The sequence below is a fragment of the Anomaloglossus baeobatrachus genome, chromosome 1, assembly GCF_048569485.1.
Source record: "Anomaloglossus baeobatrachus isolate aAnoBae1 chromosome 1, aAnoBae1.hap1, whole genome shotgun sequence".
Lineage (NCBI taxonomy): Eukaryota > Metazoa > Chordata > Amphibia > Anura > Aromobatidae > Anomaloglossus > Anomaloglossus baeobatrachus.
Window position 1 is genome coordinate 82154460 of NC_134353.1, and position 60948 is coordinate 82215407.

Sequence of the window (60948 nt, forward strand, 5' to 3'; positions counted from 1 at the left end):
TACGGAAGATTTTCTGTCAAAATTCTCGACTCTCCCATTGACTTCCATTATACTCGCTACTTTAGTTGAGCCCCTCCGAGCATGGTAGTGCTTGCTCATCACTATTAATAACTTAGAGATGGGTTAGGGCAACGATAAGCATGATAGTAAGTTTGGGGAGGAGGTAGGAACAATAGGGTCTAGGGTACATGTTGTTTGGTGTGACTGATAGAAAATGAGCAATCTTTTCTTAGGCGGGCTTTGCACGCTGCGACATCAGTAACAATGTGTTACCGATGCTGCAGCGATAGTCCCGCCCCCGTCGCACGTGCAATATCTAGTGAAAGCTGCCGTAGCGATTATTATCGCTACGGCAGCTTTACACGCACATACCTGCCGTGCGACGTCCCTCTGGCCGGCGACCTGCCTCCTTCCTAAGGGGGCGGGTCGTGCGGCGTCACAGCGACATCACACAGCAGGCGGCCAATAGAAGCGGAGGGGCGGAGATGAGCAGGATGTAAACATCCCGCCCACCTCCTTCCTTCTCACTGCAGCTGGCGGCAGGTAAGGTGAAGTTCCTCGCTCCTGCGGCTTCATACACAGCGATGTGTGCTGCCGCAGGAGCGAGGAACAACATCGCACCTGTCGCTGCACCGGCATTATGGAAATGTCGGAGGCTGCAGCGATGATACGATAACGACGCTTTTGCGCTCGTTCATCGTATCATAAAGGATTTGCACGTTGCGATATCGACTGCGACGCCGGATGTGCGTCACTTTCGATTTGACCCCACCGACATCGCACGTGCAATGTCGCAACGTGCAAAGCCGCCCTTAGTGATGGTGGAAAGGAGGTTATGAGGGAAGGGCATTGGTCTGTTATGCAGGGAAGTTGTGGTGGTATATTTAAAGTTTTCTCTGATATCATTGATCTTGTCTTTGAAATGTGAGACAAAATATTCAGTTGAACTTAGGGAGATTGAAGGGGGAAACGGTGGCTGGAGGAAGGAATTAAGTGTTGAATAACCTTGGAGTTGTGGTATACAGAAGTCATGAGAGTTTTGAAGTTGTCCTGTTCAGAACGTAAGGCTCACTTGAATTTAAAAATTGCTTGATTTGAGTGTTGTCAAGTAAAATGGTATACAGCTTTCCTCATTGCAGTGTATTGAACATAACATAGGGCGTTCTGGGTGCGCTCACATTCCTCTCCGGTCTGCAGTGGTTGCTCACTACGCTTTCTCTAGCACAATATTGTCTCTTTTTTCCAGCTAAACAAATAATTATCTCATGTCTATAAGATTTCATATACAGTCGAACCTTGGTTTAAGAGTAACTTGGTTTGAGAGCGTTTTGCAAGACAAGCAAAGCTTTAAAAAAATATGTAACTTAAGGGCAATGCTTTGCAAGAAGAGTAAAAGCTCACCGTGCACACTTCCGGTTCTGTCCTTTCACCACGTTCTGACCCGCTCTGGAGGTAACTTTCTGTACATATGTAATGTATACTGTATACAGTATTCCATTTTACAGTACAGTATATACTATATAGTATGTCTATGAATTTGCCTTTGTGGATATAGTATTGTGCTTTCTTTCTGCTAACCAGTACAGCACATTGCTTATACTATATCTCTCGCACACCAACAATTGTATTGTAAGCTAATGTGCAGTTTAATTTGCTTTATATGTTCTTTACTGTACTGTACAGTATTTTGAATTAGTATAATAAGTTTGTATAAATATACTAATTGTCTCTCCAGTAAAGGAGACAAACTCTAGCACAGCGCCACCTATTGGAAGTAGCGATCCTATAAGTCACAAGTGGATTTTTGACAATCCTTTGCAATATGACTCAGGATATATAAGCCAGATCAGAATCCCAATTTGCAGACACGGTGTTTCAGGGTGCTTGCCCCTCATCAGTGCAAAGTATGGGGGTGTCTGATCTGGCTCATGAGAAAGCTATGTGGGGACCACGGGGGAACACTATTCTCCTTAAGGAGACTTTGCAAGCCAGTCTGGCTGCCAGGTAAGGGGACTTATAGCTGCAATGCCCCTAAAATTCCACGGGGGAACACTATTCTCCTTAAGGAGACTTTGCAAGCCAGTCTGGCTGCCAGGTAAGGGGACTTATAGCTGCAATGCCCCTCTGGGAAATATTCAAATTGTCTCTCCAGTAAAGGAGACAAACTCTAGCACAGCGCCACCTATTGGAAGTAGCGATCCTATAAGTCACAAGTGGATTTTTGACAATCCTTTGCAATATGACTCAGGATATATAAGCCAGATCAGAATCCCAATTTGCAGACACGGTGTTTCAGGGTGCTTGCCCCTCATCAGTGCAAAGTATGGGGGTGTCTGATCTGGCTCATGAGAAAGCTATGTGGGGACCACGGGGGAACACTATTCTCCTTAAGGAGACTTTGCAAGCCAGTCTGGCTGCCAGGTAAGGGGACTTATAGCTGCAATGCCCCTAAAATTCCACGGGGGAACACTATTCTCCTTAAGGAGACTTTGCAAGCCAGTCTGGCTGCCAGGTAAGGGGACTTATAGCTGCAATGCCCCTCTGGGAAATATTCAAATTGTCTCTCCAGTAAAGGAGACAAACTCTAGCACAGCGCCACCTATTGGAAGTAGCGATCCTATAAGTCACAAGTGGATTTTTGACAATCCTTTGCAATATGACTCAGGATATATAAGCCAGATCAGAATCCCAATTTGCAGACACGGTGTTTCAGGGTGCTTGCCCCTCATCAGTGCAAAGTATGGGGGTGTCTGATCTGGCTCATGAGAAAGCTATGTGGGGACCACGGGGGAACACTATTCTCCTTAAGGAGACTTTGCAAGCCAGTCTGGCTGCCAGGTAAGGGGACTTATAGCTGCAATGCCCCTAAAATTCCACGGGGGAACACTATTCTCCTTAAGGAGACTTTGCAAGCCAGTCTGGCTGCCAGGTAAGGGGACTTATAGCTGCAATGCCCCTCTGGGAAATATTCAAATTGTCTCTCCAGTAAAGGAGACAAACTCTAGCACAGCGCCACCTATTGGAAGTAGCGATCCTATAAGTCACAAGTGGATTTTTGACAATCCTTTGCAATATGACTCAGGATATATAAGCCAGATCAGAATCCCAATTTGCAGACACGGTGTTTCAGGGTGCTTGCCCCTCATCAGTGCAAAGTATGGGGGTGTCTGATCTGGCTCATGAGAAAGCTATGTGGGGACCACGGGGGAACACTATTCTCCTTAAGGAGACTTTGCAAGCCAGTCTGGCTGCCAGGTAAGGGGACTTATAGCTGCAATGCCCCTAAAATTCCACGGGGGAACACTATTCTCCTTAAGGAGACTTTGCAAGCCAGTCTGGCTGCCAGGTAAGGGGACTTATAGCTGCAATGCCCCTCTGGGAAATATACTAATTGTCTCTCCAGTAAAGGAGACAAACTCTAGCACAGCGCCACCTATTGGAAGTAGCGATCCTATAAGTCACAAGTGGATTTTTGACAATCCTTTGCAATATGACTCAGGATATATAAGCCAGATCAGAATCCCAATTTGCAGACACGGTGTTTCAGGGTGCTTGCCCCTCATCAGTGCAAAGTATGGGGGTGTCTGATCTGGCTCATGAGAAAGCTATGTGGGGACCACGGGGGAACACTATTCTCCTTAAGGAGACTTTGCAAGCCAGTCTGGCTGCCAGGTAAGGGGACTTATAGCTGCAATGCCCCTAAAATTCCACGGGGGAACACTATTCTCCTTAAGGAGACTTTGCAAGCCAGTCTGGCTGCCAGGTAAGGGGACTTATAGCTGCAATGCCCCTCTGGGAAATATTCAAATTGTCTCTCCAGTAAAGGAGACAAACTCTAGCACAGCGCCACCTATTGGAAGTAGCGATCCTATAAGTCACAAGTGGATTTTTGACAATCCTTTGCAATATGACTCAGGATATATAAGCCAGATCAGAATCCCAATTTGCAGACACGGTGTTTCAGGGTGCTTGCCCCTCATCAGTGCAAAGTATGGGGGTGTCTGATCTGGCTCATGAGAAAGCTATGTGGGGACCACGGGGGAACACTATTCTCCTTAAGGAGACTTTGCAAGCCAGTCTGGCTGCCAGGTAAGGGGACTTATAGCTGCAATGCCCCTAAAATTCCACGGGGGAACACTATTCTCCTTAAGGAGACTTTGCAAGCCAGTCTGGCTGCCAGGTAAGGGGACTTATAGCTGCAATGCCCCTCTGGGAAATATTCAAATTGTCTCTCCAGTAAAGGAGACAAACTCTAGCACAGCGCCACCTATTGGAAGTAGCGATCCTATAAGTCACAAGTGGATTTTTGACAATCCTTTGCAATATGACTCAGGATATATAAGCCAGATCAGAATCCCAATTTGCAGACACGGTGTTTCAGGGTGCTTGCCCCTCATCAGTGCAAAGTATGGGGGTGTCTGATCTGGCTCATGAGAAAGCTATGTGGGGACCACGGGGGAACACTATTCTCCTTAAGGAGACTTTGCAAGCCAGTCTGGCTGCCAGGTAAGGGGACTTATAGCTGCAATGCCCCTAAAATTCCACGGGGGAACACTATTCTCCTTAAGGAGACTTTGCAAGCCAGTCTGGCTGCCAGGTAAGGGGACTTATAGCTGCAATGCCCCTCTGGGAAATATTCAAATTGTCTCTCCAGTAAAGGAGACAAACTCTAGCACAGCGCCACCTATTGGAAGTAGCGATCCTATAAGTCACAAGTGGATTTTTGACAATCCTTTGCAATATGACTCAGGATATATAAGCCAGATCAGAATCCCAATTTGCAGACACGGTGTTTCAGGGTGCTTGCCCCTCATCAGTGCAAAGTATGGGGGTGTCTGATCTGGCTCATGAGAAAGCTATGTGGGGACCACGGGGGAACACTATTCTCCTTAAGGAGACTTTGCAAGCCAGTCTGGCTGCCAGGTAAGGGGACTTATAGCTGCAATGCCCCTAAAATTCCACGGGGGAACACTATTCTCCTTAAGGAGACTTTGCAAGCCAGTCTGGCTGCCAGGTAAGGGGACTTATAGCTGCAATGCCCCTCTGGGAAATATTCAAATTGTCTCTCCAGTAAAGGAGACAAACTCTAGCACAGCGCCACCTATTGGAAGTAGCGATCCTATAAGTCACAAGTGGATTTTTGACAATCCTTTGCAATATGACTCAGGATATATAAGCCAGATCAGAATCCCAATTTGCAGACACGGTGTTTCAGGGTGCTTGCCCCTCATCAGTGCAAAGTATGGGGGTGTCTGATCTGGCTCATGAGAAAGCTATGTGGGGACCACGGGGGAACACTATTCTCCTTAAGGAGACTTTGCAAGCCAGTCTGGCTGCCAGGTAAGGGGACTTATAGCTGCAATGCCCCTAAAATTCCACGGGGGAACACTATTCTCCTTAAGGAGACTTTGCAAGCCAGTCTGGCTGCCAGGTAAGGGGACTTATAGCTGCAATGCCCCTCTGGGAAATATTCAAATTGTCTCTCCAGTAAAGGAGACAAACTCTAGCACAGCGCCACCTGAGTCATATTGCAAAGGATTGTCAAAAATCCACTTGTGACTTATAGGATCGCTACTTCCAATAGGTGGCGCTGTGCTAGAGTTTGTCTCCTTTACTGGAGAGACAATTTGAATATTTCCCAGAGGGGCATTGCAGCTATAAGTCCCCTTACCTGGCAGCCAGACTGGCTTGCAAAGTCTCCTTAAGGAGAATAGTGTTCCCCCGTGGAATTTTAGGGGCATTGCAGCTATAAGTCCCCTTACCTGGCAGCCAGACTGGCTTGCAAAGTCTCCTTAAGGAGAATAGTGTTCCCCCGTGGTCCCCACATAGCTTTCTCATGAGCCAGATCAGACACCCCCATACTTTGCACTGATGAGGGGCAAGCACCCTGAAACACCGTGTCTGCAAATTGGGATTCTGATCTGGCTTATATATCCTGAGTCATATTGCAAAGGATTGTCAAAAATCCACTTGTGACTTATAGGATCGCTACTTCCAATAGGTGGCGCTGTGCTAGAGTTTGTCTCCTTTACTGGAGAGACAATTTGAATATTTCCCAGAGGGGCATTGCAGCTATAAGTCCCCTTACCTGGCAGCCAGACTGGCTTGCAAAGTCTCCTTAAGGAGAATAGTGTTCCCCCGTGGAATTTTAGGGGCATTGCAGCTATAAGTCCCCTTACCTGGCAGCCAGACTGGCTTGCAAAGTCTCCTTAAGGAGAATAGTGTTCCCCCGTGGTCCCCACATAGCTTTCTCATGAGCCAGATCAGACACCCCCATACTTTGCACTGATGAGGGGCAAGCACCCTGAAACACCGTGTCTGCAAATTGGGATTCTGATCTGGCTTATATATCCTGAGTCATATTGCAAAGGATTGTCAAAAATCCACTTGTGACTTATAGGATCGCTACTTCCAATAGGTGGCGCTGTGCTAGAGTTTGTCTCCTTTACTGGAGAGACAATTTGAATATTTCCCAGAGGGGCATTGCAGCTATAAGTCCCCTTACCTGGCAGCCAGACTGGCTTGCAAAGTCTCCTTAAGGAGAATAGTGTTCCCCCGTGGAATTTTAGGGGCATTGCAGCTATAAGTCCCCTTACCTGGCAGCCAGACTGGCTTGCAAAGTCTCCTTAAGGAGAATAGTGTTCCCCCGTGGTCCCCACATAGCTTTCTCATGAGCCAGATCAGACACCCCCATACTTTGCACTGATGAGGGGCAAGCACCCTGAAACACCGTGTCTGCAAATTGGGATTCTGATCTGGCTTATATATCCTGAGTCATATTGCAAAGGATTGTCAAAAATCCACTTGTGACTTATAGGATCGCTACTTCCAATAGGTGGCGCTGTGCTAGAGTTTGTCTCCTTTACTGGAGAGACAATTTGAATATTTCCCAGAGGGGCATTGCAGTTATAAGTCCCCTTACCTGGCAGCCAGACTGGCTTGCAAAGTCTCCTTAAGGAGAATAGTGTTCCCCCGTGGAATTTTAGGGGCATTGCAGCTATAAGTCCCCTTACCTGGCAGCCAGACTGGCTTGCAAAGTCTCCTTAAGGAGAATAGTGTTCCCCCGTGGTCCCCACATAGCTTTCTCATGAGCCAGATCAGACACCCCCATACTTTGCACTGATGAGGGGCAAGCACCCTGAAACACCGTGTCTGCAAATTGGGATTCTGATCTGGCTTATATATCCTGAGTCATATTGCAAAGGATTGTCAAAAATCCACTTGTGACTTATAGGATCGCTACTTCCAATAGGTGGCGCTGTGCTAGAGTTTGTCTCCTTTACTGGAGAGACAATTTGAATATTTCCCAGAGGGGCATTGCAGCTATAAGTCCCCTTACCTGGCAGCCAGACTGGCTTGCAAAGTCTCCTTAAGGAGAATAGTGTTCCCCCGTGGAATTTTAGGGGCATTGCAGCTATAAGTCCCCTTACCTGGCAGCCAGACTGGCTTGCAAAGTCTCCTTAAGGAGAATAGTGTTCCCCCGTGGTCCCCACATAGCTTTCTCATGAGCCAGATCAGACACCCCCATACTTTGCACTGATGAGGGGCAAGCACCCTGAAACACCGTGTCTGCAAATTGGGATTCTGATCTGGCTTATATATCCTGAGTCATATTGCAAAGGATTGTCAAAAATCCACTTGTGACTTATAGGATCGCTACTTCCAATAGGTGGCGCTGTGCTAGAGTTTGTCTCCTTTACTGGAGAGACAATTTGAATATTTCCCAGAGGGGCATTGCAGCTATAAGTCCCCTTACCTGGCAGCCAGACTGGCTTGCAAAGTCTCCTTAAGGAGAATAGTGTTCCCCCGTGGAATTTTAGGGGCATTGCAGCTATAAGTCCCCTTACCTGGCAGCCAGACTGGCTTGCAAAGTCTCCTTAAGGAGAATAGTGTTCCCCCGTGGTCCCCACATAGCTTTCTCATGAGCCAGATCAGACACCCCCATACTTTGCACTGATGAGGGGCAAGCACCCTGAAACACCGTGTCTGCAAATTGGGATTCTGATCTGGCTTATATATCCTGAGTCATATTGCAAAGGATTGTCAAAAATCCACTTGTGACTTATAGGATCGCTACTTCCAATAGGTGGCGCTGTGCTAGAGTTTGTCTCCTTTACTGGAGAGACAATTTGAATATTTCCCAGAGGGGCATTGCAGCTATAAGTCCCCTTACCTGGCAGCCAGACTGGCTTGCAAAGTCTCCTTAAGGAGAATAGTGTTCCCCCGTGGAATTTTAGGGGCATTGCAGCTATAAGTCCCCTTACCTGGCAGCCAGACTGGCTTGCAAAGTCTCCTTAAGGAGAATAGTGTTCCCCCGTGGTCCCTATAAATATACTAATTATTTTTGGGTTGTGGAACGAATTGTCTGCGTTTCAATTATTTACTATGGGAAAATTTGCTTTGATATAAGAGTAACTTGGTTTAAGAGCACACTCCCGAAACCAATTATGCTCGTAATCCAAGGGTCCACTGTATTTATTATTCATTCATGCATTCTTCATTCAATATGTATTCAGAGTTTCAACATTTTCTGAATAACATGTCATAGATAAACTAGGCACCTGGATATTACTTCAGTGCAAGTTTTTGAATAAGTTTTTAAATAATAAAACTATTTTTAAAGAGAAGTGAAAACATTATCATGTGAAATGTAATTGTTAGAAATTTGTGACAAGGTTTCTTATGTTTTGTATTTTTCTCTAGACTCCTGGATATTTTTTTCAAATATTGCTATTAAATATATTCTTATTTTAATTTAAATATGTGCCAACATACCAAGACATGTTCAAAATGAAAATTTTAGGAAACGTTGAGTCAATTTTATATATTTTAGTTATATAATTTGTTTAAAAAAACATGGAGAATAACCCTGTAAAAAACAAAATTATCATTTTATTTTCTTAATATTCACAAATTCCACAAACATAAGGGTTATCCTGACCCACAGTACTAATAGTTTGTGATAAAATGGGTTCTAAAAAAAATCCGCATTTCTTCAGAAAGCAGTCCGTCCTAGTCACACGTCAGGATGGGTTACAGTCTTGAAAAAAACGAGCTTTGTATCTCAACTAAAGGCCCCGTCACACTAAGCAACATCGCTAGCAACATCGCTGCTAACGAACAACTTTTGTGATGAAACAGCGATGTTGCTAGTGATGTTGCTGTGTGTGACATCCAGCAACAACCTGGCCCCTGCTGTGAGGTCGTTGGTTGTTGCTGAATGTCCTGGGCCATTTTTTAGTTGTTGCTGTCCCGCTGTGAAGCACAGATCGCTGTGTGACAGCGAGACAGCAACAACTAAATGTGCAGGCAGCAGGAGCCGGCTTCTGCGGAGGCTGGTAACCACAGTAAACATCGGGTAACCAAGAAGCCCTGTCCTTGGTTACCCGATATTTACCTTTGTTACCAGCCTCCGCCTCTCTCACTGTCAGTGCCGGCTCCTGCTCTGTGCACATGTAGCTGCAGGACACATCGGGTTAATTAACCCGATGTGTGCTGTAGCTAGGAGAGCAGGGAGCCAGCGCTAAGCATTGTGCGCTGCTCCCTGCTCTGTGCACATTTAGCTGCAGTACACATCGGGTAATTAACCCGCTGTGTGATGTAACTAGGAGAGCAGGGAGCCAGCGCTAAGCAGTGTGCGCTGCTCCCTGCTCTGTGCAGCTGCACCCTGTACTCTATACCCTATATATGTACCCTGTGCAGCTGCACCCGGTGTGCGCTGCTCCCTGCTCTGTGCACATGTAGCTGCAGCACACATCGGGTAATTAACCCGATGTGTGCTGTAACTAGGAGAGCAGAGAGCCAGCGCTCAGTGTGTGCTGCTCCCTGCTCTCTGCACGTGTAGCTGCGTGCGCTGGTAACCAAGGTAAATATCGGGTTGGTTACCAAGCGCAGCATCTTCCACGCGGCGCTGCTGGCTGGGGGCTGGTCACTGGTTGCTGGTGAGCTCACCAGCAACTCGTGTAGCGACGCTCCAGCGATCCCTGCCAGGTCAGGTTGCTGGTGGGATCGCTGGAGCGTCGCAGTGTGACATCTCACCAACCTCCTAGCAACTTACCAGCGATCCCTATCGTTGTTGGGATCGCTGGTAAGTTGTTTAGTGTGACTGGACCTTAAGAGAAGAAAAAGCAAACCTACAGATAAGGATGTGACTGGAGAATAAAAAAAATATTCTTCTTGGCTGAGTAAAAACAGAGGATTGAAGCTAGAGAAAAAAATAAGGAAAAGATTTCTTTCTTCTCCTGTCACACGCAGCTTCAGTATGTGTGCTTGTGACACAATTCTTAAGACAGTTGAGACACTTGTCTCAGGAGCTGTGTTTCTTCAAAATGCCGCCCGCCCTGACATGTGACTAGGTTGGACTGCCGTTTCAGTTATGTGACGAAGGAAATTTTATTACATTCTTCTTGTCGAATCCCTTGCCCTTGAAGAAGGTTCAGTAAAATTTGTTTCCTGATCCATAAAATAGGGTATATCATTGGTGACGGTTGCCTCACCATGAAGTGTACTTTCATCATGATTATATAACAGCCACTTCATGAGGTCTTTGCAAGCAGAAAGACTATATAATTCCATTAGTATTCCAATAGTGATTGTTGGTCCCAGCAACATGAATATGAGGACTGGCATCACCATAGAGGTAACCAGGATCTGAAGGAAGGCATACTTGTAGTAAAACTGTGCAGCTTATTTAAAATGGATTTAAATTACAGAACCACCTGAGATTGTGAAGGTAGGCCTGGGCTATAGGTCATTTGTCCAAATGTAATAAGATCATCTGTGTGTGTAAATAATCAAAGTATAGATGTCGTTGCATAATTATCTGTGTGTCTATATGACAATTGCATAGAAGCTTTACAATATGATTCTAAAGGTGCTGTCACACACAGCGACGGCGACAACGACGTCGCTGCTAAGTCACCATTTTCTGTGACGTAGCAGCGACGTCCCGTCGCTGTCACTGTGTGTGACATCGAGCAACAAGCTGGCCCCTGCTGCGAAGTCGCCGCTCGTTGCTGAATGTCCTGCTTCATTTTTTGCTCATTGCTCTCCCGCTGTGAAGCACACATCTCTCTGTGTGACAGCGAGAGAGCGACGAACTGAAACGAGCAGGGAGCCGGCGTCTGGCAGCCTGTGGTAAGCTGTAACCAAGATAAACATCGGGTAACCAAGAAGCCCTTTCCTTGGTTACCCGATATTTACCTTAGTTACTAACGTCCGCCGCACTCATGCTGCCAGTGCCGGCTCCCTGCTCCCTGCATACGTAGCTGGAGTACACATCGGGTAATTAACCCGATGTGTACTCTGGCTAGGAGTGCAGGGAACCAGCGCTAAGTGGTGTGCTCTCACGCTGCCAGTGCCGGCTCCCTGCACACGTAGCTGGAGTACACATCGGGTAATTAACCCGATGTGTACTCTGGCTAGGAGAGCAGGGAGCCAACACTGGCAGCGTGAGAGCAGCGGACGCTAGTAACTAAGGTAAATATTGGGTAACCAAGAGAAGTGCTTTCCTTGGTTACCCGATATTTACCTTAGTTAAAAAGCGCAGCATCGCTTCCACGCATCGCTGCTGGCTGGAGGCTGGTCACTGGTCGCTGGTGAGATCTGCTTGTTTGACAGCTCACCAGCGACCATGTAACGACCCAGCAGCGATCCTGATAAGGTCAAGTCGCCCGTCGTTATCGCTGCTGCATTGCTATGTGTGACCCCAGCTTTAGATGTGCGTACAGGAATGTGTTAACTAGATAATCAATCCAGAATGAACAATAAACAAAGAGGTATTTAGAAGAGAATCTGTAATCAGTTAGTTCTCACCATGTGAGATGTGGGAGGTTGACTCCTCGTTCTTGCTCAGCAACATGTTAACAAAGAAGTATTCAGTAGCTGGTTTAAGCTAGTATTAGGAAGCAAGAAACAGGCTGATGACGTACTATATGAACATAGCTGGTTATCTCTGACCAATCAGGAACAATGTTGAACTGAATAATTGTGTGTATTTTGCAATATATGGATCAGAAGATCATTGAGCTTCTCCCAAATAGAGACACATCGCTGTGTGGTTATTGCTCCAGTCCTCATACATACATCAGCGCAGATCGATTTGAACTCCGTCTCTGTGACCCACAAACGAGGGACCCCATTTGTGGTCTCCTCTAAATTCCCAATCTTGACAATATAAATATGTAAGGGGCATGCACCCCGCTCTTGAAGAACTCAATCGATGTAGAGAATAATTATACATGTTACTAATGGAGAGGCGTCTATCAAACACCCCCCATTACTAGCCCTGTAAGTGTACATTTACAAAACATAAACCATTTTTTTCCTGTGTACATTTGAATAAAGATTCCGGTCAGTGGCAGCCCGGACGTTGTAACTCTTATGAGAAACTCCTTGCCTGCCGCTGGCCAAGAGTGACCTTTGAAGCCTTGTACTGAGAACGGTCTCCAAACAAAGCTCCATAGGAATCGATAGGCATTAAGGGACATTACAACATTGGACTACGTCAGCATTTCAAGGATTTCTTTTTAATTAATGAATTGGTGAACGAGGGAGTGTGTTGAAGTCTTTATTCACCAGTGTATTATGTCTATACTTCAAGGATTTTTTAACACTAGAAGTCCCAGAGAGGGGTCATTTAACATTTCTACCATTGAAACCCTATGGAGCTCAAAATTCCAGGGACTTCTAGTGTTAAATGAATAACTTGGTGAAAGAGGGAATGTAAGGGAGTGTTTAGTCAAACAATTTTTTTCCTGTGTGGTTTTTTTTTATTCTATGCTTATGGGTTAGTAATGGGGCTGTCTGGTAGGCTCCTCTCCATTACAAACCTCTGGGCTTTAGGCCAGCTGTCAATGCACAGCTGACATCAACCCCAAAGGTATGACCCAAATAGCCACTACCCCAGAACAATTAGGAAGAGCCGGACATAGCGTCAGAATTGGTGCATATAATGACTGTGACACTTCTGGGGCAGCTGAGGGATGCTATTTTTTTAGGCTGGGAAAGGCCAAAAAAATGGGCCTTCCCAGCCTGATAATACCAGCCTCCAGCTGTGTTTTTAACTTAAATAAATAATTTAAAACCAAAAAAAGCATTTGGTTTCCTCTATTTTTGATAAACAGCAAATGTAAAGCAGATTGCTGTATGTCTCCTGTAAATAAATTGTGGATGTTTGTGAAGTGTTGTTGTTTTTCTGTGAATAATACATTTCTATGTCACTATAATACAAGCTGAAATGTTACACGTCCACATTTCCCACCATAATATTTCAGTTTAGTACATACTTTAACTACTCAGCAGTAAAGTTTTTTTTAAAGTCATATACAATATGGGACATGACACATGAGAAACCTTCAGTTACACAAAAGACTTGACACCTATAATAAATCTATATAGAAATATTTCCAAACTAATATGCAGGAAAAGTAGGTGGAACTCACTTGTGATGGCTCCAGCATTGCACCCAGTGTCCTAGTTCCCCAGCTTGCTTAGTCTGGTCCCATGTACATCAGATAACACAAAGAACACCTCTGATGTCACAGGATAAGACCATATAAGGCTGGCTCAGACATCAAGGTATCCAGGTAGTTAGCATTCTCACTGCTACTACCACCTCTCTAGGCTCTATCATCTGCCTTAGAAGTGTCTACTGACAAACTCATCTGATACAACCACTGGATTGTGCTACATCCACTAAAAAAGACTGCTGACAAATTGTTGTACTTTGCTACGCTGACTATGTGTGTACCGCCCTGGGGCTAGGCTGGCTGCCGAGCCGCTTGGATCCGTGCACGTCTGTGGGTGGCTCAAGCCCCTCCACGGACCCGGTGGGTCACATTGCTCCGAAAGGGGGGTTGGCGCTACACGTAGGGACTTCGGTGGGGAGTTCCACGGCCGGGGCCGCGGTGATTTGTAGGAGATTTAAGTTTGTGACGCCACCCACGGGTTGTGGTGAATGGATGGACACTACCGCTGCCATTGACTAGGCTCCCGGAAATGGTGTTGCGCAGCTTGGTGTTGACCCCCCTCCATGGGTAGGGGGATGATGGTCCCGGGGGCCCGAGGGAGGTGCCGAGGCAATGGGATGGATGCGTGCTGGGTGCTGGTACGGCGCGGGGTGCGGTGCGGCGCAGTGTGCGGCCCGAAGGCACTGGTGTACTCACTATGATACAACACACTGGAGTCTCTGGTAAACTAAACGAAATGATGAACGGTGCCCGCAGCCGGCTGCAGCTTCCCCTTAACAGGTTGGGGGTTTCCGCCTTTCTCTTGCACCTCTTTAATGTAGACGTTATGACTCCTATGCCTAAGCAACGGTAGTCTGCTCCCCGACTTGCTGGGTGTCGGGAGAGCCCTGTTTGCCCGCAGACGCTGGCCCCTTGGGTCTCTAATCACTTTTTTTGTGCGGGAAAGGTCCTAAAGTCCAGTCCTCAATCAGTTGATTCGACTTAGCCTAGTGGTTTCTGGGCCTCGTACTGGGTCTGAGGACCCCTCCTAGTGCTCCGGTTCCCAATCTGTTCCCCAGTTCGGTACCGGCGGGCCACCGCCCGACCCCGGTCCCAACGGTTCCATCGGCTGTAATCCCAGCTCCTGCAGGCGGCCATTACCATCTGCTTCTTTGCCAGTGGTGCCTGGGCTCCAACCCAGACACCAAGTGTAGTCTTTGGCAGGCCTGGGCACAGGTCTGCCCTTGAACTTGACTCTCCTCACACTCCGTCAAGACACAACTCTCAACTCCACTGTTTTACTGCCTCCGGGCCTGTGAACTGCTCAGTGGGTGGAGCCAACCGCCTGGCTCTGCCCCCCTAGTGTGGACATCAAACCCAGAGGGTGGTGACAAAGGTATGTAGGTTGGCTGCTGTCACCTTTCTAAGGGGAGGGGGGTGTGTGTGCATGGGACTACCTGCGACGACCTGACTAGTCCAGGGCGTCACATTCCCCCTTGGTTTAATGCAGACCGTCCGTTGGCTGCCCGTCCATCACCGGTTTATTTTGTTTCTGAAAGATAAAACGGGAACACAATACAAGTATACTAACAGTTGTATAAACTCTTCAAATATTGGCTTCAATTCTTCCCATGCGGGCGGCACATACTTAAACGTTGCAAAAATGTAACATTTTTATTAACACGGGAACGGGACCGGGTCCTTCAGTCACCCACCCAAACAAACCTTGCCTTGATGCTGCCCCTAAGAAATGGGAAGGGAAGAAAGCAGTGGAAAAATCCAGCTGGACTCCAAAGGGATAAATAAAAATGCTTCTTTATTTATATCAACTCGATTAAAAATATATATCCATTTCTCAAGTAAAGACACCGGCTTGTTCACACTGATGCATGGCAGATGTATACTACTACGCGTTTCGGCGGAACGCCTTCCTCAGGTCATAGTCAGTACAAGATTAAGAGGATATTTATAAATGTTTTTCCTGAGCAGCGAAGTAACTCACATGTTCTCAATAAATTAATTATATAGGGGAGTATACGCTGCTCAGGTAAAATCACAAATTCACAAGAGAAAAGTACAAAAAGGCCATGAAGTATTTATCTAACCTTAAATTACATAGGTATCCATCCAGATAAAATACAGAAAAAAAAAAATATATATATCAATTAACATTTAGGTATGAAAATCTTATATATATATATAAATATACATATCACTTTTTCTTTGTTTTTTTTTCCCCATAAATGGACATGAAAATCAATAGACACAATAAAACCCCACTTTATAGATGTAAATAATCACATTCGTTTGTCAAAACACATTATAGGAAGCAAGATATATAAAAAGGACATTGCCCACAGGTATAAGGAGAGAGAGAAGAAAAAAAAATTTTTTATAATGTCTCGCAGTTGTCAGCCGATGCCTACCCGTATATGTAAGGCTCAAACAGAACACATGTCAATATTAATGAGCGACAGAAATATCAGTGTTGAGATCTACAACAACAAATCAACCACGCTCATACAATGGAAGTGTAAAGTGCTGTTGTATTAGTCTCGCAGTTGTCAGCCAAAAAAAAAAAAAAGTTAAATTTCTCTCTTTTTTTCAAAAACCTCAATAGCATAAGATCAAATCATGTCTGCTATTTAATCCCTTAATTTGAGACATTTAGAGAAAAATGCCAATGAGGATGTTATATGTCTTAATAATTCATTTGCAACACCTAACCCTGCCTTTTACCCATTGCAATCAAGACCGCACATTCTGGATTCATTCCAGGAATTGATTGAATCTGAACTTTTGGAGCTGGAGAGACATACTACAAATATTACAAATATGTCTCATAATTTGTCTAGTAGTGAGCGGAAAGCACTAAAAGATTTACGGAACAACAAAGATCTAATGATAAAACAATCAGATAAAGGAGGGGCTTTGGTTATTATGAACTCTGGACTTTATAAGAAATTGAATTTCATAGATCTTTCTAACGATCACATGTATTTGGAACTTATGTCTGATCCTACAGAAAAATATAAGTCTGAGTTATTGTCTATTCTGAATGAGGGTTCAACTATTAATGCAATTGATGGTAAACTTAAAGACTATTTATTTGTGAATCATCCTGTGGTCCCGGTGTATCATTCCTTACCTAAAACACATAAGGGGTTATTTCCACCTCCCCTTAGACCCATAATAGCGGGTATTGGGGGTCTCAATGAAAAGCTGGGTGAGTGGGTCGACCATTATTTGCAGCCGCTGGTCAGACTCATCCCTAGAGATTCCAAATCGATTATTTCCCTTTTTGATAATATGGAATGGAAAAAAGAATACACCTGGATCACAGTAGATGTTATTGGTTTGTACCCGGCAATACCTCATGATGTAGCTATCAATTGTTTGGAATATTTTTTGAATAGTTTCAGCAATTATAACCCTTCTATTGTCGAATTTTTTTCTAATTGCGGTCAAGTATCTCCTCAGTCACAATTATTTTTCATTTGATAAACGTTTTTTTTTGCAGCGGAGCGGTGTTAGCATGGGAGCGGTTTTCTCACCCTCCCTTGCTAACATTGTTATGGCGGTTTGGGAAGAGAGGTTTTTATACAGTACTAATTCACCTTTTTTTAGTGATATTTTGTGGCTGGGGAGATACATAGATGACATGTTACTCGTATGGAGGAGCACAGAATCCAGAGCTGAGGAATTGTTTTCATATTTGGATAATAATGAGTTCAATCTGAAATTCACACACAATCTACATAAAACAAAAATTAATTTTTTGGACATTGAATTCTCCATCAAAGATAATAAAGTATGTATTTCTCCATTTAGGAAACCTCTGGCCACTAATAACACACTGAATGCATCTTCCTGCCATCCTAAACATGTTCTGAGAAATATTCCAGTGGGAGAATTGATCCGTACTAAGAGAAATAGTTCCAGCCCAAATACATACAAAAAAGAGGCACAAAGGGTTAAAGACAGACTCAGAGCACGAGATTATCCTGGGTGGGTACTAGACAGAGCAGAGCATATAGTTGATAGAGTAAATAGAGTAGACCTCCTTACCGACAAATCTAAACAGAGGGACAACGATAATTGTTTTATTACCTTCTCTACGCAATTCAGTGATCAATTTGACAGTATAAAAAATATCATAAAAAAATACTTACCTCTGCTGAACCAAGATCTGAGATTGAAGGAAATTATGAGCAAGAATGCAGTTAGATTTGTTGCCAGAAAGGCTCCCACTTTGCAGAGTATTTTGTCCCCTAGCACATTTGTCTCTGCACGGCCTGTCAGATCTACCACGTGGTTAGAAGTCAAAGGTTTTTTTAAGTGCGGTGCCGCTAAATGTAAATGCTGCAGTTTTGTTAGCAAGAGTGATACCTTTGTATCTTTCCACAATGGTAATAGCTTTAACATTAATACTTTCATTAACTGTAATAGTGATCATGTGGTATATCTGATAGAGTGTGAACAATGCCAGATTCAGTACGTAGGCTGTACAGTGGGGCCACTTAAAAAACGTATACGCAAGCACATGTCCAACTCAGTGAACGCTAATACCATTGGTATCTCTGCGGTATCTAGACATTTTGCCACAGTCCACAAGGGCAATTTGACAGCTTTTAAATTCAAGGGTATAGAGAAGGTTTTTAAACCATTGAGAGGAGGCGACTATAGGAGAAAGCTACTTAATCATGAAAGTCGGTGGATTTTTATGTTGGATACCCGCCTCCCAAAGGGATTAAATAGCAGACATGATTTGATCTTATGCTATTGAGGTTTTTGAAAAAAAAGAGAGAAATGTAACTTTTTTTTTTTTTTTATTGGCTGACAACTGCGAGACTAATACAACAGCACTTTACACTTCCATTGTATGAGCGTGGTTGATTTGTTGTTGTAGGTCTCAACACTGATATTTCTGTCGCTCATTAATATTGACATGTGTTCTGTTTGAGCCTTACATATACGGGTAGGCATCGGCTGACAACTGCGAGACATTATAAAAAATTTTCTTTTTTTTTTTTTTTTTTTCTCTCTCTCTCTTCTTATACCTGTGGGCAATGTCCTTTTTATATATCTTGCTTCCTATAATGTGTTTTGACAAACGAATGTGATTATTTACATCTATAAAGTGGGGTTTTATTGTGTCTATTGATTTTCATGTCCATTTATGGGGAAAAAAAAGAAAGAAAAAGGGATATGTATATTTATATATATATAAGATTTTCATACCTAAATGTTAATTGATATATATATTTTTTTTTCTGTATTTTATCTGGATGGATACCTATGTAATTTAAGGTTAGATAAATACTTCATGGCCTTTTTGTACTTTTCTCTTGTGAATTTGTGATTTTACCTGAGCAGTGTATACTCCCCTATATAATTAATTTATTGAGAACATGTGAGTTACTTCGCTGCTCAGGAAAAACATTTATAAATATCCTCTTAATCTTGTACTGACTATGACCTGAGGAAGGCGTTCCGCCGAAACACGTAGTAGTATACATCTGCCATGCATCAGTGTGAACAAGCCGGTGTCTTTACTTGAGAAATGAATATATATTTTTAATCGAGTTGATATAAATAAAAAAGCATTTTTATTTATCCCTTTGGAGTCCAGCTGGATTTTTCCACTGCTTTCTTCCATTATCTTCTCGGCTTGCTGCCGTAATCCGTGCCGGACCAAAGGGGACTAACAGGAGGATATATTCAGGCTTGTCTCTGCAGTGGTGAGCTGTTTTGTTTCTTTTTTGTACTTAAGAAATGGGAAGCACCCCTTTTCCCCAGTCCAGGAATGGGCCCAGGTATTGTTTAACGGGACGGGTGCAGGTTTCACATCTGCTTGTCTCTCGGAGGCCCCAAGTCCAGGGGGCCCCTCACCCGGAGGATGGCCACCGGTTGCAATGGTGGCGGGCCTTGGCCATCTGTTTCCCGCAGGCCCATCCTCCAGGCTGCCTCTACGGAGGCTGTGAAACGGGAAGGGCCGGTTAAAGGGGGGGTTATTTACAAGCCCAAAAGTTTTTGGGTGGCCTGCAAGTTCTCGGCCTTGTCTCTTTAATGGGGCAAAAACAAAGTCCCAACGGGGACGAGCAGTATGGTCCCAATGGGGACTGTGTTCAACTTGGCAGCCGGGATCCGATGCCTTTAACTTTCATGTTAATCAGGTGAAAGTCTCGGATGATTAGTGCTCATTCATTCAGCTATTTACACAATCAACATATTGCACCCCTAGATGCCAGTCTCCCTGTACCTAAGCAGGGGCCTACCTAGGTTGGGGCGTGTGGACCTCCTGGGCCCAGTGCTGGCAGGGGGAGGCAATGGGATAAAGGGGACAACCAGTCCCTCTTCCCGTATGTCAGGTATAGCTGGTAGAGACCTACAGGGGCGTAGTATAGGTGCATCCCTGGGCGCTTGTTCAGGTAGCTCGCTGGCGGGCGTCTCCATCTCTATTTCTTCCATGGGTTGTGGAAACATTATCATGGGAACAATTACCGCGCCATTCTGCATAGGCCAGTCTGCTGGGAAGTCACCCATCACGGTATGAATCACCTCTTTCTTCGATTCCCTGCTCAGCATGGGAACTGGAGCCTCATCTACTAGTCTCAAGGGATCCGGGCATCTCTTCAGGTGGTCCCTGGAAACAGTAGCTGTGGTCTTCCCCTGTTCGCGACTGGTCAAGTAGGTCTTTTTGTTTTCCCATTCGGTAGGCTGTATGACGTATGGGGTCCTTTCCCACTAGTCGTCGAGCTTATGCGTCCTTCTCTTACGTTTCAGCACCACATCCCCGGGTTCAAAGGTGGTAGCCGGAGTCCGCTTGTTGAAGCGCTGCTCTTGCTTTTCTTGACTCTGGCGCAGATTCCTCTCCACATACTCCTGGATCTGTCGGTACTGCGTCTGTCGCTTGGCATCCCAGTCGTTATTGGAGGGAAGGGCTTCTAGATCCATTTCCAGGTCCACTGGCAGCCGCCCCGGTCGAGCTCCCATCAGGTACGCAGGTGTGCACTTGGTGGAACTGCAGGGTATGTTGTTGTACATGTCCTCCAGGTCAGGTAGCTTTTCCGGCCATAAGTTCCTCTCCTCCAACGGTAGTGTCTTGAGGAGGTTCAGGACCAGGTGGTTCATCTTCTCACACAACCCATTAGTCTGGGCATGGTACGGCGTGATCCAGATCTTCTTGCACCCGTACAAGTGGCAAAACTCATGGAACACCTTCTCTGGATAGCCATGCAGTCGGCAAAAGTAGGCCTGGAAAGCCCTAGCTGCGGTATGGCCAGTCAAGTCTTTAACAGGGACAACCACCATGAACCTTGAGTAGTGGTCCACAATGGTCAGGGCATAGGTATACCCGCTTCAGCTGGGCGTGAGCTTGACCTTGTCCAAGGCGACCAACTCCAGTGGCTGGTGAGTGATGATTGGCTGCAGAGGGGCCTTCTGGCTGGCCACAGACTCCCGCATCCCATTCCAGTAGAACCGCTCCCTCAGCAACATTTCCAGCTTTTTCCAACCGAAGTGCCCTGCGCCATCATGGTAGGTCTGCAGGACCTTGGGCATGCTGGCCTGGGGGACCACCAGCTGGCGAACCTTCTCATGGGTTTTCGGGTTAATCAGCTCCCTATACAGCTTCCCCTGATGTAAGTGCAGCCAGTCTCTCTCCTTCCACAACTGCTAAGCTTTTGAGGGGGCTACGGGGTCTATCCTGGAAGAGCCCTGCGCAAACATGGTTTTGACCAGTTGGACTGCAGGTTCTTGGTCCTGGGCTTCTTGCCATCCTTGGCTGGGCAGTGGATCAAGGTTCACCTGCTGTTGGTTAACACAGGGCTTCTCATCCCTTGGTCGATGGAACGCGGGTTGCTCAATTTCTTCAAGGTCATCGTCCTCTACCCCTTCATCGGGTAGGTGCGGCATCTGAGACAGTGCTTCCGCGTTGGTGTTCTTGCGGCCAGCTCTATATTTGATGGTGAAATTGTATTTGGACAGTCGAGCCATCCACCGCTGCTCTAGGGCGCCCAGCTTAGCTGTATCCAGATGGGTCAACGGATTGTTGTCCGTGTAGGCAGTAAATTTTGCTGCCGCGAGGTAGTGCTTGAACCTTTTGGTTATTGCCCACACAAGAGCTAGGAACTCAAGCTTGAAGGAGCTGTAATTTTCGGGGTTCCTTTCCGTTGGCCGGAGTTTTGGCTTTCGCATGCAATCACTTTCTCCTTCCCGTCCTGTACCTGGGACAGGACCGCACCCAGGCCCACATTGCTGGCGTCGGTGTAGAGAACGAACGGGATGCCGTAATCGGGGTAGGCCAAGATTTCTTCCCCTGTCAGGGCTGACTATATCTGGTGAAAAGACTCTTCGTGCTTCTCGCTCCAGACAAACGGGGGCCCAGGGGCTCTTACGTTCTTGGTCTGTCCCACGAGGAAGTCTTGCATAGGCGCGGCCATCTTCATGTACCCCTTGATGAAATGGCGGTAGTAGCCCACCAGGCCTAGGAACTGCCTCACCTCCCTCACCGTGGTCGGTCGTGGCCAGCTCTGGATAGGAACAACCTTTTCAGGATCCGGGGCTACACCTTCTGCGCTCATTACGTGTCCGAGGTACTGCACCTTGGGCTTCAGCAGGTGGCACTTGGAGGGCTTCAGCTTCATCCCGTACTTGGAGAGGGCCTCGAACACTTCTGCCAGGTGCTCCAGATGGGCCTCGTACGTCTTGGAATACACAATCACATCATCCAGATATAATAGCACGGTCTCGAAGTTGAGATGCCCCAAGCAGCACTTCATGAGCCGTTGGAAGGTCCCGGGGGCATTGCACAGCCCGAAAGGCATACTGTTGAACTCGCAGAGCCCCATAGAGGTAGCAAACGCGGTCTTCTCACGATCTTCCGGTGCAACCGCCACCAGCCAGTATCCACTGGTAAGGTCAAGGGTAGAGAAATAATTAGCAGTTTTTAATGCAGCCAGCGACTCTTCAATGCGGGGGAGAGGGTAGGCATCTTTATGCGTTATCTGATTGATCTTCCGGTAATCCACACACATCCTCATGGTGCCATCCTTTTTTACCAGCACCAATGGAGCTGCCCAGGGACTAAAACTATCCCGGATGACCCCTGCCTCCTTGATGTTCCTCAACATGTCTTTGGCGGATTGATAGTGTGCTGGTAGGATCAGCCTATACCTTTCCTTAATGGGTGGATTTGTGCCTGTGGGGATATGATGTTGAACCCCCTTAATCCTCCCGAAGTCTAGCGGGTGCTTGCTGAAAACCTGCCCATATTCCTGTACCACCCTGTATACCCCGTCTTTGTGGTGTAGTGGGGTAGACTAAGTGCCGACATGTAACTCCCGCCACTACTCCTCTATCTGCATGGATGGGATGCCACTGCTCATGTTAGGTGCAAGGGTAGTGGGGGTGGTTTCATGGATGGAGTGGGCGTCTATGGTGAACAGCTTAGCTATGGTGGCGTAGCGGGGCAGCCTAACCTCTTCCTCCCCGCAATTCAGCACTATCACAGGCACTCTCCCCTTCTTGACGTTAATCACCCCCCTGGCGGCCATTACTGTGGGCCAGTGCTCTGAAGGCGAGGGTTCCACCAACGCCGAGTAATCTCGTCCCTGGGGGCCTACTGCTGCCCTGCACCAAATCATCATCTCGCTCCTTGGCGGGACCACTAAAGGGGCTGCGTCCATCACCCGCACTCCACCAATCTGTCCACCCGTCAGGTTTACTTGCTGCCGATGCAGGAGGGCTCGGATCTCATGCTGTAGTGGACTCTGCCAATCCCTTCCTGCAGTGGCAGACAGCTGCTGCAACAGGCTCAACACTTCTCCCATACTGTGCTCAATCACGTTGGTCCCTAGGACCACTTTTGGGTTACGGTCACTGGGCTCATTCAGCACCACAATCATCCCTTGGCGTTTCATCTGGGTCCGTCCCACAGTCAGGGTCACCTCTTTGAATCCCACCTGGGTCATAGGGAGCCTATTGGCCGCAATAATGGTCATGCTATCATCTGGAGGGGCAAGTTCACTATCGGCCCAATATCGCTGGTACAATGAATAAGGCATAGTCGTTACCTGCGATCCGGTGTCTAACAGGGCCATGGTTGGGACCCAATCCACTGCCAGGGAGTTCATGGGGCGACCTCCAACGTAATGGTCTCACCAATCAGTCGGGCCATGAGGGTCTACTCCTGAGGATTGGCCCTTGGCCTCAGGGGTTGCTCGTTTAATGGGCATCGCCTAGAGTAATGGCCAGGCTTGTTGCACTTGTAGTCATATCAAAAACAGTTCAATCGAATTGAGTTTAGAGACAAGTACAAAGAACCTCAATTACCAGAATAAAATATAAACTTTATTGATATCAAAATTTAGTTAAAATACACCCAGTGACTGTGAGCACACAGGGGCATACGCGTCGAGGCGATATAGAAACGATCATTTGAAGGGAAGTAATTGCATCTTTATTTCCTTCTTGTACACATTTTTTGCGCAATCTGTACGATATGTTATGATAATCAGAAATTTACCTTATCACTTTTTTCAAAAGATGGCATCTTGATTATCAGATGTAATCATTCTGCAATATATTAGAAAATATTTTATCTAAACTGCAGGTTGTATATGTGCAGGTCCATCTCTTTGAATCGTGTGATTTCTGAAAAACTGTTTAGAAATTGTTCACCTTTGAGGTAGGGTGCATTAAGGGAAAGCCGACGTGGAACGGGGGCGCCCAAAACAGTTACGGCGTCAAACCCTCCGTTGGTAGGTAGGAGTGAGTGTGTATAGGATGAGATAGGGACCCCATAGAGTTTGTCTCCCCTTCCACCCTACTCCGCCCCCATGGTGCCATTTATACTCATTTGATATTTAGAATGCATTGAGGATTAGTCATTTAGGTCCTTCTTGTGCATTCCTCGTACAGGTTGTACAATATTTGCATTTAATCTGATCCATGAATGTTAGTCAGAGATTCATTTTCTTTCAAAGGAAGACGTTACGATTATGGGTTGTAACCATTCTGCAATATATTATTAATTAATTTATCTGAATTGCAGGATGTGTATTTGTAAGTCAAATTTCTTGAATTATTTATGAATTCTGAAAAACTATTTAGTATTCATTCACCTTGAGGTAGGGTGCATTAAGGGTAAGCTGACGTGGAACGGGGGCGCCCAATATAGTTACGGCGTCAAACCCCCCGTCGGTAGATAGGAGCAAGCGTGTATAGGGTGAGATAGGGACTCCATAGAGACTGTCCACCCCTTCTACCCTATTGTGCCCCTATGGTGTAGTGAATGCTTTTTGATATCTAGGGGACATCAAGGAATAATTAGCTTTCTAAAAGGGGTGTATGCTACACACACACCTGTATATAATTCCCCATAGTTAAGAGCAGCTCTCTTGTTAGAGGGATCCCATTTGGTAATGCTCTTCAATTTTCCTTGATGCCCCTGTGTGCTCACAGTCACTGGGTGTATTTTAACTAAATTTTGATATCAATAAAGTTTATATTTTATTCTGGTAATTGAGGTTCTTTGTACTTGTTGCACTTGTAGCAAATAGGTGGCCCATGCCGCGGGTCGTTGTTCTTCCTCCACTGCATCCAAGGGACATCCTCTGGACTGTTGGCGAGCTGGATCTTCTCCTGGGGCTTGGCTCTCGTGGGTAGCTGAAGTGCGGCGAGGTTCTGGGTGAGGTCTTCATTCATGCGTCGGACCTGCGAGGCCAGCGCTTCCATCATCCCGACAGGTGCGGCAGGGGCCGGTAGAGCAAAGGGAGGGGGCGCTACCGAGATGGAAGCGGTTTCGACCGGCCAAGGGGTCGCATCAGGAGTGCCAACGGTTGATGCTTGCAGGGCCTTGATGGCCCGCTCCTTTAGTACTGTAAAGTCTAGGTCGGCGTGCTCCAAAGTCCATAACCGCAGCTTTTGCGATTTTCGGCAGTCCCTAGTCCCTGCAGGAACTGCTCCACTAGCATCTTGTTGCTGTCGGCCTCACTGATGGTGTCCACCCACCTCAGCGTCCGGAGGGCCGTCTGCAGGCGCAAGGCATAGTTTCTTATACTGTCCGCGGGTTGCTGCTGACATTGGTAGAACTGCATCCGTAACTCAGCCTTGGTGCGGGTTTCAAAGGCGGACTGGAGTTTCTCGAAGATAGTGATCACCGAGGCCCGATCCGCATCTGCCCAGGTCTCCATCTCCTGCTCGGCCGCGCCGGTCATGTGCCCTAGCACTACCGTCGCACGCTGTCTGCCAGTCATGGCATACAAGTCAAGGATAGTGTTTATCTTTTTCCGGAACACTTGCAAGGCATCAGGCTTCCCATCGTACTGGGGTAGCCAGGTAGCACCGGGCACGTAGGGCAAGGAGATCGGCATTACCTGAGTGACCGCTGGACCCGCAGCCTCCCCAGTTCTTGCGAACGGAGCGAGGGCCGCCACGTTCCCGCCTTCAGGTGCCGCCTCTCCTGCAGCTGACGCCCCTTCACCGTCTCCGGTAGGTAGGGACATCTTCCCTCCATCCCCCCTTGGTCTTTTCGGGGCACTTCACTTGCTTTTTGCACCGCTCTGCTCTCAGTGGGCGGGGCTTCACTTTAGCGCCCTTTCTGCTTGGAGAAGACGGCTTGGGCGGGAAACTTCGCGCCACAAGATGGTGACAAGATGGCGGATTCAGCAATTTTTCAACAGGGACTCCGCTGACGATAACTTCAAGGCGCACTTCAACAGGTAAGTGGATGGGTTAAATCCTGTTCGTGATGCCAGAAGAGCGGATGTGTACCGCCCAGGGGCTCGGCCGGCTGCCGAGCCGCTCAGATCCATGTTCGTTGGTGGGTGGCTCGAGCCCCTCCACAGACCCGGGGGGTCATGTTGCTCCGAAAGGGGGGTTGGCGCTACACGTAGGGACGTTGGTGGGGAGTTCCACGGCCGGGGCCACGGTGATTTGTAGGAGATTTAAGTTCATGACGCCACCCACGGGTTGTGGTGAATGGATGGACACCACCGCTGCCGTTGACTAGGCTCCCGGGGATGGTGTTGTGTCCCTCCATAGGTAGGGGGATGATGGTCCCGGGGGCCTGAGGGAGGTGCCGAGGCAAGGGGATGGATGCGTGCTGGGTGCTGGTGCGGTGCGGCGCGGTGCGCGGCCCAAAGGCACTGGTGTGCTCACTATGATGCAACACACTGGAGTCTCTGGTAAACCAAACGAAATGATGAACGGTGCCCGCAGCCGGCTGCAGCTTCCCCTTAACAGGTTGGTGGTTTCCGTCTTTTTTTTGCACCTCTTTAGTGTAAACATTGTGACTCTTATGCCTAACCAACAGTAGTCTGCTCCCCGGCTTGCTATGTGTCGGGAGAGCCCGTTTTGCCAGCAGATGCTGGTCCCTTGGGTCTCTATGCCTTGGCGGTGGCTTTACCCTAATGGTTGGGCTGTTGTCTTCAGTCGGGTCTTGTGTGGGAAAGGTCCTAAAGTCCAGTCCTTAATCAGTTGATTCGACTTAGCCTAGTGGTTTCTGGGCCTCGTACTGGGTCTGAGTACCCCTCCTGGTGCTCCAGTTTCCAATCGGTTCCCCGGTTTGGTAACGGCGGGCCACCGCCCAACCCCGGTCCCTACGGTTCCACCGGCTGTAATCCCAGCTCCTGCAGGCGGCCACCACCGTCTGCCTCTTTGCCAGTGGTACCTGGGCTCCAACCCAGACACCAAGTGTAGTCTTTGGCAGGCCTGGGCACAGGTCTGCCCTTGAACTTGACTCTCCTCACACTCCATCAAGACACAACTCTCAACTCCACTGTTTTCCCGCCTCCGGGCCTGTGAACTCCTCGGTGGGTGGAGCCCACCACCTGGCTCCGCCCCCTAGTGTAGACATCAAACCCGGAGGGTGGTGACAAAGGTATGTAGGTTGGCTGCTGTCACCTTTCTAAGGGGAGGGGGTGTGTGTGCATGGGACTACCTGGGACGACCTGACTAGTCCAGGGCATCACATGTGACTATCTTAATATCATGACTGTCCGAGGTGTGTGCAAAGGCTGCACTGTGCTGTATTCACTAATTGTCCTGACAAACCCGAGCTGTGTTACAACCCTACACATACTCAGCTCTGCTGCTCGACTCTGCTAAATCCTTACAAGACAGTCGTATAGATACCCAGATCTGTTGGGCTCTGCAAAAGCCCTTTCCTCTGCACCTCCATTACCATGTGTTGCTTGACTATCTCCGCTATGCTTTGTTTATAAGACTCCTTGTGGGCGGGGTTGGACTAGGAGGCATGAGGACAGTGTCCTGTAGTGATCATCTTCTGGTAATGCAACTCTTATTGTATTGAAACAGAAAAACACAGCACTGTAAGTAACACATCTCTGAAATCGGGTTCTCTTTCACATGGTGTTCTTATATTACATAGCAAAAAACTACTAACAGATTCCCTTTAAAGGGGTTTTCCCACAAAGAAGATTCTTTATTCCTTGTCAAATCTTGGCAGCCATGTCTGATCATTAAAGGTGTTTTCCCGTGAACAAAGATAATTTAAAAGTTCTTAATCAATAGATCTTGGAATAATAATATGTGCCACAATTGGATGTGTTTAAAAAAAATCTTCCTGTGCTGAGATAATTTTATACAGTGGGGAAAATAAGTATTTGACACGCTGCCAATTTTGCAAGTTTTCCCACATACAGTCATGGCCAAAAGTTTTGAGAATGACACCAAAATTATATTTTCACATGATCTGTTGCCCTCTGGTTTTTAATTGTGTTTGTCTGATGTTTACATCACATACAGAAATATAATTGCAATCATATTATGAGTACCAAAAGGTTATATTGACAATTAGAATGAGTTAATGCAGCAAGTCAATATTTGCAGTGTTGACCCTTCTTCTTCAGGACCTCTGCAATTCTCCCTGGCATGCTCTCAATCAACTTCTGCATTAAATCCTGACTGATAGCTGTCCATTCTTGCATAAGCAATGCTTGCATTTTGCCAGAATTTGTTGGTTTTTGTTTGTCCACCTGTCTCTTGATGATTGCCCACAAGTTCTCAATGGGATTAAGATCTGGGGAGTTTCCAGGCCATGGACCCAAAATCTCTATGTTTTGTTCCATGAGCCATTTAGTGATCACCTTTGCTTTATGGCAAGGTGCTCCATCATGCTGGAAAAGGCATTGTTGGGCGCCAAACTGCTCTTGGACAGTTGGGAGAAGTTGCTCTTGGAGGACATTCTGGTACCATTCTTTATTCATGGCTGTGTTTTTAGGCAAGACTGTGAGTGAGCCGATTTCCCTTGGCTGAGAAGCAACCCCACACATGAATCGTTTCAGGATGCTTAACAGTTGGCATGAGACAAGACTGGTGGTAGCGCTCACCTCTTCTTCTCCTAATAAGCTGTTTTCCAGATGTCCCAAACAATCGAAAAGGGGATTCATCTGAGAAAATGACTTCAGCAGCCCACTCCCTGTACCTTTCGCAGAATATCAGTCGGTCCCTGATGTTTTTTCTGGAGAGAAGTGGCTTCTTTGCTGTCCTCCTTGAAACCAGGCCTTGCTCAAGCAGTCTCCGCCTCACAGTGCGTGCAGAAGCACTCACACCAGCCTGCTGCCATTGCCGAGCTAGCTTGGCACTACTGGTAGTCCGATCCTGCAGCTGAAACAGCTTTAAGATATGGGCCTGGCGTTTGCTGATCCTTCTTGGGCGCCTTGGAGCCTTTTTGGCAACAATGGAAGCTCTCTCCTTGAAGTTCTTGATGATGCGATAGATTGTTGACTGAGGTGCAATTTTTGTAGCTGCGATACTCTTCCCTGTTAGGCCATTTTTGTGCAGAGCAATGATGGCTGCACGTGTTTCTTTAGAGATAACCATGGTTAACTGAAGAGAAACAATGATACCAAGCACCAGACTCCTTTTAATGTGTCCAGTGGTGTCATTCTTACTTAATCATGACTGATTGATCTCCAGCCCTGTCCTCATCAACACCCACACCTGTGTTAATGGAACAATCACTAAAACAATGTTAGCTGCTCCTTTTAAGGCAGGAATGCAATGATGTTGAAATGTGTTTTGGGGGTTAAAGTTCATTTTCTTAGCCAATATTGACTTTGCAAGTAATTGCTGTTAAGCTGATCACTCTTTATGACATTCTGGAGTATATGCAAATTGCCATTAGAAAAACTTAAGCAGTAGACTTTGTAAAAATTAATATTTGTAGCATTCTCAAAACTTTTGGCCATGACTGTACAAAGAATGGAGAGGTCTGTAATTTTGATTGCGAGTACATTTCAACTGTGCCAAAATAAAAAAAAACAAAAAAAAAGAATCATATTGTATGATTTTGACATAATTAATTTGCATTTTATTGCATGAAATAAGTATTTAATCACCTACCAACTAGCAAAAATTCTGTCTCTCACAGACCTGTTATTTTTTCTTTAGTAAGGCCCTGTGCCCACGCTGTGTAGTTTTGACGCGTATTTTCAGAAATCTACAGCAAAATCTGCATGTCGATTGTGAAAGCAGCAAAGTCTATGAGAATTCAGAAGTGCTGTGCCCACAATGCTTATTTTTTCCTTGCGTATTTGTTGCAGAAAAAAAAGAAATCTGCACCAAATACGCAAGGGAAAAATACTCAACGTGGGCACAGCACTCCTGAATTCTCATAGACTTTGCTGGCTTCACAATAGACATGCAGATTTTGCTGCAGATTTCTGAAAATCTACGTCAAAATCCGCAGCGTGGGCACAGGGCCTAATCCTTCTTAATCTGCTCTCATTACCTGTATTAATTGCATCTGTTTGAACTTGTTTTCTGTATAAAAGACACCTGTCCACACATGCAATCACTCTCCAACCTTGACACCATGGCCACCACCAAAGAGTTGTCTAAGGCCGGAGTCACACTTACGATTGGAAAATCGGACTGATTCTCATGCTAGAAAGTAGCATGAGCTCTGTCCAAGTGTTGATCCATGTGCAATGCAACTGCAATGCGATTCTGTGATTTTTTTCTCTAGATTGTAGTCCATGTGCAATCCGTGTGTGATCCGTATGTGATACGTTTTTATTCTCAGCAGCTATGTCATCTGTCGTTCAGCTCTGCTACAGCTCTGCTACATGCCCGCTGACAGCAGACACAGACAGAGCCGCGCGATTAGAATGAACGTCACCCGACTTCATTGTCATCCCACGGCTCTATCTGTGTGTCGGGGCCTGCTTTTTGGTCACCGGTGAAGGTCTCACTGCAAATCCCCTGAGTGGCTGAAGTGATCTGCTTGATCAGCGGTGCCGTCACTCAGGTTGCCCGTGGCCAGCTGGAGTCCTCCACCTGAGATCTGTGACTGCGGGTAACCTGAGTGACGTCATCGCTGATAGCGCGACTCACTTCAGTTGCTGCGGGGAGCTCACAGAGAGTGGTCGTGGTCTGTGGCCGCTATGTGTCAGCTTCCGATGTAGCAGAGCTACACAGTCGTGGGACCTCTGTTTATTACGCCGGACCTGGAGGCGTATTTGGGGATTTTAATAAAGTGGTGAATGAGGGTGTTTATTTTTGTTATTTATTCCAAATAAAGGATTTTTGGGTGAATGTGTTTATTTTCTTTAATTTATAGGTTAATCATGGAAGGTATCTCGGGGAGACGCCTGCCATGATTAACCTAGGACTTAGTGGCAGCTATGGGCTGCTGCCATTAACTCCTTATTACCCCAATTGCCACCGCACCAGGGCAATTCGGGATGAGCCTGGTACAGTCCTGGGACTGTCGCATCTATTGGATGCGGCAATTCCGGGCTGTTGCTGGGTGATATATTTAGGGTGGGGGGCTCCCCGTAACGTGAGGCTCTCCATCCTGACAATACCAGCCTCCAGCTGTATGGCTTTAGCTTGGCTGGTATGAAAATTGGGGGGACCGCACGCCAGTTTTTTAAAATTATTTATTTTACTGCACGATATAGACCCGCCCACTGGAAGCTGTGATTGGTTGTAGTGAGACAGCTGTCACTCAACGTGGGGGTGTGTCTCACTGCAACCAATCATAGGCGCCGGTGGGTGGGGAAAGCAGTGAATACGAGATGAAATAATGAGTGTCTGGCATTGTCAAAAGAGGAAAAGCCGCCGGATCTTTGTGACAGCTGTGCAGCGTCGCGCCGGTGATCGGTGTGTATGAGAGACTGGGTGAGAGGGAGAGACCGACTGACAGAGAGAGATAGAAACTAAGAGAGAGAGACTGACAGAGAGATTGACCGACATCGACAGACCTCATTCATTTACAGTGTTCTCTGCAACATGCGATAAATGTATTTAGAAAAACACATGTCACTACGATGGTGTGTGTACCGTCCGTGTGACATCCGTTTTTTTTCTCGCACCCATAGACTTGCATTGGAGTGACTCACGCGAGAAACTCTAAAAATCACAGCATGCTTTTCTCAGTCCGATTTGAGCTGAGAAAAAAATAGCAGATCAGAGCTGCCTCATTGATTAACATTGGTCCGAGTGCAATGCGAGATTTTCTCGCATTGCACTCATGCGATTCAATCACAAGTGTGACTCTGGACTATGGTCAGAATTATAAATCTGCACAAGGCTACGTTGGACTACAGGACAATAGGCAATATCCACCCGTTATGTACTGTGTAATGGCTGCGTCTGACCGTACAGGGTCAAAGTCTGATAATGCTATATATCTTGGACCGGGGAGGAAGTAAAAAAGTATACAGATATTGTAGCATGGGATTACAAATAAATTCTTTGATGTAAATCATTTTATAAAACAGACAGGGAAATGTTTTACCTCACAAAAATAATCAGCTGTGATCCCATTCTCTGCTGTCTAAATATTCTCTTTTGTGTCCTCCCTGGCCCAGGAGATGTGGTCAGACACGGCCATTACACAGTACACAGCAGGGGCACATATATAAGATTATCTCAGCACAGGAACATTTTTTTAAGCATCCAATTGTGGAAATTATTATTATTATATCAAGATCAAATTGATTAAAATTAACTTTGTTAATGGGAAAACCCCTTTAATGATCAGGCATGGCTGCCAAGATTTGACAAGGCAAGGAATGGAGATTGTTATCTATAAATAATGGAAAATGAAAAATATATTTTGGCTGAATCATAAAGTACAAACAATCTTTATCATTATTTTTATAAATTCTTTAGTGAAAACAAGTAGATGAATCAGATATGAGCACAGCCAGGACTATGATGGACATTTCACATGGTCCTGTTCAGGGCTGTGGAATCAATTGTTCTATGCGCATGCGCCAGGCTTCAACTCAATGGCCATAGTGTGAGGCAGCTCCATGGGGATGATGTAAAGAATATCTTTCGCATCAACTAGGGGTTAAGAGACTGGAAAAATATACATAGAAATAGTCCATCCTCTGAATTTTACATGTCAAATCGCATGCAATACGCAAATTAAAGAGATTGTGATGACTTTCTGCTACTCATGATTGGTGGACGGGTCAGAAAACATTCGTGTCCTTCAAAATGACTTTTGGATCTTCCATCAAGGAGCAATAGAGGAAAACTTTTATGGAATTCGATAATGTTCTCCACGGAGTTAAATTTCTGAAACAAAAAAACAATTGCTTAATTAGGAATTTAAAAAGGTTGTCCGGAAAAAAAATCTTTTTTTTTGATGGCTTGCTATATTACAAAACAATGTGATACTCACCAGCGAGCACTTACCTGGATTTAGTGAGAGCCGCCTAATGATCTGTGTTATCACTGTATAATAGATGAGCAATGCCCCATGATGTAAATGTACTACGTTTTATGTATTTAATGTATTTACTATTTACTGTCGTATATTATAAGTGCATGTGTGTATATTTAAGTGTTTTAGAAGAGAATACCCTTAGGATGTAGCAGAGCAAGGATTGTGCGACAGGTTACCAAAGCTTGTGTCCAGCAGTCAAGTTAGACGGCGGTAGAGTGAGTTTGGAAGACTTATTAGATAAAATAGGGCTAAAGTAGTAAGGGGGGAGGAGTGACAAATAGCAGGGTGGGTGGTTGGAAAGGGGAGCTCCAGAGGCAGTTATTGGTCAGTGGAAGAAGTTCAACTGAGAAGACGTGGTCTCGGTGTGAGGGCCAGTAAGGGACCCCCATGGTAACCTCCGGAGGTCTGAAGCCTACGGCTCACGCCAGCGCGCATAGAGAGTCATCCGGTCAGAGAGTCGAAGCCCAGAAGCGGTTGAAGGTGTGCGGTATTAGGAGGAAGAAGGCACAGACCCCGAAGTATTGAAGACACAGTCCAAGATAGCGGGGGACAACACGAAGAGTAGTACCCCACAGAAGGAAGAAGGAAGGCGGGGTAAAGAATAAAAGTAAACAAAAACTGGTTGGCCAAATGAACTCTGGTGTCACGTGTCTTACTATGTTGAAGACCAGCAGTAAGGGTGGTGGAAACCGGCATGAAGCAGTAAGTAAATGTGCACCCTCCCGAAGTCAGTTCTACATACCTCTCCTTGGCGAGAGAGGCACCCGCCTTCAACTGGAAGGGAGCCTTACTGTTCAAAATGCAGAACTGATGTGGCGCATGATTGGCTGATGTAATCAGATGACTTCAGGAGAACATCATTGGTGATGTAAGCGATGTTGCCCTCCTGAAGTCACTTCACAGTGGCAGTCAATCACAGTTCGTAGCAGTCCTGCTGCTGGATCGGTGACGTCTTCTTTCCGATGTAAACAGATCATGCGCTGAACCCAGGTAAGTAACAGTAGGTGGGTATCGCTTTGTTTCTTATTTTGTAATATACCAAGGCACCAATAAAACTTTAATTTTGCCCAGACACTAATAGTGAAACAATTCAGACATTGGTTTATTTCTTCGTTATCACGTCCGATTTTTCTTCCTAGATTATCATATTATGAAATGTTATCACAGCTTTTGAGAGGCTGTGGGGTTAATAAATGTCAAGATCTAATAGACAAAAGAACAATTTATTCCTTTAAAAAGTGGGAAAATGTAGTAACAGTATAACTATATGATTTAATTAAAAAATAAAATATTAAATTTATTGGGTTTAATTTAAATTTTTTTGGGGGTGGAGGGAGCAGTTGTGAACATAACCTTGTCTCTGTTGATTCCCCTACGTAAGTCCATCAGACTTGGCCAAGCATTTATGTCTTCTTAAAAGGAATGTGTCACCAGATTTTTGCTATCCCCATTTGATAGCAACATGATCTATGGGCAGAGACCCTGATTTCGACATTGCACCAATCACTAGGCTACCTGCTGCAGTTTTGATATCATCATTGTTTTATCTGCTGCAGATCTACCCATTCTCTGAATGCTGAACTCTGTATAACCCCACCCACACCACTTATTGGCAGCTTTCTGTATACACTGTGCATAGGCAGAAAGCAGCCAATCAGTACAGGGGGTGAAATTATACAAAGCTCAAAAATATGGCGGACTGCCTGGCAGCAGTATTACTAGTCCTCAAGTAATAATATCCTGTTGATAAAGTAATGATTTTGTAAAGACTACAATAAGCAGCCTAGTAAGTAACACATGAGTAGAATCAACTCTTCAATTTGCTGTTTACAGATTAAGTAGCAAAAATCTGACAGAATCCCTTTAATAAACAATATATTAACTATACAATTACCTAGAAAATAGCAATCAGGGCGTAGGTAGGTGGCTCTGTTACATAAATGTGCATTGGGGCACTATGACACAGGCCTTGTAGGAAAAGCATGATAAACCTGAATTTAGACCCCTGAGATAAATTGCTTACATAGTTTCCTCTGCGCCCTGTGCCCAGAGCATATAGCTGTGTGTCTTCTAGGTAACGTATCTTGATGTGATACACTTTTTTATTATGATAGACCGATAAAATATGGGGCTCGTTAGTATTTCTGTGACTGTTGTCTCGCACCAGGAATGCCCCATCCTGCAATAACAAAACAATATTTCTGTCACTAGTTACCTAGTACACATTAGATTGTCAGATTGTACATATAATATATAGAAAAGAAACATAAATATCCCCCTATATCGATGGTCTGAACATACTGTAGGGTGTAGTGGAACAGTAGTCATGGGTGAGAGATTTACTCTGGACACCCTGACACGTCATAAGAAATGACTGGTCTTGGTTGGGTGTTGTCACGGATGTATCACGGCCTATTAAGAAGGTCTCATGGCCGGCCGAAAATCTAGTGGAAGTGAGTGGCAGAAAATCCCAGAGATGTGTTGTTATCTGATAGTTCCCTGTTTCTGCAGCAGCCGACTCTAGGACCCTGGGAGACTGTCAGTTTTTCCTCTATGTTGCCAGCCTCTGACTCCCTTTATAAACCTCACTCTGGGGATATTTGGGTGTGGTTTATAGTTTGTTCCTGATTGAGCTGTAGAGAAGTTGTCTTCTATGGCTTCAGACTCCTGTGGTTGCTGCAGCTCACTTAAGTGTTGTGTTTTGTTATCTACCAGGGCTCTGGTGATTTCAGTTGTGTTTCCCCTGTATTCTTCCCTTGTGTCTTTCTTTAGTGTTAGTGGTGTTGACGAAGAGCTCATACCATCCATCCTTACCTAGGACCCCAGGTCTTCCTGCTTGGTTACAGGTGCGGAACCTGAATAGAGCTAATGAGGGCAGTGAGGGTGAGCTTTAGGTTGTTGTCAGGGATAACCACCTTCCACCTTTCCCTAGCTATAAGCCATTTCTTCCCCCTTCCTGTGTGTTGTCTTACACGACTAGCTTAGCCTCTCAACTCTGCCATGACAGGTGTGTACTTGTAAGCCACATATTGTCACCGACGTTGGCTGGCCAAGACACTTTACTCAATTGTTCATTCTGTGCAAGAACTTCACATTCCAAATAATGGGCACCAATCTTCCAGCATTACAGTTTTGCAAGGCATGTTCAGATGTGACGCCCTGAATTACTCAGCTCATCACAGGGTTCTGCACAATCTTTCTCTCCCCGTGCAGGGCTCAACCCCCCATGGTTCTGGGAACCTAACCTGCAGTACTGCCTCCACCAGCATTCACAAATCCTAGATACACCTTGTACCACACCTGTCAGGCACACCAGTGAGCTGCATAAGCAGGAATAGGTCCGCCCACCTAGGGGTCAGGCAGGGAGGTGGGAGGTGTCAAGTCAGAGCAGTAGTAGCCCTTGAGCTGTGAGGAGCTCTGAGGAAGCTGGGAGTTGTAGGTCCCAGGGGAGAAACAGACTAGGTCATAGACGGTGGTCTGGACCTAGAGGTGTCGGACTCCCGGTGGCAGGGAATTGAGGCTAGGTGCCTGGGACCTGTCTTGGAGGACGGTCAGCAGCCTGAGGCTAATCACCGGTCTGGGACCGAAGGCACAACGAGGTACATGGACCCTAGGTTGGGGAGAAGCTTCAGGCAACCCGGCAATTAACCTGCGGAGGACAGGACCTCTATGGCCTGTTCACACGAAGCTCAGAGATCGGGGGCACTAGCACAACGAGGGGGATAGGGCTTTCCAAACAAGCGGCCTACTGAAATCCCAAGCGTGAGCCCCTGAGAGCAGGCTCCTTCACTTAGCCATAGTGGGGAGCGGGGCCCGGAAAGCTCCAAGCTGACGGGCCACAAAGGACACTCTAAATTTTGTGCCAGGAGGTAGGTCATGGACCACCAGGTAGTGCTACATAGTGCTATAGGGGAAGGGACCCGGACAAGCTCCCCTCAGGAGACAGCGGCAGTCAGAGACTTGGTTTACTACGTTGTCAGTGTCTGCATTCTTCTGAGTGAGTACCTGATTAACCCCTGCAACCGGCGAACCTGCGAACCCCTGCATTCCCAAGGTACTATCGAGAGTCCCGGGGTAATCCCCTACCCGTGGAGGGTCACGTCACCTAGCTGCCCCACTCCATCACCCTGGGTACTCCCAACGGCGGCGGTGATCCTCCCAATTACCGTACACCACGGGTGGTGTCACAAACTATATATACCTCCACTGTAAATACCCCCTTCTTCATTTGGGTGTGGCCCCCGGGTCTGGAGACCCTCGAGCCACGAGTAATCACCACCCACGGATCTGAGCGGTTCGACCGCTGCAGGGGCGGCACACAGACATAGTCTAAGTTTCAACTGGGCTGCTTCAGATGTTCCTGGCCCTGAAAGTCCCTGCACATCACAGCCCTAATTTACATTATGTTTCAAATATCCTGCCCGCAGTTGAACGTCCAATCTCCTTAAGGGTCCCATCATGACTGGAGTAAAGCTTTGCACTACTAGACATCTGTAGGAAAACCGCTTGGGTCATCAACTACATTCACACTCCAGTTAAGATTAACTGAGTAACTTGACAGTAAAGGGACCTGGCCACTAAAGTCATGTCTTCCTGCTCCTAAACTCTGGGGGACTCCGTTTGAGAATCAGTCTTTTGTTTCAATGCTAGTCACACTCCCTGTCTCTGTCAACATTCGAGATTCACGCTCTCTCACCTTCAGTCTCCTCTCCTTCTTTGTTGCCACAGACCACCCACCTCAAATAAATAATTATTTGTGATCTCTGTATACATTTTTACAATGAAGTGACAGCAAACAGGCATTGAACATGACCGCCCGCTGTGAGCATCTTGCAAAGACTGACTTATCTGCAGTGATGAGTGTTAACGTCACTCAGGTTATTCATGGTCACAGCTGGCGTTTCCCACAGTCCTCCACTTGTTACCACAAATAACATGAATAACGTCACTATTATCACTGTGACTCATTCTCTGCCTAAAGGTCACAGCGGGTGGTCATGCTCTGTGCTCCCATGCTGTCCCTTCAGATATAGTAGAGCTGGAATCCTCATGGGACCTAGTGTGGATAACATTGGTCTTGGGTGATTTGGGAGTTAATTGAGGGTGTTTTTTGTATTTTATTTCAAATAAATGATTTTTTCAGTATTTGTGTTTATTTCTTTTTACATACAAATTAGTAATATGGGGGCGTCTCAAAAACGCCTCCCATTACTAATCAAGGGCTTAATGGCAGCTGTAAGCTGTTATAATTGAGCTTGGACTCAACCAGTCCACAGTTAAACAAATTGTGTACAAATGGAGGAAATTAAAGGCCATAATATACCCTACCCAGGGGAAGCCAACCAACAAATATCAAACCAAGAGTAAGCTGTGAGAACAAAAATGAACTCAAGGTTAACTCTAAGCAACTAAAGGCCTCTATCATCTTAGCTTATGTTAATATTCATAAATCCACCATAAGGGGAATACTGAACAACAGTGATGCATGGCATGATTGCTAAGAGAAAGCTACTGCTCTCTAAAAAGTAGATTATTGCTCATCTGCAGTTTTCTTAAGATCCTATGAACAAGCAAGAAGGTTTTGGAATAATGTTTTATGGATGCATGAGACCAAAATAGAGCTTTTTGGTTTAAATGAGAAGAGTTATGTTTGAAGAAAGAAAAACACTGCATTATACCATACAAACCTTGTACCATCCACAAAGATGATAGTATCATAGTTTGGTCCTGTTTTGCTAAACATAGGCCAGTACAGCTGGCACCAGGGTGAATAGGTAATGGTGCCTGGAAGGACAGCAGGCTGGGTGCAAAAGGAACTGTGTCAGGTGTGCTGGCTGTCTGGTAGCAGGGACAGACAGCCAGCACACCGGCTACTACCAGACAGCCAGCACACCGGACACAGTCCATTTGCACCCAGCCTGCTGTCCTTCCAGGCACCATTACCTATTCACCCTAGTCTCCTATGACTTACCCCTGCCTCATCCCATCCTCTGGTATTTGCTATCCTAAGCTCATATTCTGCCAAGCATCTATTTTTGTGCTTATCTACCTCTTGATATATATTCCTTGAAAAAGGTTCTAATGTGAGCCAAAACGTTGGCATTTTGGTTGACTCCTTTTGCAGAATATGATAATAAAATATTCTTCAATACCATATTGAATTTTTTTCCTATGCGTGCCAGAAATATTAGTATTATGTTATACATTTTTTCTGAGCACCAACGTATTACATGGTTGTAGCAGAGCTTCCCCCTTCTTACCGAATCCTGGAACTTTACACTGCTCTTCCTGATTGCCCTGGTGCGGTGGCAATCAGGATAATAAGGGGTTAACAGCTAACAGCTGCCACTAAGCCCTAGATTAGTAATGGGAGGTGTCTATGAGACCTCCCCATTACTAATCTGTAAGTGAAAAGACAGACACGAACACCAAAAAAATCCTAGTCCATTGGTCTAGGGCTGTGTCCATTGGCTGAAGGACAGCTGGCATGGCCTGCAGGTTTTTACAAATCCATGTAAGAAAGTGTCTAATTTCCCATCATTTTTTTAAAAAAAACAGGGAAATGCTGTAAATGTGGCCTGCTGATCTGATCCCTCTGTTCTCAGGCAAGAGTGTTTAGTGGGTTGCAGATGATACCCTTTTCTTCCTCAGTTTTCCACGACACTTTTTTTTGTTATTGTACTATAAGATTTAACTGGGTGTCCAGATTCACAGGGTCAAGGAATTTTAATGCACTGTACAAAAATGTCCATAGCCGTATGGATAGTTGAACTGGTGTAATACACAGGCAACACTAATTAAACCCCTGAACCAACTTCCACAGGCAGAAGTTATTCTTCCTGACATACAGCTCACTCTTAAGGCCGCTTTACACGCTACGACATCGCTAAAGCGATCTCGTTGGGGTCACGGAATTTGTGACGCACATCCGGTTGCTTTAGCGATGTCTTTGTGTGTGACACCTATGAGCAATTTTTAATCGTCGTAAAAATGGTCAAAATTGCTCATCGGTGACATGAGGGTCCATTCTCGAATATCGTTGCTGCTGTAGTAATGATGTAGTTCGTCATTCCTGCGGCAGCACACATTGCTCCGTGTGACACCGCAGGAACGAGGAACCTCTCTTTACCTGCGTCCCGCCCACAATGAGGAATGAAGGTGGTGGGCGGGATGTTACGTCCCGCTCATCTCCGCCCCTCCGTTTCTATTGGGCGGCTGCTTAGTGACATCGCTGTGACACCGCACGGACCGCCCCCCCTAGAAAGGAAGCGGATCGCCGGTCACAGCGATGTCGCTAGGCAGGTAAGTAGTGTGACGGGTCTGGGCGATGTTGTGCGCCACGGGCAGCGATTTGCCCGTGTCGCACAACCGATGGGGGTGGGTACCCACGCTAGCGATATTGGTACTGATATCGCAGCGTGTAAAGTGGCCTTTAGTCGAAGTTCTTCAGCAGGAGGGCTTTGATCCACTGCTCTTTGTTCTTGCCCATAGATTGCACTCCTCTCACCTCACATTGTGCAACAAGTATATCCTTGGTTTTGTGCCTACAGGCTGTCACCTTCATACTTGTTGTGCAGAATTAAAGGTAAAGTAAACAAGAGAAGGAGAGGGAAAAAAACAGTTTGCACTGTATTAAAATAATGTAAGCATTGGGTTCTGCCATTGGTGTATTTGTCAGTATTTTGATTGCTAGAATTATATAGATTTGATCTATTTAAGTTCTTAAATAAAAATTATTACACCACTGCCATCCATTTTGGAATGACCACCCTCACTGGAGCTGGCGTGACATGTGGGTGTTTAACCGGGGTGACCACTAGAAGGATCCCTATGTTCTTTTTTCTCTTATATGTTGCTACCTTCTTATGATTAGTCAATGTCATGCAGAGGAAGAAGTACACACTTAAAGAAAAATCTCTCCTAACGCTCCTTTGGACTTGAAGAGGTGTTCCTTTATTTTAATGTTGATGGCCTATCCATAGGATAGGCCATCAATGTCTTATAGGCCTCCGCTGATCAGCTGCTCTTGGTGCCAGTAGTGGCAGCAGGCTGCCCGAAATGTTCAGTTCCGGAGCTGCCAGTCAACTGATTGCGGCCGTCGCCATGTACTGCACATCCACCGCACATTCCAATTAATAGAAGATGGCTGGGCAGTACCTGGCTATAGACACTATCAGAAGATGGAGCAGCTCTGGACCTGAGCATTTCCTTCTGCCTGATCCTGCCGCCGGGACCGAGAATAGCTGATCGGCGGGAATGCCAGTTGTCAGATTCTGGCCAATAAGTCATTGATGACCTATCCTAAGGAAAGACGATCAATGCTAAAATAGTGGCCAACCTCTTTAACATGAATTATGACCAAGCCAATATTATAACAAGCCAATAGCTTCGCAATGGAGAGGAGAAATTAAAGAAAAACAACTATATTTTGCTTGGCTCTGCAGGAACTATTCCAAGATGTGGTCAGCTCAACTTGCTCAAACTGTTAAAACCTATCAACGAGCTACCCTACTGCTAAGAAGATCAAAGGAAATCATTTTTTTTTCTTGAATTTTTTAACCTCTTCATGACACATGATATACTGGGTACATCATGGATCGTGTAAGGTTAATCCCCGCGGCCTGCCGTGGGCAGTCAGCGGCGATCCGCACACACATTAGCTGATTTCAACAGCTGACGTGTGCCTGGTAGTCGCAAGTGGAATCGCGTTCCAACCGTGATTATTAACCCCTTACATTTCGCTGCCAAAATCTGGCAGCAAGATGTACTGTATATGCGAACAGCCATAACGGCAATTTACCCGCTCCCATCGGAAGTCACGTGACGTGATTACTTGACTTCCTGTGGTTGCCATGGTAGCACAGGGTTATGTGATGACGCCTGTAGCTATTATGAGTTACTTCCTCTTACAGCCAGCAGACTGCGGTGTGTAATAGGAAAGCTCCTTTTCTTCAGATCTCAGTTGTGTAGCTGTGATCTGGAGATATGGAAGAGCGATCAGACAGCTGATTGTTATAGTCCCCTAGGGGGAACTAGTAAAATAAAAAAAAAGTTAAAAAAAGTTTTAAAAAATAAAAAAACCTAAAAGTTCAAATCACCCCCATTCACCCCATTGAAAATTAAAGGGTTAAAAAAATAAAAAGTATACACATATTTGGTATCACCGCATTCAGAAATGCCTGATCTATCAAAATATAAAATCAATTAATCTTATCAGTAAACAGTGTGATTGCAAAATCCAAACGCCAAAATTACGTTGTTTGATCATCGCAAATTTTGCACAAAATGCAATAACAGGCGATCAAAATGTAGCATCTGCGCAAAATGGTAACATTAAAAATGTCAGATGAGACGCAAAATATTAGCCATCACTGAACCATAGATCCAGAAAAATGAGAACTCTCCAGGTTTCGGAAAATGGCGCAAAACGTGTACCACTTTTTTTTAGACAAACTTGTGAATTTTTTTAACCCCTTAGACACAAGTAACCCTATACATGTTTGGTGTCTACAAACTTGCACCAACCTCAGGCATCTCAGCGACACATCGGTTTCACCATATAGTGAACATGGTGAATAAAATATCCCCAAAACATTTTTTTGCTGTTTGCTGTTTTCCAGTACACTATATGGGAAAACTTATGGTTTCATTTTGAAGTACAACTCGTCCCGCAAAAAACAAGCCCTCATATGGTAAGACTGATGGGAAAAAAAAAAGTTACGGCTCTCAAAAGAAAGAGAGGAAAAAAACCCGGAAAAAACGCCCAGGGTGAAAGGGTTAATTTTCTTGTATTACTCCAAAGTTATTCACTTCAACATTTGAGGTTATTTTTATCATATTGGTAAGGATAATGCCAATATTCAATAATGTATTGTTATTGTTGTTTTTTGTGAATGATTTCAATAAAAACACAATTTCTTTTTTTTAAAAAAATGGAACAAGTGGCCATCAATCACCTTCTCCATCCCCTTGTTTGCTGTGGCAGATATTCACGATACCATTGTGGAAGAAAAATGGTGGTTGTAGACAATTTACAAAGAAATGTAAAGAAGCCAAACTATGTCTTTGTGACATACTGACATCCCAATAAGTTAGTCAAAAGTGACAAGATGTTAATTTATCAAGTTGCTTGTGCGTTACAAAGACATAAAACTTGATATTCTGGTCCGTCTGGTATTGCAGCCCAGGCTCATTTAAGTCAAAGACGATAAGTGAGAGACCAGACACAACTAAAAGACAAAAGTTTTTTTGGACCAAGAAAAAAAACAACAACTTTTCTATGGTCCTAGGTGACTGCCCTAAGGGCCCAGTCACACACGACTTACCAGCGATCCCGAAAACGATGCAACCTGATAGGGATCGCAAGTAAGACCTTACCAACGATGCAGGAATGATACAGGTCGCAGTAGCGACCTGTATAACGATCTCAGCAGTCACTGTGACCCTGTCACACAATGTCAAACACAGCGATGTGTCCTGCCCAGCAGGACATCGCCTTTGAAGAAAATGGCCTGGACCATTCGGCAACGACTAGAGATCTCACAGCAGGGGCCTGATCGCTGGTAGATGTCACACATAACAAGATCGCTAACGGGATCGCTACTGCGTCACAGAAACCGTGACTCAACAGCGATCTCGCTAGCGATCTCGTTATGTGTGATGGTACTTTTAAGTCTATATGTTAAAATGTATTGAATAAATTAATTATAAAGTGTCTTGTAATCAGTTCATACTGTTTAATTTCAGTTTCTTGGGTGATTTGGATTTGACCAATTTTGATATTATAAAATAGTCGTATGCAGTATACCATAATGTCTACTCTTTATGATACCTGAGTTTCCATCATAGACTAATTTATCATGTTATATACTATGTACAATAATGTGCACATACTTTGTTCTCTTGATATAGAACACATTCTGCTTTACAGCGATCATATTCATTTAGGTACCATCTGTTCTGTGGTGGCAACTGTAAAAAAAAAAGAAAGAAAACTATATATTTAATATCGAGACCTTTTAATTTTTTTAAAATTATTATTAAGATGTAATATCATCTATTTCTAATATTATTTCATAGATTAGATGTGTTATCTGTTCAGGAGAAAGTGACAACTAAAAGGGAACCTGTCATTAGATTGGTGCTGCCTGAACCACGTGCAGCATGAAATCTCAGGGAAAATATAGCTTAAAAAGCCGGCTGGGGATTATAGGCAGAAACCTGATTTGCCCATTGCTGCCCTCTTCCAGCTTCTCTTTGCACTGCCCTACTTATTAAGTAAAGGTACCTTCACACATAGCGAGATCACTGCTGAGTCACAGATTCTGTGACGCAACAACGACCTCGATAGCGATCTCGTTACGTTTGACACATAGCAGCGACCAGGCCCCTGCTGTGAGATCACTGGTTGTGTCGGAATGGCCTGGACAAATTTTTGATCGTCGAAGTCCTACTGGGCAGGATGCATCGGTGTGTTTGACGCCTTACCAACGACCTCGTTGATGACTCAGAGCTCAGACATGTACCACCAACACCGTTATACAGGTCGCTACGGTCGTTGTATTGTTCCTGCATCGTTGGGAAGATCTGACTGTTTGACATCTCACCAGTGAACACGTAGCGACTTACCAGCGATCCTTATCAGGTTTATCGTTGTCGGGATCCCTGGAAAGTCGTTAAATGTGATAGGGGCTTAACTCTCTCCCTACGTAAACGAATTGGGAGACTTTACAGTTAATTGGAGCAATGCAGGGAGATGGCATTTAGAGGCAACAATAAGGAAGACCAGTCTTTCCGTATAGTCCCTGGCCGGCTATTCAAACTTTGTTAAAACATACCGGACTGCAATTGCTTTGGGCACCATGAATATTTCTGCAGTGACAGGTTCCTTTGAAAAGAGCTGCTAATATGTTAATGTATATATATATATATATATATATATATATATATATTATAATGCATGAATATATTATCTCCTGGTATATCTCTTTCTTAGAACGCGATTGTGTCATTACCTCTAAAAACCTATAAATAACCCAACAATTTAGGGAACATATTGCTGTTACACACTTGTTCTAGCACCCTCTGGTGTTCTTTTAATTCCTTGTCAGAAGGTCAATGTCATGTACAGTGGGGAAAATAAGTATTTGATACACTGCTGTTTTTCCCACCTACAATAAATGGAGAGTTCTGTCATTTTTATGGGGGTAGAGACAGCATACATTTTGGGTGCTCTTCAGCAAAGGGGACAGGATGACTGCACCGTATTGAAGGGAGGATGGATGACACTATGTATCGTGAGGTTTTAGCCAACAACCTCGTTCCCTCAGTAAGAGCATTGGAAATGGGTTATGGCGGGGTCTTCCAGCATAACAAAGACTTGAAACATTCAGCCAGGGCAACTAAGCAGTAGTTCTGTAAGAAGCATTTCAAGGTCCTGGAGTGGCCTAACCAGTGTCAAGACCTGAACCCAATAGAAATCTTTGGAGGGAGCAGAAAATCAAAGTTGCCCAGAGACCGCCCCAAAACCTGAAAGATCTGGAGGAGAAGATGTGTATGGAGGAGTGGGGCCAAAATCCCTGCTGCAGTGTGTGCAAACCTGGGCAAGAACTACAGCAAATATCTAACCGCTGTAATTGTAGACAAAGATTTCTGGAATATTAGGTTCTGTTTCTCTATTGTATCAAGTACTTATTTAATACAATAAAATGCAAATTAATTATTTAAAAATCATACAATGTGATTTTCTGAAATTTTTTTGGGGGGATTCTGTCTGTCATAGTTGAAGTGCACCAGCGATAAAAACTACAGATCTCACCATTATTTGTAGGTGGGAAAGCTTATAAAATCAGCAGCGTATCAAATACTTATTTTCCCCACTGTATCTATTGTTAATGGTCACAATAAATGGACATTTTCACAAGGAAATCAAATGAACAATGGGCGCTATACTAAGTATGGCAGATTGGTGCAGTGTACTAAATGTATATTTCTAGGTGGTCTTCATATGTCAATAAAAGTCAACGATCTTTAATACACATTCACGCTCGGTTAAGACGGGCTTTATGTCTTGTCAATGTGTAGAGTCAAGTAGGCCAATGAAAGACTTTTCTCTTGGTGGCTTATCTTCTACAGGACCAGAATGAATGAGCACTGTAATTTAACATTCTTAATTCTGCTCTTCACCAGCAATGAGAGGCCCTCATGCACTTTAGATGGTTGGCAGGTCCTGCCAAAATCAGTTGGTTTAGCAGAAAGGAGGCGGTTCGCCGGTCACAGCGACGTCGCCGGGCAGGTAAGTATGTGTGACGGGTCTGCGCGATGTTGTGCGGCACGGGCAGCGATTTGCCCGTGTCGCACAACAGATGGGGGCGGGTACCCACACTAGCGATAGCGTGTAAAGTAGCCTTAAGTCTATGATTATAATCTTTGAATTTTAGCTTATATGCAGAAAAGATATCTTCTGATGTCTATGTGTTAAATATTTTATTCAGGATTAATTTACCTATTGAAGGCAAAGTAGTGTTAATTTGGCCCACCTTCAGAGTATGCATCTGCATACCCTATTTCAACTTAATAAAAAAATTGAAAAGTGCAGTTGAAAATGTGAAACATACAGTATGTATATTCATACTCATACATGCATTATTTTTTTTAATGTCCTTCAATGCTATCTTAAGCCATGGTGACTCCATGGATGAACAATCTGTTGGAGGATAGGTCCACCAGGGTCTTCTCCACCATTACCCTGATATTATCAAGCCATCAGTTTGCTGGTCTTCCTCTTTGCCTTGTTCCTTCTATTCTTCTGACCATGATGTCCTTCTCCAGTGATTGCTCTCTGTCTATTCTTCCGACCATGATGTCCTTTCCCAGTGATTGCTCTCTTTCTATTCTTCCGACCATGATGTCCTTCTCCAGTGATTGCTCTCTGTCTATTCTTCCGACCATGATGTCCTTTCCCAGTGATTGCTTTCTTTCTATTCTTCCGACCATGATGTCGTTCTCCAGTGATTACTCTCTTCGTATGATGTGTCCAAAATAAGCAAGTCGTAGCTTGGTGATCCTTGCTTTGAGTGATGTGTATGGCTTAATTTGTTCCAAAATGGATTTTTTTGTTCTTCTTGAAAACCCCAGTAGCTTGTTGAGCACCTTCCAACCTAGGTGTGCATCCAGCAGCATTATATTCATTTCCTTTAGCTCTACTCTTCATCAAGTTTTGTTGGCATAGTAAGGAAGTAGATTGCCAGGCCTTTCTTTGGCACAGTATTGTGGCATCTTGGCATCTTGGAGGAGCCATGTGGCGCCCTGGCCTAGCCAGGTCGTTACAGATAACATACAAACACCCCACCCCCCATTAGACAGGGACACCAGCCAAACAAAAATCCTTGTTGCCTCCCTCCAGTGTCTGATGTCCACACCAGGTGGGGCGGAGTCAAGCGGTTGGCTCCACCCACTGAGGAGTTCACAGGCCTGGAGGCAGGAAAAGTGACAGAACAGTTTAGGAGTTTGGAGTGAGAGGAGTAAAACACTTGGGTTTGTGGCCCAGGCACTGACAGCAAGGTTGGCAGAAGGTGGTGGCCGTCTGCAGGAGTGGTGGAGCAACGCGGAACCGTAGGACCGGGGACGGGTGACGGCCCGCCGCTACCGACCAGGGAGCGAAGTGAAGCCAGCACACACAGGCAGGGCCATCGGACCCAGACCAGGCTTGGAGCCGCCGTCAATAGTCAGATCCGAATGTGACTGGAACCCCAGGGGTTTCACAACAGCCAAAGTCCCGATTGAAGGCAACTGCCCACACCGTGAGGGTATACAGCTACCGCCTAAGGCTAGAGACCCGAGGGCCAGCGTCTGCGGGCAAACGGGCTCCTCCGGTACCTATACACCGGGGAGCGGACTACCGTTGGGAATCCATAGTAGTCAGAAAGGGAACATCAAGGTGCAGGGAAAGACAGCCGCCATCACCTGTCCGGGGAGAGACACTGCAGCCGGCTGCAGGACCCGTCCATCCAGCCGTTTGGTTTACCGAGGACTTTGTACCTTTCTTGCTGAGTGAGTACATCCGTGCCATCCGGCACCGCGCCGCGCTGTCCCTGCAACCCTGCACCTCACCAACCCTGCCTCCCCGTCACATCACCGGGCCCCGGGACCACCGACCCCTACCCACGGAGGGGGAAAACAACATCCCAGCTGCTCCCTACCATCGCCCCCGGGATCCCTGTCACCAGCAGCGGTGGTGCCCATCTTCACCACGACCCGTGGGTGGCGTCACGGACTAAATCCCATAAACCAACCACCCCTTTCACTCACGGGCGAGGAGCGCCGCTCGAGTCCCCGGATCCGGCCCACCGCTCGAGCCACGGAGCAGCCGTCGCAGCAGTGCCGGACCCGAGCGTTAGCGAGCGCAGCGCAGTGGCGTCCTCCCCGCCCGCGACAGCCACAGTGAAACAGCCTTGTATGTTGTCGATACAATCTACCTCATCAAACAACATCCTGCTAATGCAACTGATGCACGCAAAATATAAATATATTTATATATTTATAATACAAATATATTCATATTCATAGTAATATATGCATACAGGTTTAGAAACCTAATCAATAATTTATCAAACGTACCATGGTGGGAGTTTTATCCTCAAAGCATTGTAACTGTCGCTGGAGCTGTTCCGCCAGGCCTAGCTCCTCCACGCTGTCCTTACATCTTTGTACACTGGGATATCGCATGTGTCTTGTTTCTGTTTTCTGCTGAAATATTAAATAATAATGCAAATATGAACATTTTTATCCATCCCAGCATTTCTGCTTAATTTAAGATCTTATTTTTACCTGTCTTAAAGAAAACAAACTTTCATTTTCATTTTACGCAAGCTTAAAAAAAATGGGGCATTTTACTAACACTGGCTGATATTTAGACAGTGTAAACAGTGGACAATACTGGAGGGTAAATCTGTCACATTTTCGACTGCATAACATAAGTTTAAACAAACTAAAATATGGCCAGAAATGTGCACCAAAATTTAGCATCTCAACACACACCACCCTTTCCCATAACTTTATGACCCTTTTCCTACAAAACACAGCTCCCTTGTCGAGTGAGTTGGACGAAGTGTCTAAGGCGGGCTTTGCACGTTGCGACATTGCAAGCCGATGCTGCGATGCCGCACGCGATAGTCCCCGCCCCCGTCGCAGGTACGATATCCTTGTGATAGCTGCCGTAGCGAACATTATCGCTACGGCAGCTTCACATGGACTCACCTGTCCTGCGACCGTCGCTCTGGCCGGCGACCCGCCTCCTTATTAAGGGGGCGGGTCGTGCGGTGTCACAGCGACGTCACAGGACAGGCGGCCAATAGGAGCGGAGGGGCGGAGATGAGCGGGATGTAAATATCCCGCCCACCTCCTTCCTTCCGCATATCCTACGGAAGCCGCGGTGACGCCGGTAGGAGATGTTCCTCGCTCCTGCGACTTCACACACAGCGATGTGTGCTGCCGCAGTAGCGAGGAACAACATCGGACCATCGCGTCAGCGTAATTATGGATTACGCCGACGCTGCACCGATGATCCGATTACGACGCTTTTGCGCTCGTTAATCGTATCATCGAACCTTTACACACTACGATGTCGCATGCGATGCCGGAAGTGCGTCATTTTCAATTTGACCCCACCAACATCGCACCTGCGATGTCGTAGTGTGCAAAGCCCCCCTAAAACACAGGATAAATGTGGTACAAGGCATTTTTGTGGAGCAAATCAAATGAGAATTTTGACATTCTTGGTAAATCAACTAATATGATATTTTATTTTAAAATGACTAATTGATAATACTTTTGTCGCGCCCCGGGGCAGCCGGTCCGTGGCTCGAGGGGTTCTGAATCCGGGGGCACTGTCGATCAGTTTTAAATGAAAAGAAAAGAAAAATAAAATAATAAAAAGTTCGACTATGCTATTCGCAGTTTTCGGCCAGGGATGGAAGGGCCACCGCTGCGGGTTCCCACTGGGGATGATGGATGGGGGCAGCGTGGATGGTGTAGCCCTCCATGAGCAGGGCTTTTCCCCAAGGGTAAGAGAAGGATTAACGTGGAGGCACGCAGCAATAAGTCAGTCCAGACAGGGAGTGCAGTTTGGTTGTCTTTACTTAATGGATTTGCGCCCTGGGGCCATGCTGGATGCCAGATGCGCCCGTGTCCTTTATGGCTGTGCCAGCCAACCTGGTGCCACTCTCCCACCGATGCACTCTGGTGTATTTGACAGTCCTCATTGGCGCGGAGCACTTGGAGGTCTTTCTGGTGTCTGGGTCTTGCCGCCGGCAGCTTGGACTATTTAAGGGAATTTCTCCCAATCCCCTCTTTGCTGCTGATGCCTCAGACATTAGTGGTGGCAGATGAGTCCTGGAAACCCACCCGCCTGGCAGAGTTAACAGATGGCTTGAAGTCCTGGTCTGTTCTGGGATCTGCACCCCGTGCGTGCAAAGTACTGTGAGCCCTGGATGTCTTCCCCACAGGATCCCTCTGTCCTTGGAGCTTGCTTTCTCGCTCTCCAACTACTTTTCTCCTCTGAGTGGCTGATCTTTCTACTCAGGTCTTGGCGGATTCTTTGCTACTTTCATTGTGTCTCAAGATTCCTTAGTCTGTCTTGACACCTGTCTTTTACTACCACACATTTCTCTCCTCAACTCCTTCCTCTTTCCCTTCCTCACTCCTTCTGCTGTCTATCCACACTTCCCAGGTCACTCTCTCCTCCCCCAGGTCTGGTCCCTCCCTTCCCAGTTGGCTGCCTGTTAGCTGACAGTGCCCAGCCCTGTCACCTGGCTCTAAGGGGGGGGTCTCCCACCCTGGTTGTGAGTGTATATGTCCTGATGTGCTAGTGAGTGTGTGTGATGACCGCCACAGTCATGTAGGGCCGAGCTGTTACCTTGTTGTTATCTTGTTTTTGTGACACCTGGTTACCATAGGGGAATCACACTTTCCTGTTTAGAGACTCAGACAATAGGATTAGATTGCAGGTTCTACAATTATGTAATTGGGCCCATAATATCCCTGTGTACTGTGGGTCCAATCTTTCAGTTTCATACATACAAAAAGCTATGCAAAAATATTCATACTATTATGTTCCTCCTAGGTTTTCACATACAAATACATCTCAATAAATTACAATATCATCAAAGTTAATTTATTTTTGTAATTCAATACAAAAAGGAAACACATATTATATAGAGTTATTACACACAGAGTGATCAATTTCAAGTGTTAATTTCTGTTAATGTTGATGATTATAGCTTACACCAATGAAAACTCAAAAGTCATTATCTCAGAAAATAAGAATAATTACAACAAAACACCTGCAAAGACTTCCTAAGTGTTTAAAATTGTCCCTAAAGCCTGCTTTACACGTTGCAATTTCGCATACGATATCGTATGAGATTTGCAACACCCCCATCGTATGTGTGGCATGTTCAATTTGTTGAACGTGCCGCACAAACGTTTAACCCCCGTCACACGTACTTACCCGTCCATATGACCTCGATGTGGGCGGCGAACGTCCACTTCCTGGAGTGGGAGGGACGTTCGGCGTCACAGCGACGTCACGCGGTAGCCGGCCAATAGAAGCGGAGGGGCGGAGATGAGTGGGACGTAAACATCCCGCCCACCTCTTTCCTTCTGCATAGCCAGCTGGAGCCGCGAGAGGCAGGTAGATCTGTTCAATGTTCCAGGGGTGTCACACACTACTGCAATGTGTGCTGCCTCGGGAACATTGAACAACCTCATGTTCAATTCATGAGGAATGAATGACGTACATGCGATGAACGGATTTTCGTTCAATCGCAATTGCACGTACCTGTCACACACTGCTATGTAACTTACAATGCCGGATGTGCGTCACTTACGACGTGACCCCGCTGACACATTGTAAGATACATTGCAGCGTGTAAAGCGGGCTTTAGTCTGGGTCAGTAGGCTACACAATCATGGGGAAGACTGCTGACTTGACAGATGTTCAGAGGGCAGTCATTGACACACTCCACAAAGAGTGTAAGCCACAAAAGGTCATTGCTAAAGAAGCTGGCTGTTCACAGAGTGCTGTATCCAAGCATATTAATGGACAGTTGAATGGAAGGAAAAATTGTGGTAGAAAAAGGTGCATAACCGCAGCTTTGATAGGATTGTTAAGAAAAGGCCATTCAAAAATTTGGGGGAGATTCACAAGGAGTGGACGCTGCAGGAGTCTGGTGCTTCAAGAGGCACCACACACAGACATATCCAGAACATGTGCAACAACTGCTGCATTCCTTGTGTCAAGCCACTCATGAGCAATAGACAACACCAGAAGCATCTTACCTGGGCCAAGGAGAAAAAGAACTGGGCTGTTGCTCAGTGGTCCAAGGTGTTGTTTTCAGATGAAAGTAAATTTTTCATTTCATTTGGAAATTGTGGTCCCTGAGTCTGGAGGAAGAGTGGAGAGGCCACAATCCAAGCTGCTTGAGGTCTAGTGTGAAGTTTCCACAATCAGTGATGGTTTGGGGAGCCATGTCATCTGCTGGTGTAGGTTCACTGTGTTTTATCAAGACCAAAGTCCATGTAGCCATCTACCAGAAAATTTTAGAGCACTTCATGCTTCCCTCTGCCGACAAGCTTTTTGGAAATGGAAATTTAATTTTCCAACAGGACTTGGCATGCAAAATCGCAGAGACATGGCTGATGTTGATCCGAGTGTCGATGAAATTCAGACTTTAGCTAGTAAAGCTCAAATCCTTCTTTTTAAAACCCCAAACAAAACCATGTGCTCTCCTTCCCCCACCTCCTCTCCCTCTCTGTGTTCCTCCTCACTGATCTCTGGACCTCCACAGCAAATTTCTCTATCCTATCACTCTTCAGCTACCAGAACCTACCTCTACCTTTCCAGCCTAAAACGAATTTACTTGACCCCCTCTCCATTGCTTTCTCTCTCTGGAGCACTAAGTAACACTCATTCTATCTGCAGTAAGCTCCATGTTATTCTTGACCTGTTCATTTTTTGCAATCTGTCCTTTCTGGGCCTCCCAGAGACATGGCTGACACCCACTCACACAGCCTTCTCTGCTGTGCTGTCTTTTGGTGGTCTTCACTTCACCCACATTCGTCTCTCTGGCAAAAAAGTATGTTGGATAAGTTGGCCTTATTCTTTCTAATAATTGCACCTTCAACCAAATCCCACCTCTATCCTCCCTTGTTCTCCCTTTCTTTGAAGTGCACTCTATCCATACCCATTCTTCCTCCAACATCCAAGTGGCTGTTACTGTATATACCGACCCACCAGGCTCTGCCACCACCTTTATCGACCACTTCACCACCTGGCATCTTCTCTTTTGCTCTTCTGACATTCCCACCCACCCATAACCATGGGTGACTTCAACATCCCCATCAACACTTACCAGTCGGCAACCTCCAAACTCTTGTTACTTGCTTCAGCCTTTAGTTTCACACAATGGTCATCCATATCCACACACTAGCATTATCATCATCCAACTCTGCTCCGTATCTAACCACACAACCTCACCTGTTACGAGGGGGACCCGGGGAAGCGTGCCAAGATGGGAAATGGACAGCTTCCGCCGGTCAAGGTCCACTGTGCGGTGTAAGAGACCGCTGCTATGGTCAGGAAAGACTGAGCGGGTTGCTGCTAGTGATCGTCTGGAACGTCACAGACGATCTATGTACACCGGTCCGCCCTAACCCGTGAGGGTTGTATGGCTCGGGGCTTCTCGTACGGTGTACCTGTTGCACGGGGACGCACAGAGGTGCCTACACACGTGTGCCAGCGGGAGTCACAGGAATATGGCACGGGGGTAGCACAGAGGTGCCCACGCACGTGTGCTTCAGAAACCAAGTGAGTCCGACAGAGACTCGAGGAGCTCACCTGGGACAGGAACACAGCCTGCTAAACGGGATACTGCCGGAGCAGCAAGGCAGGGGCAAGACCTGCAAACTAGGTGCTGCCTGAGCAGCAAGGGCAAAGCCCACAAAAGACAATAATGCCTAAGCAGTGGCGTGGCAGCACGCTGCCAGACATCCAAACATAGAAGGACAGTCGCGCACCGCCATGATGGCAGGGGGAGCTTTTAAGGAGGTGTAGCTCCACCCAAGGGCGGGCGCGAGACGGGCGTGACCCAATCAGGGTTCGTGACGTCCTGGCCCAGCCAGTCAGGATTCAGCACATCACCAGCCTCGTCATGGGGCCGTGTGATATCAGTGAGCGAATCAGAAGACGTCACGTGGAGCACATGCTCATCCTCCTGCCTCTGGGTCATAAAGGCGGGATCCCCGGTTTCACAATGTGCAGAGACATGGGAAGTCTTGCTGCTTCCCTGAGCATCTATCCTTTGCACACTGCGCAACCTCCCAGAGCCTCCGTGATGCTGAGCAGGAGAGATCGTGGCAGGCAAGGGATGGGAGACCGCTCCATTCCTTGCAAGAGGAGAACCACTAGGTGTCACCCTTCTGCTGTGTCTCTGAGAAGGCAACTCCTGCAGACTGCGCAGTCTCCCAGACCCTCGATGCTGCTGAGCAGGAGGGCCCGCGGCAGACAAGGAATGGGGGACCACCTCATTCCTTGCAACAAGAGAGCCACGACGTGTAACATTACCCCCCCCGTCTAGGGCCTGCGCCTGAAGGCCGCCACCAAACCTGGGGCGTGGACATGCTCCTCCAATTCCCAGGACCTATGCTCTGGGCCACGACCGACCCACTCCACGAGGAAGTACCTCTTGCCCTGTACAATTTTTGTTCTTACTAGCTTCGCTACTTCAGTGTCGTCGGACGAGAAGCCAACCTGGGACAGCAGAGACCCCGAGGTTTTAGGTCGTACGGGTTTCAGAAGAGATACATGAAAAGTATTAGAAATAGCCCAGCATGGAGGGAGCTGGAGTCGATATACCGCCGGGGTTACCCGCTCTATTACTGTAAACGGATCCAGGTACCTAGGAGCGAACTCGGCTGTCTGTACCGGAAGGTAGATATGTTTAGAAGACAGCCACACTAGGTCCCCAGGTGCGAAAGATGGCGCAGAGTGAAGAAGACCCGCAGGTCTCTGCCTGAACGGTTTATTATATGCATACGACGTACAGACTCGCATATTCTTCTGTACATCCTGGGCTACCTCCGGCCCCCAATAATGCCTGACCGCAGGGTCTCTGGTCCCGTCGACCCTGAAGTGACCCCTGCCTTTGGAGGCACAATCCCATGACAGCACATAATTCCGTGGGTCAGGGGAAATGAGGGTCTTACCAGGTGGCACCTGGTCTAGGGAAACGGAAGTGACCCTCCTCACGCTGACTGGAGGTGGAACAAGACACTGTGTTTCTTCCGATGATTTCGAACATCGGGTGTCTACATGTCCCCTCTGCCCACAGGTAAAGCAATTGACCGACGGCCGAGAACCTGTGGTAGAGAAGACCACTGTGGAGATTTCCATTGGCTCCACAAAATCGTCAATAGAGCTGGCTGGGAGACCGGTCTGGTGGGGAAGGGGAGTCAGAGGCTCTGTAGACCAGGAAGACGTGGGTGCCGAAGAGACCTCGAGCCTCCGCTCCGCGTGGCAGATGTCTATGCGAGAGGCAAGCCGAATCAAGGACTCTAAGGTGGTCGGCACGTCACACGTGGCCAGCGCGTCTTTGACGAACCCTGCCAGACCCTCCCAGAACACAGGGACCAGGACTTTATCTGGCCAATCCAGCTCTGCGGCGAGTGTCCTGAATTGTACAGCAAAGTCCCCGACTGAAGTGGACCTTTGCCGAAGGCGTAGGAGCCGCAGCGCGGAGTCGTGGGTGACTTGAGGCCCGAGGAACACCTTTCTCATGGCCTCAAGATAAACTGGAAGGTGATTCACCACCCGATCTCCGCGCTCCCACAACGGCGTGGACCACTTTAGCGCTTTCCCTGTGAGCAGGGACTGGACGAAGGCTACCTTCGCCTTCTCAGTAGTGTAATCAGTCGCGGACAACTCCAAGTAGGTGGTAACCTGGTTTATGAAACCACGGCACTCAGAGCTGTCCCCGCTGAAGCGCTCTGGGAGCGCAAGGCGAGGCGACCTTCCGCACAATTCCACAGCCTGAGTAGCCGCCTGGGTGGCGACTGTTGCTGGAGCAGCCTTATCGGGGGAAGACCGCTCCACTGCTGCCAATCGTGACTCCAACTGCTGCACATAACGCAGCAACTGCTGCTGCTCTTCCGCCATAGCCAGACCTTTGGCGCGACCGTAATGTTACGAGGGGGACCCGGGGAAGCGTGCCAAGATGGGAAATGGACAGCTTCCGCCGGTCAAGGTCCACTGTGCGGTGTAAGGGACCGCTGCTATGGTCAGGAAAGAGTGAGCGGGTTGCTGCTAGTGATCGTCTGGAACGTCACAGACGATCTATGTACACCGGTCCGTCCTAACCCGTGAGGGTTGTATGGCTCGGGGCTTCTCGTACGGTGTACCTGTTGCACGGGGACGCACAGAGGTGCATACACACGTGTGCCAGCGGGAGTCACAGGAATATGACACGGGGGTAGCACAGAGGTGCCCACGCACGTGTGCTTCAGAAACCAAGTGAGTCCGACAGAGACTCGAGGAGCTCACCTGGGACAGGAACACAGCCTGCTAAACGGGATACTGCCGGAGCAGCAAGGCAGGGGCAAGACCTGCAAGCTAGGTGCTGCCTGAGCAGCAAGGGCAAAGCCCACAAAAGACAATAATGCCTAAGCAGTGGCGTGGCAGCACGCTGCCAGACATCCAAACATAGAAGGACGGTCGCACACCGCCATGATGGCAGGGGGAGCTTTTAAGGAGGTGTAGCTCCACCCAAGGGCGGGCGCGAGACGGGCGTGACCCAATCAGGGTTCGTGACGTCCTGGCCCAGCCAGTCAGGATTCAGCACATCACCAGCCTCGTCATGGGGCCGTGTGATATCAGTGAGCGAATCAGAAGATGTCACGTGGAGCACATGCTCATCCTCCTGCCTCTGGGTCATAAAGGCGGGATCCCCGGTTTCACAATGTGCAGAGACATGGGAAGTCTTGCTGCTTCCCTGAGCATCTATCCTTTGCACACTGTGCAACCTCCCAGAGCCTCTGTGATGCTGAGCAGGAGAGCTCGTGGCAGGCAAGGGATGGGAGACCACTCCATTCCTTGCAAGAGGAGAACCACTAGGTGTCACCCTTATGCTGTGTCTCTGAGAAGGCAACTCCTGCAGACTGCGCAGTCTCCCAGACCCTCGACGCTGCTGAGCAGGAGGGCCCGCGGCAGACAAGGAATGGGGGACCACCTCATTCTTTGCAACAAGAGAGCCACGACGTGTAACACTCACCTGTCCCCTTATCTGACCATCATATACTCACTTTTTCATCCCGGCCCTCTTCACCTGCCCCCTAAGTCCAGCAGATAGCACATCCCTGTAACAACCTCACACACCTCAACATTTACACACTTTTTGTCTCTCTTCTGTTGCTGTCCACTTAACTTCATGACACAGACCAGCCACCATTTTTTACAATGCCACACTGGCCTCAGCTATTGACTTAGTTGTCCTTAGTTGCAAAGGGCAACAAATCATTAGACAACCCTGGCACCCCAAGCTCAACAAAAGCTTCTGCACGTGTTCATGTTTGCGGAGCTGCACTGGAAGAAAACAAACTCAGTGGAAGACTTCACATTCAAACAAGCAACCCTCCCATTGAAGCCTGCCCTGATGTCTGCTAAACAGTACTACTTCATAACCCTCATATCTTCTTTATCCCACAAGCTCAAATAGTTATTCAACACTTTTAACCCCATCCTCCATCCTCAGTTGTAATCTCCAACCTCTCTCATTTCAGCAGAAGACTTTGCAGCACATTCAAAAAATACGATCTAGAAAATGAGACACGCCCTTACTGTTCAACCACCATAACCCCTTCATATAACAGACCAATGCCCTTCTCCGTAACCTTCCTCCCTTACCATTCTGCTTAATCCCAGCCCTAACCCATTTTTTTTAACCTATCATTAACCTCTGTTGTCTTCCCTTCTGATTTTAAATATATAACACTCACAGCAATCTTGAAGAAACAATCCCTGGACCCAATCTCTACATCTGGCCTTAACGTTACCCTTGTTCACTTCAAAACTTCTCAAAAAGCATGTCCACATTGAATTTTCCTTCCCCCCTCATCTAACTTGCTCTTCGACAACCTACAACCTTTGGTTCTCACCACTCCACTGAAACTGTCCTAACCGAAATTGCTAAAGACTTAACCAGCAATGCTAACAGACAATTCTTTATACTTCTCCTTCTAGATCTGTCCCCTGTCTTCAACACAGTCCACTTCTCTCTCTTACTACAGATTCTGTAGTCTTTTGGTACCAAAGTCTCTACCCTCTACTGAATTTTCTCATGCCTCACTAACCACACCTTTAGCAGGTCCCAATCCCATTCTACCTCCTGATTCAGCCCTACCCTTCTCTATCTATATCTTTGCCCTGGGACAATTCATAAGGTCCCATGTCTTCCAGCACCACTTATACACTGATTGACACTCAGATTTACCTTTCTTGCCCAGACAACATTTCTCTGCTGTGCAGAATCCCAGACTGTCTGTCAGCTATACACTCCTTCTTATCACACTTCCTAATGCTCAATGTGGACAAAACCAAGCTCATCCTCTTTCCATTATTTCACTTAACTGCCCTATTTACATACAGAGCTGTCCATAATCTGTCTCCTACATATACCTCCAAACTAATCTCCTGATATATTTGCACCTGTAATCTCCTTTCTTTACAAGACCTCCTTCCCTCCTCCACTATTGCATGCTCCTCACCTAATCACCTCCAAGACTGCTCTCGAATATCCCCTGTCCTCTGGAATTCTGTGCCCCAACATGCCCGATTGTCTCCCACATTCGAAACCTTCTGACAAAACTTGAAAATCCATCTCTTCAAGAAAGCCTGCAATGACTACACTGTAACCTCATCACCACCGAAGCTGCCACCCCGGCAACCTACTGTCTCAATAACAATTACCATGTAGACTTAACGATGCGAGGGCAGGGTTCTCTATGCTCTTTTCTGGTTTGTTATTGTTAGTGCTTCATTGTAATTTATATTTGTAGTTTGTATCTAAACCCAAGACGCTAGTGTGAGCAAATTAACTAAGCCAGAAAAGAGCAAAGAAAGATGGAAAGAATACATCGATCTGGGAAAAAACTGAGACTAGAAATGATGGTGAACTGAACATCTTAAAAGACGAAGTCGTTGCTGCAATAAAGCTTCTGTCAAAAAAACAAAGCACCTGGATGTGACAATATTCGTATAGAACTAATACAGTCTTCTGAAGCAGCAGTTGATGTCATCACAAGCCTGTGTCAACAGATTTGAACAACTGGTAAATGGCCCAAGGACTGGACAACATCAGTGTTTATTCCTATTCCGAAGAAGGGAGATGCTACTAACTGTGGAAACTATCATACATTGTCTGGTCGTTTCTGCATTAAGAAATGGGTGCGAAACCTGGATAAAGAAACAAGACAAAAGAAGAATCTACGGCACAGTACTGCAAGGAAGAAAGGTCTGGCAATCTACAGTACTTCCGTACTATACCAAGAAAACTTGATGGAGAGTACAGCTAAAGAAATTCAATATAGTGCTGGAGGATGCACCCCTAGGTCGTAAGGTACTCAACAAGCTACTGAGGATTGTAAGAAGAACCCACAAATCAATTTTGGAACAAATCAAGCCAGACATGTACTCGAAGCAAGGATCACCAAGCTACAACTTGACCACTTTGGCTACATCATACAAAGAGATCAATCACTGGAAAAGGACATCATGATTGGAATGATATAAGGAACAAGATGAAGAGGAAGACCAGCAACCTGATGGCTTGATACAATCAGGAAAACTGTGCAGAAGACCCAGGAGGACCTATCTAAGTTTGCACACGATCCATCTTCCTACAGTCCGCCCACCTCCTTCCTTCCTCAGTGCTGGCGTGTGGCAGGTAAGGAGAGGTTCCTCGTTCCTGCAGCATCACACGTAGCGGTGTGTGCTGCCGCAGGAATGAGGAACAACTTCGCCCACGCGACAGCAGCAATATTTGAGAATGGACCCTGATGTCAACGAGGAGCGATTTTGGACATTTTTGCAACGATCCAAAATTGCTCCTAGAAGTCACACACAACGAGGTCGCTACAGCGGCCGGATGTGTGTCACAAAATCCGTGACCCCAACGAGATCGCTGTAGCGATCTCGTAGCGTGTAAAGCCCGCTTTAGTCAATAATTTGTACAACTTACTCTGCTGGGTGTTTTATCATCAAAGAATTGTAACTGTCGCTGGAGCTGTTCTGCCAGGCCTAGATCCTCCATGCTGTCCTTACATCTTTGTACACTGAGATATCGCATGTGTCTTGTTTCTGTCTCCTGCTGAAATAATAAATAATAATGCATATAGTATTTTTACCCAACCTGCATGTCAGCTTACTTTAAGATTTTGTTTTTACCATTCTTAAAGAAAAAACTTTAATTTTCATTTTAACCAAGTTTTAAAACTTCGTGACCGATTTACTAAAACTGGTTAATTCACTGGCGAATACTGAATGATAAATTAGCACATTCTTAGACTGCGCAATCTTTACACCAACTAATAGATGGCTTAAGGCCGCTTTATACACAGCGACATCGCTAAAGCGATGTCGTTGGGGGTCACGAAATTCGTGACGCACATCCGGCCACTTTAGCGATGTCGTTGCGTGTGACACTTACGTGCGATCGAAAAAGGTCAAAAAATCGTTAA

At 46.3% G+C, this 60948-nt stretch overlaps 1 protein-coding gene across 1 annotated transcript; it reads right to left on the reverse strand.

Moving 5' to 3' along the window:
- Positions 1–32636: 32636 nt before the first annotated feature.
- On the reverse strand, positions 32637–60545 carry CLNK (cytokine dependent hematopoietic cell linker). Its single transcript, XM_075333469.1, has 5 exons — positions 60450–60545; positions 48781–48909; positions 44056–44133; positions 35186–35341; positions 32637–33011 (listed from the first exon to the last, which is right to left on the reverse strand). The coding sequence occupies exons 1-5, from the start codon at positions 60519–60521 to the stop codon at positions 32859–32861; spliced, it is 588 nt and encodes a 195-aa protein (XP_075189584.1). The 5' UTR covers positions 60522–60545; the 3' UTR covers positions 32637–32858.
- Positions 60546–60948: the final 403 nt, after the last annotated feature.

Coding starts and splice junctions, on each gene's coding strand:
- CLNK (XM_075333469.1), bottom strand. CDS start 60,521: ATGGAGGATCTAGGCCTGGCAGAACAGCTCCAGCGACAGTTACAATTC. Junction 48,910..60,449: donor ATGATAAAACACCCAGCAGA/GTAAGTTGTACA, acceptor TTAATATTTCAG/CAGAAAACAGAAACAAGACA. Junction 44,134..48,780: donor AGGATAAAACTCCCACCATG/GTACGTTTGATA, acceptor TTTTTTTTACAG/TTGCCACCACAGAACAGATG.